Raw genomic sequence first — 72,089 nt, forward strand, 5'->3', positions numbered from 1 at the left:
GAGAACAGAAATTCTATAACACATCCCAGGGGAGATACTTATCCTGCATCACTGCGGGTCACGTCTTGAGATTGAACAGTGCGTAGGTGAATTGTAGTGAATTGTTTATCGTGCATCGGATTTACGTTAGTAAGATTGTCGCAGTAGCAGTGAGAGATTACTGCCAAATTTTGCTGGGAGAGTCAAATCCTTTATAGGCGGGTAATCAAAAGCACTGATTAAACACAACACAAAAAATTTAAAATAAGACATTGGGGAAGGTTTTTTTAAAAAATAAATGTAATTAATGATATCCCAATAATACTGCACAGATCACAGAAACAAACATCGTTCTGCGGCTTTTCAACAAATATTATAGAAACAAGATACAATACAGCCAGTGAGAATACAAGAGCGTAAAATAGAAGCCTTCATTTATGTTACATGCAGTTAATTAAGTCACTAACACAAAACTATTCTCACACATAAGCAACTGCACTGATTCTTCATGTAGGTCCCTAGTCGTCTATCATGTAAACTAGTCTGCGAGTTAGCGCAGAGTCTCTCTCCGTGCTGCCCTTCACTCACCCAATTTTATTCTATTTTAGTAGCCAACTGTTACACCCAAGGGTCTCCTAGTTAACTCCTCAATAATTGTACATGTCTGTACAAGGGGGTCTGTTTGATTTCTGAGACAGCCTGTGGCTGGAGCTGCCTTGCATCCCACTGCCAGTTGATGGGGAGCTTTATGTCAGGATGGGAATGCTTGACACTATCTCAGTCACCATTTTTCTGAATGCTTTCTCTCATCTCTCCTCCCTCCCACCCCCACTCCAGCTGCTGGAACGATGCCGAGTGCCGACTCGAGAGAGAGTCCAAGGCTCGGATCATCTACAGGCTCAAGGACAGCGCGTGAGCCAAAGACACAAACTTGGAGTAAAGCTCATCACTCCCCAAACTGCACTCAGTCGTGACGGCAGGAATTCCTGAGCAGTAGTTGCTGGCTACTAAGGATATCAGTGCCTCTGGGTAGGGAGCCAGTGATCCTGCGCCTGATCACTATTTAGGAACAGGTATGCAAGGGCAGGACTGGACTGAACTATGAAGCCCTTCAGGGTCAAATGTCCACCATCACATGAAGAATGGCCACTTCTTGGGCAAGGTATCTGAGGGCAGCCAGAGGAACACACATCCCAACAGTCTCCTTCCCCAAAGGGCCTCCACTGCAGTAACTCCTGTTAAACAGCTGCTGACTGTTGCCTGTTGTGGGTTATTAAAAGCTCCAGGTCAAATTGTGTACATTAAACGTGTAGAATAGGTAAGCTACCAGTGCTGACGAGCAGCGAAAGACAAATTGTGAGCGGACACCCACTGTGACAAGCCCATTCTCCCGTTCCACATTTATGGCTGTATCACTTCAGTTCCGCTCAAAACAGGAAAGGAGCACGTCCTTGGGGGGTGGGGGCAGGGGCAGGGGGCAGGGGAAAGAAACGACAGCGAGAAGATTGTTAACCTTTGAAAAAAATGGATCACTGACTCTATTCCCTCTGACCCTTGGGCTGCTCCACCTCCCTGATACAAATGCTGTGAATTGTTGGGGAGGGGGAAAAGAGGCAGAGACATGAACTTGTGGCAGTTCTGTGCTTAAACTTTCAATCAAATCCCTTCACTTTAGCATAATACTTTTCACTTAAAATAGTTGTTAAGTGAGAGGTGACCTTCATTGAGCATCCCTGAGCTGGATTGATACTAAGCACAATCGCTTGTACACTGCCCAGTAACAATTGCTGCAGTTTCCCCCTTCAGGGTCTCTGAGCAGTTAGATAATAAATCACAAAAGTTTTGGTCATAGAAACTAGTCTTGACTTTGTTGTGCTGGTTTCACACGAGATTCACTGCCTGGGATGGGCCTCTGTGTCCAAAATGGATGTTGTGCCTTCCCGAGATATCACAGGGCATTGTGTCGTGGCTGGTTCACTGTCCATTGCAAAGTTCCAAAAAGTACATAAAGTGCAATAAAAACAACCAATCATGAGATGTCCTGATGAAAAGATCACAAAACTACTATACAGGAAACCTGACTGGGCATTCTGGACACAATGACTTGTTTAAGGGCCTCTGGTTTACAGTGACTGATTGTTAAGTTCCACTTTTTTAATGTGGGATGGTCACTGGCGTTTTGGGATCGCATTCTGCAATTCAGTTTACCATGGAAACTGCAAACCAGCAGCCTGGATTATCCTGAGACTGTCCCTTGTTGCTGCCTTTTATTTTTGCTGCCCCTGAAGGACTAATCTAAGGAGACTCTACATAGGCAATGGGTTTCCGTTTTACCGTCTCCGGCTTGGTCAATGCAAATGTCTTGACGCTCTCTGCTGTGCAATCGTTCGACATCCATGTGCTTTGGGCCTCCACAAAATATTTCTGAAACTTGTCCAGGTAGGAAGGCTTCTCGGGGAGCAGGTAGTAGTGAGTGGAGCTCACCTTCTTCCCATCTTCGATGATCGGTAAAATGCATGGCACCCGTGTGGCTGCCCCATCGCTGCTCTGCCGCTGCAGGACTTTGTTGCTGACGTATTTGGGATCGGGTGCAAAGCTTCGTGTGGGTGGCATCACCCCATTAAGGTAAGCTGGAAGGCTTTTGGGACTTGGGGTGCGTGAGTTACTTCTGGACACTGGTTCCCGTGGAGGAACCTTCGGCGGCCTGTCCTCGTCACAGTACATGCCAGACATCACCTCTGCGGACCATCTCCGGTAGTCGTGTTTCACCAGCCGTGGGGGTATGGGGACTCGAGGAGGGACCTCAGGCTTCACCTCGCTCGAGTTTGATGATGAGCGCGATAAGCAGCTTGCATTCTTCAACACGATGGGCTTGTTGTACGATCCAGCCGGGCCTGAATGCGAACGCCGTAATTTGCGGTGAGGCTGAGCGGGTTGCTCCGCGACCTCTTTGTTTTCCAGGTGAGTGTCTTTTACCACATGGCAACTCTCTGGTAGCCTAGTCCGACTGGCACCCTCAGAGTAGGCATAGTTGGTCTGCCCACACCCGCGGAAGCTCCTTCTGCTGGGAGCACCGTACCTGAAGCTCAGCGGCCTGGAGTCCTGCAAGAGGGAATCAGTTTCAGAGCTTGTAATGGACTCAACCTCACTGTCCACATCATCGAAAGACACATCACCAGTAACAGGCAGCGGAGGGAGCGGTTTAGAACTTCGGTCACCGGCACACCCAGAATTAGTTGGTGGAGTTGTCCCTTTCACCAATGTTTGAGCTGGTGACAGCACAGTGCCGTTCACGGAAAGTCTCTTAAATGGAGAGAGCAGCTGATCTTTCTCTAGCTGTACAAATGGCTCCTCATTGTTGGGCATTTTCAGAGAAGATGGTCGCAGCTTGTGGAAGGATGATCGGAGACAACTCCCGAAACAGCAGTGTCTGTTCAGCCCAAGTGGCTCCATTTCCTGTCCTGTTGGGGTGAGGGAAATTGTTTTTTTAAAAACTGTTTGTTACACTAATTTTCTCACTCCCCTTCCAAAGGCTCAGGCTCTCGCTGGAGTCTGGGCTGCACAGCCATTTGCCATTACTCAGTACCTCACCCAAATGACCATTCCCCATGTGTGAGCCTGGCCAAGAGTGCCAGCATGGTAGTCAAGTGAGATTCAAGGAAGCACTGGACAGCGATCATGAGCAGGAGCCCCTGCCTGGAGCACAATGAAACAGTAAAGCCCAATAGAGATTAGCTAGCCCAGCACAGATCAGAGACAGCCCGAGACTTTCCCAGTCTGTACAGGTTAATATCACAGCAGCAGGCAGAGGAAGCAAGTCTTCCTCGATTTCGAGGGACTGTCTACACTGATGAAGCAGGGCATTTACTCACTGAGGCATCGGGGAACAAAAAGAAGTTATTTAAAAACACTTTTTTTAAATTTAAATTCATTCGTGATGTGGACATCACAGGCAAGGCCGGTATTTATGCCTATCACTAGTTGTCCTGAGAGGTTGTTGGTGGGTCTTCTTGAACCATCGGTAGCAGGTCTTTTATACAATTAAGTGGTTTGCTTGGCCACTTCAAAAAGGCAGTTAAGAGTCAACCACGTTGTGTGGTACTGGAGTCACATATAGACTAGACCAGGTAAGAATGACCTAAAAGAACATTAGTGAATTAGTTGGGTTTTTACGACATTCTGACGACTTCATGGTGACTTTTACTGATACCAGCTTCTTTTTAAAAAAAAATAAACTGAATTCAAATTCTCAAACTTTAATGAGTGTGCCCCATCGGGTTTGGCTACGTACGATTGGTGGAAGTTACGATGTAGGGCTGTTGATGGGAAGTAGCATTCAAAGTGCAGGTCATGGCTGTGGAGTCTGCAAAGTAGATGCTGAAATCACAGAAAAACACAATGTGTCATTATGTCTGAGTGAACAATTACTAGAACACTTCAGATAACAAAGGCCCTTTAGTCCCTTTGATCCCATCTTTCCAGGATACCAATCCCAACCCCCCCCACCCCCACCTTCCCATCACGAAATCCAACTGTTTCTCAAACGATCCCAGTGTACTGGCTCCATCTGGTGGCCTCAATACAGCTGTCAATCAATACTTCCTGATCTTGTGCCCAGGAGTACCCGATGGTATTGTTCAGATTTACTTCTCTATCCCATTAAATACCCCTTGGAGTGTTCTCTTTTTAAGGTTCGAGTTCAAGTTTATCTTCACAGCTAATCCCCTTTGATCCCAGGGATCAGCCCCGTACCTATAACTGGAACTAAATTCAGTACTGTAGATGGGTCCTGACCATGGTCCTTTACAGTGCCAGCATGGCCATTGCAGTGATACCTGCCCTCCTGTATGGCTCAGAGACGTGGACCATATATAGTAGACACCTCAAATCGCATGGAGAAATACTACCAACGATGCCTCCGCAAAATCCTGCAAATATAGACTCAACTGATATGACAATATTACCTGGCACCCTGTTCGTCATGTCAAAACAAAGTGACAAATGAATCAACAGCACAGCTCAGTTTCCCTCTTTCTAAGTTCCAGCTATGGAGTGTATGTGCTTCCTATTCATTCTCTTGGGAATCAATACCTGCACTCGTTTCACTGAACTTCATTTGTCTCTGATCAACCCAGATGCAAACCTAGTTGAGCTTTTCTTTTGTACAAGACCATGAACTCTACGGAGTCCCTTTGGTGTTATCCTTGATCTATTCGGAGTCCCTTTGGTGTTAGCCACTTTGCATTGAAACTGCAATCGCAGCAAAGAGCCCGAGGGCAGCCCCCTAAACACCTCACCAGAGACAGAAACAGAGTCTCAGCACAGACCCAACACCACCACATCGGTGTCTTATCCTTGATATCCACTGACCTCAAGTTTGCCAAGACATCTGTATTACTTTTACAAAAAGTCTTTGAGGTTATGCTACACTGCCGGACATGGCCTTCCCCATCATTTGAGATCTCTATGCCTTAGTCTGAAGCTGCCCCTTCCCAATTCCAAAATGGTGCTGTGTTGAGGTACTCACTTGTCCAAGGTGCTCGATTGATTCCAGCAGCTTTTGGTATTGATGACACCGTGACTGCCGCACATGAAGCAGTCACTCAGCAGATTGTGGATCTCCTGTGTTACCAGTTCAGCAATTTTGGGAATGTGCCAATCCTTTAAAGTCTTTGTGTTCTCCTCAAGTTAACAGGGCATTGCATTCCTTGACAAAAGAAAGAGGGGGAATTCTTGAATTATTCATTGATTTATTCTCCCTCAATAATGTCAACGCTAACAGATTGGATCAGTTGGTGAAGCTTCTCTTTAGCTTGGATACCACAGCTGGTTTCTGATGAAAAGATATACACCTAAAATATTAACCTGTCCTTTTCTCTTACAGATAGATAGTGACTGACTTGCCGTGCATTTCTAGAATTTTCTGTTCTATTTGACGGACTATAAACTCAACATTTACACTCGGACAAGATTAGATTGAATAGGTGGGTCTCTTGGGGACAGAATTCAACAACCACACTTAGTTGTGTTGTTGGGAGTGGGGGGGGGCGCAAAGCTTTCTTCCAATTATCTCACTTGGTGTGCTGTTTGATGAGTGCCTTTGATGGGAAAGATGCTTTACAAGGTGCGCTATGATGCTCTTCTGACCAAGAATGATGTTGGACATTGAAGAGCGGAGAAAATTCAGGAGGTTAAAATATGTTAGAATATCATTGCTTATTACAAAAATTGGATAACGTAGATAAAACGAGTTAAAATCAGAAGACAGAAGCAGTAAAATATTTGAAAGGCCAGAACTCGTACTGGAGTGAAGCTTCATGCTGACATCTAGCATTCACCCCTTCAATGTACCATCTATTATCTAAACATTTTCACTATCAAAGGGGACAAGCTCCACAGGTTTGATGTTCTGGAATGGATTGAGTTAGAGTAGGAGACAGCACAATGAGGCTTGATTTCAACACAGGGACGAGGAAGAGAGTCTATAGGATGGTGGATTTGAACTTCAGGAGAAACAAGAGAGGAAAGTGGAAAGGAACGCTGACCACATTATATTGATATAATAGAGAGAGATTGAGATATATTTGAGGCAAGAGGCATCAGTGGTTCCTTCCTGGTTATGTTCATGATGTGAAATGGTACATTCATGATGTGGACTGTTCTTTAACCAAATCTTTCAGCCCTGATATTAATGGTTGAAGCAGTCAGACTGCCACTTATTTTACATAGCTAATTTTATAGGTTTCTGTATTTGCCTGATAACTGATCATTTGTACTGCTTGAGAGGCGTTAAAGCAAGTCTCTCCAGGAAACTCACTGACAAAAGTGCAAGGCTCCCTATTGCAAGGTAGTGACACAAGTTTAAATATTCTCAATTTAAAAAAAGACAGTGAGTGACCTTTTGGTATAGAGGACAGTGATGCCGAAGGGAGTGGTGCATTACTGTGACACTACTCATCAGCAGCCTGTCCCATTGGAGAAGTGACCTCATTTCCTTTCTGTTAGCTACATTTGCATAACAGTTAAAAATAAAGACATTGTTCCTCCTTTTGTTTTCATTCACACAAGGAGGTGTGTGTGGGGGGTGGGGGAAAGAGTGTCATGGAATAAGGATGGACACTAGAGGACAGTATAATTGGTATCAAGAGACAATTAAGAGCATTAGTGAGGAGAGAGATATGCGGAAAAAAAGGTGGGGTTGAGGGATAAGGTGAGAAGATGTGATTGAGGGATACAGTGAGAAGGTAGGGTGGAGGGATCAAAAATGCTTTTGCTCAAGGGTTTAATCTAACAGAACTTTTTTACCTTCTAAATCAGCTATTTGCAATCGGCACAGAGACCGAGAATCTAAACCTCCTGGTCACAGTAAATGCCAGGAGTCCTGGAGATTTCCTCTGCATGGGGTCAAGTGGCAGAACTGTCAGGAAATAGATGGAAAAATGGCTGATCAGCCTGTGAAGGTCACTCCACCCCACAGAGCCAGTACAACCTGCAGCATCCGCGAGTCGCTCCAACTCCTGGAGGCAAGTCTCCCAGCTATCATAAGATCTGTGTCTTGATTAACCATCAGCAATCATATTTTGCAGGCATTAAATTAAAGCTACCGTGTTTATATTATTTACCCAGGGCTTTATCTCTCCATCTCGACCCAAATTAGAGCAGATGGGGCGGGAAGAGAGGAAAGGCTGTGATTGGCACGCAAGGGTTGAACTGTGTCCACATTTTATCCGTTGAAGAAACAGCAACAGAAGCAGTGCAGGTAAGAACTGGAAGTCCTTCCTGTAGTGTGACTCACCCGGTATACCGCAGAGGACAGTTATACAATTTATAGCATTCTCCTGCATTCCATCCGCTAAAATCAATGGACAGACATTTGCAGAGTGTGATCCCAATTTACCGCCACCTGAGCCCCTGTTCTCTCGTCACCCTAACCTGGTGGGCAAGGCTCGCTATCAGAAGCAGGATTTAATATAATTAGCCTTTTTATTTCTCAGTACCTGCTACCAACAAAGATGGTATCACCACAGCACCAGACAGCCAATGCCAATACCGTCAGTTACTGCAACCCCAATTTCATTCGCCATTCACCCATCCCCTGGTGTCTCCACCATGCCCAGCGCAACCCCTATACAAAAGGCCAACAGCTTTTTTTGGCCACTTCTGAAGGTGCTGACTCTCACTGGGATTCAGGTCCCCTCCTCTCCTGAAGGGGTGGACTCTCACAAGGGGAAAGGAGGGCAGGAATTCTGCCGACCCCACCATGAGCTGAACCGGAAATTTTCTACAGGGACGGGAGTGTGTGGACCACCCATAAGGAGGCCCCCAGGAAGATGAAGGTGAGCACAAATAAGATGGGAAGCATAGAACCACGATTTTTGGGCTACTGCCCCCTTCCTGCCCAGCAGAACAACAATATTGATCAAAGTGTCAGCAGGGCATTCAACCATGTGGGGCATCACAGCCAGACTGGGTCCTATCCTCAACTGGCACCACTCTGGCTCACTTTTTGCCTCTCTCTAGCCCAGGGTGCACCGAATGCGCTCCCATTCCTCAAGCTGAGATCGAGGCTAACTCAGCTCGGACTGAAGATAGAACCCAAAACCTACTGGTCTAAGTGACGTGCGTTTACACATTGAGCCATTGTGAGAGTGGTATATCATAGAATGCCAGAACATTCCAGGCCCCGGGGTGAGGGCAGGGATGAAATTTTCTAATGCACAAATATACATCAATGTAATTTAGTTGAACAGAAGAGAACACAGGTTTAGGATCACTCAGTAATGGACAGGATCTCCCTCACATCAGGGAATATTTGCGCATGCTTCACTTGGCTCTGTCAGTCACGACCTGAATTTAATGATGGCACACTGGTCTTTCTGCACAATATCAGGGCACAGTCTAATCGATTCACAGTTTTACACTATAAGGTTGGGGAAATGTAAAATTTTTAAAACAAGGGAGAATCAGCTGCGGTTACAGACAGCATGCAAATGTATGTTTTAAACAAAAAATAATTCTCGGGATGTGGGTGTCACCGGCAAGGCCGGCATTTATTGCCCATCCCTAGTTGCTCCGAGAAGATGTAATTAGAGATCTTTGAGAAGGCAAAGGCGCCATATTAGTGGGCACACCGCCCTAGGGAGTGTAAATAAGATGACATCCCTCTTTCTGGGTATCTGTAACCCAAATAAGGACATGATTCTACAAGCTGTCTTTGTACCAACTGCCTGTTATCTCAGAATTACACTTTAAATACCCAATGCTCTCAGCTGGTGGAAGGGGATGGAGGTGGGAGGGATGGTGTTTGGGGAATGGACAGCATCAGCTAGAAAAGGTAAAATACGTCACAGTTCCTGCTCCTGATTATCCAGTCACTCCTGCTAGTTGTCACACAAGGGCACAATCATGTTCCGCTGCGATGTCCGTCATGATCAAATAGCCTGCCGGCACTTAAGTGTCTCGGCCCACACATGAAGTATAGCTACTTGGGTGAGGAGAGCAGGCAAGAGTCTGCCCTTGCAGGTGATAAAATGGGCAAGGGAAAAAAAAAATCCTACAGGGCAGAATACAAACCACAAGAGGAATCCTGAACTGAAAGATCCAAATGCACGTCTTCACACTGGCCAAGCAGCATATCCCCTCCTCATACACCCCATAAATCACCAAGATTGACAGACGCTTGACGATATTTCTGTGGCCCAGACAGCCCCGTCCTATCTAAGTCAGCAAGGTCATAAGAACACAAGAAGCAGGAGCAGGCCATTTGGCCCCTCAAGCCTGCTCCGCCATTCAATAAGATCATGCGTTCAGCTCCACTTCACTGACTGCTCCCCATAATCCTTCACTCCCTTATCTTTCAAAAATCTGTATCTCCGCCTTAAATATATTCAATGACCCAGCCTCCTCAGTTCTCTGAGGCAGAGAATTCCACAGATTTACAACCCTCAGAAGAAATTCCTCCTCATCTCAGTTTTAAATCGACGACTCCTTATTCTAAAACTATGCTCCCTAGTTCTAGATTCCCCCAAGAGTGAAAACATCCTCTCTGCATCTACCTTGTCGAGCCCCCTCATTATCTTTGCACAACCTAATTAACTGGAAGCAGAGCTCCCGTAACTCATTTTGCAAATAGGGTCACAGGCAAAACACCCAATGCTTAATTCTGGAGCTGAGATACTGGCAGCAAGGGGACCTCAACTTCATTAATTATAGCTTCAAAAAAAATTGAAATGTTAAACCCAACCCCCTCACTTTAAGTACCTTGGAGACAACATTTATAAAAAGGCACAGAAAGTGGTTCCACTCAGTCACGCTCAGCGTTTGAACCAGGGGTTTGTCTCCAAGAATTCAGGCTCAAGAGATGAGCCATCGAAGATGAGAAAAAAGTGATTGGTCACGCCTGGGAGAGGCGGGAGGCTTGCAATTTCCTTTGCTAGTGTTGAGCACGTCTTTCTAATCTAAATGTTGGCTGAGCAGTGCTTTCAATGACTGGTCTTGATGAAGCAATGGCAGAGTGTGAGTAATAACACCAATAATGTCTTAAATTTCAGGTGTGGGTGTTGCAGTTTATTGATACTAGCAGGAAAAACAAAACCCAGATCACACAAGCTCAGAGCCACTTAATGTATCCATAGCGAGACTTCCTCTTTGAAAGGAGGGTCTGACAATCAACTGTACCCTGAAAGGACAGCGGAAGCAGATTCAATAATAACTTTCAAAAAGGAACTTGGATATATACTTGCAAAGCAAAACATTTCAGGGCTATAGGGAAAGATCAAGGGAGTGGGACTAATTGAATCCCTCAAAGACCCTCATTGGCATGATGGACTGAATGGCATCCTTCTGTGCTGTAAAATTCTATGATTCTATGACGACCTCTGCTGCCAATTTTAGCACAGCTTTTTTTCTAAGTACTGTAGTACACTATTATCGATTATAGTGTTACGTTTCCTTTTCAGAACAGCTTTCAGATTTAAAAAAAGTTGAATTCAATTTCTCAAACTGCCGTGGGTGGAAGGGATTTTAACTCACGTTCTCTGGATTATTAGTCCAGTAACATAATCACTACACTACCATAATGCCCCTGGGTTAGGAGGGGTGGTTGAAATCAGCCAGTGTTCCTACTCTTGATCACTATCAGGTCACCCCTTTCAGAGGTGCTCGTAGATCAGGTGAGGACAGGATCAGACTCGGTTATGATGTTCTCCTCGCCCCACCAGCCGGACACTCGTTGATGTTCACGGTCTACATTCCCACGTGAAGAACAGCTACTCAGTTGGGATACCGGGGAGAGAGGCAGTGAGCAACAGTGGAACTGTATCCAGCAGCATCTGAGGAGGAGGGAGGACATTGGGACAGAAGTTGCAGGACGGCAAGGCCCTGTGCCAGTGCCAGAACACATGCTTGGAGCTACAACCTAAATATTCTCATCCAGTCAGTGCTGGAGCCTTTACTCAGGGCAGCCTGAGAACACCATATATGGTTTGTCACCAGTTTTTAAATCTACCAGAGCCATGTGCTCACAGCTAGTCCCTGCTTCACAGGTTGAGAAATTGGTTATTATCTTAAAATGGAACTTACTGGGGTATTTTGGAACAGGTCCAGTAACAGCACAGTCCAGACTACTTAAAACTATCGTTTGGCTCCTGTAAACAGACCGTTAAAAAAACGGAGCAACTGCAAGAAACAGGCAGAGGCGAGTAAGCCACTTGAAATCGTTAGTCACTGGACAGTTTCAGAACAGAGTCTGGGACACCTTCACCATTGACTAGAGAAAAGCAAAACTGGTTTACGTCTCAGGAGAAACCAGAAGGGGGATGCAGCTCTAATTTACTCCAGAGCTCCAATCGTGAACTCAGTAATCCTTTAATAGCGAAGCCTGCAGCAATCAGCTACTACTGACAGACATCCCATAGATTGGAGGAGCACTCTCTCCAATACATTTGATAGAAGCTGGTTTAATATTTCCCAAAAGGAACCATTATTTAAAAAGACCAGCAGACGCTCGGGCTGTGCTGAATGTCTCGCTATGGAACTGGGTTAAAAACATGATCTGTGGAGGGATCCGATTTGAGGAGGTGACATGCAGGATGGGCTGGGCAGCCCCCTGGGTTCAACCTGCAGCTAGTGCCTGCCCAGCTCCTGGTAACAGGATAATTTAACACTAGCAAAATCCAGCCACTTTACACATTGTGGCTCAGGAACTGATCTCAGATTCCACTCGGCTGCAAACAACGTTAAGATCGGTGATAAATGAAGCAGAGGCAATTAAAAAAAATAGAACTATAATATATAAAACCCGGAATTAATACTACACTGGCTTTAATTTAGTATTAAAAAAACACTTGTAACACTATTGCAAACAAAGTAGTTTGGAAACTAGTTTCTTTTGGAAAGAGTTTTGCAAAAGTTTTGAAATGGTGTAAAACTCTTGCTGCAGTTCAGGTTATACATTAAACCGATCGGAGTGGCTCCCAGCTAATAATTTATAGGGTTTTTTTGTTCATCTAGTACCGCAATAAACACGATATCGAATTTCTTGGAGAATATTGTTATAACAAAAGGAACAAGCAGCGAAATTGAGCAGAAGCAGGAAGGGTTTAGAAAGAGAGAGGTGAATAAACGACGAGAAAGAACAAAAAAAGGAAAACATGAATGGCTTTTTTTAAACTGGAAATGATACTAGAAGCGCTAGTGGGGCGAGAGGAGAGAGTGCAGAGAACGGCGAGGGCTGAACGGGCTGAAACTCACCTACCTCCTGGTCAGTTTCGCGGGATAGGAAATCCGGCGCAATTTGTCTAACTGCTCCAGCTCAGTGCAGCGGTGAATACAGCAGCATTTCTCCAGACTGCATTCTATCTGTCCTCCTTGCTCTGGCTTCTCACTCTAATTAAATGTTTCTCTGTTGCAATGTGCCCCGCAGTTTGCTTAATAAGGCGGGCTCTGAATCCTGATGTCACCGTACAGTGGGATTAGGAAGTCTCCCCGCCCACAGCCTGCAGTCAGCACACTTACTTACCTCTGCCTTAAAGGGGAACATCCACAAACAGCCGGAGATCAGCACCTCACATTTAAATCGGCAACAGCTCGTCCTTCATCTTTTAAATATAAACGTTTTTAAAGTTCTACCTCTGAGAGCATCGGAGGGAGGAGATGAGTGAATGCCGTTTTTTTGGGATTTAATTTGGTGGGGCCCACCAACATCCATCGCAGCAATTTAAACCTTGCAGAACCCAACATTCAAAAACAAAGTTAAACTGGACTCTGTCTAGAGTTGCCAGGTCTTGTGTCTGTTCTCAGATTGCTACATAACTCACTTAACAGTCAGTTTTGTGAAATGCATTAAATGTTTTCCCAGCCCTGTGTTTGGCTATTGGGTCTATTGGACTAAAGTTTTGATTCTCCATAAAATGTTACTTTAACTTTATGATGATGAGGAATTAATGAAAAAGATTTAAAATCTAGCTTCAGTATTGCATAGGAATGTGTGTGAACTCACGTCTATTTGTGTCTCCACTCACAACCACCTTCCCCCCTCCCAACCCCAGTTTCTTCTGTGTATGCCCCTGGAAAAAACTTGTTATGTATGCAACCCTAGGTAACCAGTATTATACCGCCACCAGAGGGCGTACCTGTTGGAGTCCCAAGGGATCCCAGCATCCCTTGGGAGCACTGTATATAAGCAGGCCTCCCATGATGTACCTGCACTCTGGTGTTGGAATAAATGAACTAAGGTCACAGTTACTCACGTCTACAGTACTCAGTTACACCATTTTATTATGAACATAACTGGCGATGAGATAACGAACCATCATGCGAAAATGCAGAGAATTGTTGGTATCCTGGAGAAATTCTCAGAAGGGTATGATTGGGAGGCCTTTGTGGAGCAACTCAACCAATACTTCGTGGCCAATGAGCTGGAAGGGGATGAGAATGCTGCCAAACAAAGGGCGATCTTCCTCACCGTATGCAGGGCAACAACCTACGGCCTCATGAAGAATCTTCTTGCTCCGGTGAAACCAACAACCAAATCATTTGAAGAACTGTGTACGCTGGTCCGGGAGCACCTAAATCCGAAGGAGAGCATTCTGATGGAAGGTATCGATTTTACACATGTCAACAGTCTGAAGGCCAGGAAGTGGTGAGCTACGTGGCCGAACTAAGGCGCCTTGCAGGACATAGTGAATTCGATGGATTCCTGGAGCAAATGCTAAGAGGCTTTTTTGTGCTTGGCATTGGCCATGAGGTTATCCTTCACAAACTATTCACTGTTGAAATTCCGAACCTGAGCAAGGCCATAACGATAGCCCAGGTATTTATGTCCACCAGTGATAACATCAAACAAATTTCACAGCATAGAGAGGTTTCAGCTAGTACTGTACACAAAGTAACGTCGTTTTCAGGCAGGCATGCATATGGCAGAATGTACACGCCTGCAGCTGCACGACCTCAGATGACCCAGAGTCCGCCATCAATCATTAATGCGAGGCAGTTAACACCTTGTTGGCGCTGGGGAGGTGATCATCGAGCCCATCACTGCCGCTTCAAACACTATGCGTGCAAAAGCTGTGGAACAATGAGACACCTCCAGCGAATGTTCAAACGAGCTGCAAACCCTGCAAACCACCACGTTGCAGAGGAAGATCGATCCATGGCGGATCAAACTGAACTAGAGACTCAAACTGAGGAGGCAGAAATGTACGGGATACACACCTTCACCACAAAATGTCCACCGATCATGTTAAAAGTCGAACTGGACGGAATTCCAGTATCCATGAAACTGGACACGGGTGCGAGTCAGTCTATCATGAGCAAAAAGTCCTTTGACAGGTCGTGGTGCAACAAGGCAAACAAGCCCAAGCTTAGCCCTATTCATACCAAGCTGAGAACTTACACTAAAGAGCTGATCCCTGTAATTGGCAGTGCAGCAGTAAAAGTCTCCTATGATGGAGCAGTGCACGAACTCCCACTGTGGATTGTACCAGGAGATAGCCCCACACTGTTTGGCAGAAGCTGGCTGGGAAAAATCCGCTGGAACTGGGATGACATCCGAACGCTTTCGTCTGTCGACGACGCCTCATGTGCCCAGGTTCTGAGCAAGTTTCCGTCGTTGTTTGAGCCAGGCATCGGAAGTTTCTCGGGGGCGAAGGTACAGATCCACTTGGTTCCCGGACATGACCCATCCACCACAAGGCACGGGCGGTGCCATATATGATGCGAGAGAAAGTGGAGATCGAGCTGGACAGGCTGCAGCAAGAAGGCATCATCGCGCCGGTGGAGTTCAACAAGTGGGCCAGTCCTATTGTTCCGGTTCTCAAGGGCGATGGCACAGTCAGAATTTGTGAGGACTATAAAGTAACGATTCACCGTTTTTTGCTGCAGGACCAGTACCTGCTACCCAAGGCAGACGACCTATTTTCGACCCTGGCAGGAGGAAAGACGTTCACCAAGTTGGACTTGACCTCGGCCTATATGACGCAGGAGCTGCCGGAATCTTCGAAAGGCCTCACCTGCATCAACATGTACAAAGGTCTGTTCATCTACAATAGATGCCCGTTTGGGATTCGATCGGCCGCGGCTATTTTTCAAAGGAACATGGAGAGTCTGCTAAAGTCGGTTCCGCGCACCGTGGTTTTCCAGGACGACATATTGATCACAGGTTGGGTCACCATCGAACATTTGAAGAACCTGGAAGAGGTTCTAAGTCGGTTAGATCGTGTGGGACTCAGGTTGAAACGCTCGAAGTATGTTTTCCTGGCACCAGAGGTCGAGTTCTTAGGGAGAAGAATTGCGGCAGACGGCATCAGACCCACCGACGCCAAGACGGAGGCCATCAAGAACGCTCCGAGACCACAGAACGTGACAGAGCTGCGGTCGTTCCTGGGACTCCTCAATTATTTTGGTAATTTCCTACCCGGGTTAAGTACCTTGCTAGAACTCCTACATGTGTTGCTATGCAAGGGAGATGACTGGGTATGGGGGAAATCACAAGAGGCTGCTTTTGAGAAAGCCAGAAATCTGTTAATTTCCAACAAACTGCTTGTTCTGTATAACCCATGTAAACGTTTAGTGCTAGCTTGCAATGCGTCTTTGTACGGGGTCGGGTGTGTGTTACAACAAACAAACGCATCGGGAACATTGCAAACGGTTGCCTATGCGTCCAGGAGTTTGTCCAAGGCTGAAAGGGCCTACAGCATGATTGAAAAAGCTATGGCATGCATTTACGGGGTAAAAAAAATGCACCAGTATCTGTTTGGTCTTAAGTTTGAGTTAGAAACTGACCATAAGCCGCTCATATCGCTATTCTCAGACAGCAAAGGGATTAATACCAATGCCTCTGCTCGCATCCAAAGATGGGCGCTCACGCTGTCTGCATATAACTATGTAATCCGCCACAGACCAGGCACAGAGAATTGCGTTGATGCTTTCAGTCGGCTACCATTGCCCACCACCGGGATGGAAATGGCACAGCCGGCAGACTTGCTCTTAGTAATAGATGCATTTGAAAATGAAAAGTCACCCGTTATGACCCGCCAGATCAGGACCTGGACCAGCCAGGATCCCCTACTGTCCCTTGTAAAAAAACTATGTCCTCCATGGGAGCTGGTCCAGCATCCCAGCGAAGATGTATGAAGAGACCCAGCAGCCCAGCAAGGCCCAACCAACTCACCTGCACCGGTGTTTGTACCGAGATGCCCCAGATCATCTCACCCTGTAAATAAGTGTACTACTGACTTTAGGAGGAAGTGATGTTATGTATGCAACACTATGTAACCCAGAGGGCGTATCTGTTGGAGTCCCAAGGGATCCCAGCATCCCTTGGGAGCACTGTATATAAGCAGGCCTCCCATGCTGTACCAGTACTCTGGAGATAGTCTCTTTATTCTAAGGTCATGCTTACTCATGTCTACGGTACTCAGTCACATTGCTTTATTCGAGACATAACACTGGCGAACCAAATAACTAGGGCAGTAGACAGGCCTTTAATCTAATGATGGGGATGTGGCGCGGGGGGATGACGTGAGTGTCTGTCACTTGTGGTGATTTTGGCCTGTCCGGGATGGCCGTAGGGACTGTGTATTCTTTTGATTGTTCTTGTTGCTCGTTCACTGGTGGTGTTGTGTAAAGTCTTTACTTTATAGTATGAAACTATACGAGACACATTCTGGGGACAAGGTCACTCTGTGACCTTAATTCTTTATTTATAAGCCTCCAAAGACAATGACCCTACATGAGAACTTCATTTTTATACCTATATGATCAAGTAAAAAAATCTTCCACAAGTTCACCTCTTGTGGTCAAAGTATACATCTAAATTAAATATATATAATAATACAGTAGTATTATAGTTACATATATGACACCTATGACCCTGGTCTCATTCTCTAAGGGACCAACATTTACTTTAGGCACTCTTTTTCTCTTTATATATATATAGAAACTCTTGCTGTCGTTTTTTATATTTTGTGCTAGTTTACTTTCATAGTCTATCTTCCCTTCCTTAATCATTTTTTTAGTCGTTCTTTGCTGGTTTTTAAAAGCTTTCCTGTCGTCCCACTAGTTTTGGCCACTTTGTATGTCCTTGTTTTTAATTGGATACCATCCTTTATTTCTTTAGTTAGACACGGATGGCTATCTTTTCTCTTACACCCTTTCCTCCTCACTGGAATATATTTTTCTTGAGAATTGTGAAATATCTCCTTAAATGTACACCACTGTTCATCAGCCATCCTACACTTTAATCTATTTTCCCAGTCCACTTTACCCAACTCTGACCTCATACCTTCACAGTCTCCTTTATTTAAGCTTAGTACGCTGGTTAGAGATCCAACTTTCTCACCCTCCACCTGAATTTGAAATTCAACCATGCTATGATCACTCATTCCGAGGGGATCCTTTACTAGGAGATTGTTTATTAATCCTGTCTCATTACACAGACCAGATCTAAGATAGCCTGCCCCCTGGTTGGTTCCGTTACATACTGCTCAAGGAACCCCTCACTTATGCATTCTATGAACTCCTCCTCAAGGCTACCCTGACCAATTTGATTTGTCCAATCAATATGGAGGTTAAAATCACCCATGATTATTGCTGTTCCATTTTTACAAGCCCTCACTATTTCCTGGTTTATGCCCCGACCAACAGAGTTGCTACTGTTAGGGGGCCTATAGACTATGCCCACCAGTGACTTTTTCCTCTTAATGTTCCTTATCTCCACCCAAACTGTTTCAACACCCTTATCATTTGAGCCAATATCATGTCTTACTATTGCAGTGATTCCATCCTTTATCAATAGAGCTACCCCACCTCCTTTTCCTTTCTGTCTGTCCTTCGGAATTTTAAGTACCCCTGAATATTTAATTCCCAGTCCTGGTCACCTTACAACCACATCTCTATAATGGCTATCAGATCTTCCCATTTGTCTCAATTTGTGCCATTAACTCATCTATTTTGTTACAAATGCTACGTGCATTTAGACAAAGTGCCTTTAAGTTTTTTTTTTACCCTTTTTCCCTACTTGTTTCCTCTCTCCTTCAAACTCACTTTCTTTATTTTTGCTTTCTAATTCCAGCTTTACTCCCCTCCCTATTGAATCTATTTTCAGGTTTCCATCCCCGTGCCAAGCTAGTTTAAACCCTCCCCAACAGCACTAGCAAACTCACCCGCGAGGATATTGGTCCTGGCTCTGTTGAGGTGCAACCCGTCCGGCCTGTACAGGTTCCACCTCCCCTAGAAGCGGTCCCAATGCCTCAGGAAACTAAAGCCCTCCCACCTGCACCATCTCTCCAGCCACGTATTCATCTATCCTCCTATTTCTGTACTCACTAGCTCGTGGCACTGGGAGTAATCTGGAGATTATTACCAAACTGCTGATCACCCAACTGCTCTTCCTGGCCCCATGATAGCTGATATGATTAACAGTTCCCACTCCTCAGGTACTGTCCCCCTCCCATCAAATCTGCCATCATTATACCCCTCCTCAAAAAATGCACCCTTGATCCCTTTGTCCTTGCAAACTACCGCCCCATCTCCAACCTCCCATTCTTCTCCAAAGTCTTTAAACATGTTGTCGCCTTTCAAATCCATGCCCATCTTTCCCGTAACTCCATGCTTGAATTCCTCCAATCTGGTTTCTGGCCCTAACACAGCACTGAAACAGCCCTTATTAAATTCACAAATTGCATCCTATGTGACTGTGGTAAATTTTCTCTCCTCATTCTTCTAGACTTTTCTGCAGCCTTTGACTTTGTTGACCACACCATCATCCTCCAAACCCTCTCCTCCATCTTCCAGCTGGGCAGGACTGCCATTCTTACCAATCCAGTCATAGCCAGCGAATCACCTCCAATTGCTTCTCTTCCTGCTCCTGCACCATTAGCTCTGGAATCCTCCAAGGCTCTACCCTTGGCCCGCTCCTATTTCTTATCCACATGCTGTTCCTCATCATCATCCGAAAATACGCCAGGTTCCACATGTATGCTGACGACACCCAGCTCTACCTCACCACCACCTCTTTCATCCCCACCACTGTCTCAGATTTGTCACACTGCTTGTTTGACATCCAGTCCTGGATGAGCAGAAATTTCCTCCAACTAAATATGGGAAGACTTAAGCCATTGTCCAAACTCATTCCCTCGTAACCAACTTGATCCCTCTCCCTGGCCACTGCCTGAGGTTGAACTGGACCATTTGCAATCTTGGCGTCCTATTTGACTCTGAGAGGAGCTTCCAACTACATATCCACTCCATCACCAAGACCGCCTACTTCCACCTCCGTAACATCGGCTGTCTCGCCTTTGTTACCTTTAGACTTGACTATTCCAATGCTCTCCTGGCTGGCCTCCCATCTTCCACCTTCTATAAACTTGAACTCATCCAAAACTATGATCCTGCAATCCTAATTTGCACCTGTGCTCGCTGACCTACACTGGCTGCCGGTCCAGCAAAGTTTTGATTTTAAAATTCTCATCCTTGTTTTCAAATCCCTCCATGACCTCGCCCCTCCTTATCTCTAACTCCTCCAGCTCTACAATTCTCTGAGATCTCTGCGTTCCTCCAATTCTGGCCTCTTGCACACCCCCGATGTTAATCGCTTCACCATTGGCAGCTGTGTCTTCAGCTGTCTGGGCCCGAGGCTCTGGAATTCCTTCCCTAAACCTCTACACCTCTCGATCTCATTCTCCTATTTGAGATACTCCTTAAAAACTACCTCTAATATCTTCTTACTTGGCTCGTAATCACATTTTGTTGATAACACTCCTGTGAAGCGCCTTGGGGTGCTTTACTATGCTAAAGGTGTTATATAAATACACGTTGTTGTGTGTGTGTGTGTCTGAGCATAGATGCATCTGGGTATGAGTGTGGGTACAAATATCTGTGTGCCTTTTCTTTACAAATTAGTACAGTGTCATCAAATGAAAAAAAATAACAAAAATTGTCCCTTTTTAGAGAGGCACAACTAATAGGAAACTTAGAAACAAAGGAAACTTATAACTTAAATAGTGATATAACTTTCCCCATTACCAAACACTCCAGTCCTGGCAGACATCACGTGTTCCCTCTCCAGGACTACACGGGCGCGGATAATCTGCAGAAGAGAGGCATGCAGCTAGCCAGAGCGACCATCCCAACGGGATGCATGCCAAGCACAGGAGCCGACCCACGAGGAGGTCCTCCAACTTGCCTGTCCCCCTCCCCACTGGGTGGTCACAGATCAGGAGTGTGGGACTGAAGTGGAGCCAGAAGTTGAGGGGTAGCCCCTTCAAATAGTGAAACAAGGGCTGCAACTCCGTGTAAATGTGAAACACGGACTCATCCAGGCTGCAAAAGATACAAGCGGCCTGGGAGTCCATGAAGTGACTGAAAAACCGGTTTGTATCAGCATTGGTGTTTGTATGTATATATTTGTGCATTCGTGCGTGTATATCCATTCATGCATTTTAAATGTACAGGAACTCTAAGAAGCTGCAATGTCAGAGGCAGTGCAAAGTAAGGAAATAGCAAAATGAAAATAAAGGTGGCAATGGAGCTGCTTGGTGTTGAATTTTCCTAATGGCTCAGTGTGTAAATGCCCTATGCTGTGTGATATGGAGCCACACAGACCATAGGTCCCAGGTTCCATCTGTGATTTATGCTGAGTTAGTTCATCTTTGGTCTCAGTGCTCCTGGAAAAGAGGTATCAACCCAAGTTCTTGCTCCTGTCCCGTGATCCCTGCTGGAAAGTGTATGTGGGTGGGCATCGGGTGAGCACAGGATCAGGGTCATCGGTGATGCTCCCTTGGCCAAATACCCTGCTGGCACTCACTGTCTAGGCTCATACATGAAAGATGGCCTTGATACGAGAGGCAGCAGGCATCTGTATCCCAGCAAGAGTCAGTGCCTCCTGGAGAAGAGGGGAGAAAAGTGTGGGAAGGGGAGATTCGTTCACCACTCTTTGTCTTGGGGAGGGAAGGGAACCAAAATTAAAAGACCAACTCACCTATGGAAAGAAAATTGATTAAACTCCTAAAAACCAGATCGTAATGTATAAATGTTACTTGGAGGTATCAAGAGTTACAATCCTTGTGTTTTCACCCTGGCGACAATCCCCAGTGGGTTTTGCAATGCTCTCAGCAGATGAAACCCACTTCATTGCCCTCTCCAATCGGTCAATCATGATCTGTTTCAAGAATCGGCTCTTGGGGATTAAATCATTTATTATAATTTTAAAAATTAATTTAGACTTTTCCTTAATCTGAGAGATGCAAATGCAGAGAGTGCTAATACCAACTGTCATGTTTGTAACCTTCACATAACTGTAACCTTTATGTAACAACATTGTACACTGTTTACACCTGAGAAATGCACACCTTGACCACAGAGGGTGGACTTGTGGGAGACACTCCTCACCTGGTCATCCAGGTATATAAAGGGAGGTCCCACGCAGGGTCATCACTTCTTGGTCCTGTGAACAAAGGTTCAGGTCACAGAGTCACCTTGTCTGCAGGATGTGCCTCGTGTGAATTTATGGTAGTGTGTAAGGACATTACATTTGGCGACGAGAAACGAGAATCAACGACTCAAGAGAATGGCCACCGGTAGCACGGAGGAACGGTGCTGTGTTGGTGAGGACTGGGACGATTTTGTTGAAAGGCTCCAGCAGAGTTTTGTCGCGAAGGACTGGCTGGGAGCGGCAGCGGCTGACAAGCGGATGGCGCATCCACTGACCAGCTGTGGACCTAAGTCGTACGTGCTGATGAAAAACCTGCTTGCACCCGAGAAGCCGGCGGACAAGACCTTCGAGGAGCTCAGCAAACTGATCAGTGAGCACCTCAAACCGGCGAGTGGTATACACATGGCCCGACACCGATTCTATATGCACTGACATCGGGATGGGCAGAGCATACCGGACTTCGTTGCGGACCTTCGGCGCTTGGCCAGCCTCTGTAAGTTCACAGATGCCTGCAGGGGGGAGATGTTACGAGATTTCTTCATTGAGGGCATTGGTCATGCCCGGATTTTTAGGAAGCTAATTGAGACCAAGGACTTGACCTTGGAAGCAGCGGCGTTGATGGCTCAGACCTTCATGGCGGGGGAGGAGGAAACCAAGATCATATACGCGCGCAACCCTGCTCCCAACGTGGCGATGGAGTAGGGAGTTAACATGGTAAACGCGACTCAGAACCCCGCAGGCAGGCAAGGGCAATTCGACACCAACCAGGCAGTAACAGACTCTAGGGTGGGTCCTCAACAGAGACAATGGCAGGTTGAACGGACATTTACACCATCACAAGGGACAATACGTCCCAGGATGGGACCATTGACACCCACAAACAGAGTGCTCAAGAATAATCAAAGAGACAATCAGAGAGGAATGCCTGGTAACAGCTCTTTTGTTCACAATAATCTCAGCTCATGCTGGGGGTGCGGGGGCAAACATGCTGTGAAGACCTGCTGGTTTCAACAATTCATCTGCAGAAATTGTAACTTGAGTGGACATTTAGCCTGGATGTGCAGGAGGCCCGCAGTGCGGCTGGTTTACGAAGTGGATGAACCACAAGAGGGGTCTGCAAGGCAGGGGTATGCCTGGGACACAGCAATGGACGCTGAAGTTTAGCGGGTTCAGGTGGCAAACATCCACAGCTCATACACAAGAACGCCACCTATGGTGATGAGAGTACTGTTAAACGGCATCCTGGTACGCATGGAGCTGGACACAGGAGCCAGCCAGTCACTTATGAGTGTCCAACAATTCGAGAAACTATGACCACTCAGAGCTAGCAGACCCAAACTTGAACGCATTGACACGCAATTACGGACGTACACCAAAGAGATCATCCCAGTGCTAGGCAGTGCAATGTTGGTGGTCACACATAATGGATCCCAAAACCGGCTGCTACTCTGGATTGTCCCGGGAAATGGTCCCACACTTTTGGGGAGGAGCTGGCTAGTCGAGATGAACTGGAAATGGGGGGATGTGCACGCCATTTCATCTGTGGAGCGAAGTTCATGCTCACAGGTCCTACAAAAGTTCGAGTCATTATTTCAACCTGACGTCGGGACTTTCAAAGGCACCAAAGTGGTGATACGCATCACCCCGGATGCCACACCAGTGCACCACAAAGCCAGAGCTGTGCCATATGTGATGCAGGAGAAAATTGAGAGTGAGTTGGACAGGTTGCTAAGAGAGGGCATAATTTTGCCTGTTGAATTCAGTGACTGGGCAAGCCCCATCATCCCTCTTCTAGAAACGGATGGCTCGGTCAGGATCTGTGGCAACTACAAGGCCACCATCAACCGAGTGTCCCTTGAGGACCAATACCCGCTTCCGAGAGCGAAGGATCATTTTGCCACGCTGGCAGGCGGCAAGCTGTTCAGCAAGTTGGACCTCACTTCGGCCTACATGACCCAGGACCTGGCCGAAGAATCCAAGCTACTGACCACCATTACCAGGCACAAGGGGCTGTTTGTCTCCAACAGGTGTCCATTTGGCATTCGTTCAGCATCTGCTATCTTTCAGAGGAATATGGAAAGCCTGCTCAAATCCATCCCCGGAACAATCGTATTTCAGGACGACATCCTTATCACGGGTCGAGACACTGAGGAACACCTCCACAACCTGGAGGAGGTGCTACGCTGACTGGACCCGGTAGGCTGCGACTAAAGAAGTCCAAGTGTGTGTTTTTGGCCCCAGAGGTTGAGTTTCTGGGCAGGAGGGTTGCCGCAGACGGGATCCGGTCTACTGAATCCAAAACGGAGGCGATCCGTCGCGCGCCCAGGCCCAGCAACACATCGGAGTTGCGTTCATTTCTGGGACTATTGAACTATTTCGGGAACTTTCTGCCGAACTTAAGTACATTGCTGGAGCTGCTGCACGTGCTCCTGCGTAAGGATTGCGATTGGTTTTGGGGGGACTGTCAGGAATGGGCTTTCAATCGGGCGTGGAACCTGCTTTGTTCTAATAAGTTATTGACCCTGTACGACCCCTGTAAGAAATTGGTTTTGACATGCGATGCATCAACCTATGGGGTTGGGTGCGTATTGCAACAGAGTAATGATGAGGACCAACTCCAACCTGTGGCTTCTGCCTCCAGGTCGCTCTCCCAAGCAGAAAGGGGGTATGGGATGGTTGAAAAGGAAGCACTCGCATGTGTCTATGGGGTGAAAAAGATGCACTGGTACCTTTTTGGCAGAAGGTTCGAGTTATGGACCACAAGCCGTTATCATCCCTGTTGTCCGACAGCAAAGCTGTCAATGCCAATGTGTCAGCTCGCATACAGCGATGGGCTTTCACGCTGGCTGCGTATGACTACACAATACTGCACCGGCCAGGCACCAAAAATTGCACTGACGCACTCAGCAGGCTTCCACTGGCCACCACTGAGGGGGCAGCGGAGCAAAGCGCGGAGGTGGTCATGGCTGTCGATGTCTTTGAAAACGCAGGCTCCCCCATCACAGCCCGCCAGATCAAAACCTGGAAAAACAGAGATCCCCTCCTATCTCTGATTAAGAAATGTGTCCTGACTGGGGATTGGGCGCCCGCACACGGAGCATGCCCTGAAGAGGTAAGACTGTTTCACAGTCGGATGGATGAGCTCTGCATCCAAGCCGACTGCCTACTATGGGGCAGTCGAGTAGTCATGCCCCAGAAGGGTAGAGAAGCATTCATCAGGGAACTCCACAGCGAGCACCCAGGCATTGTGCTAATGAAGGCCATTGCCCGGTCACATGTGTGGTGGCCGGGAATTGATGCAGACCTGGAACACTGTGTTCGCAGGTACATGACGTGTGCCCAGCTAGGCAATGCCCCCAGAGAGGCCTCACTCAGCCCGTGGCCCTGGCCCACCAAGCCATGGTCATGTATTCACGTAGACTACGTGGACCAGTTCATGGGAAAAATGTTTCTCATTGTCATTGATGCGTACTTGAAATGGATCGAGTGCATCATATTGAATTCGTGCACGACATCCACCACCGTGGAGAGTCTGCGTGCGGTCTTTGCGACCCACAGCTTGCCGGACATCCTCGTTAGCGACAACAGCCCGTGTTTCACTAGCTATGAATTCCGGGAGTTCATATCGGGTAATAGCATCAAACATGTCAGGACAGCGCCGTTCAAGCCGGCTTCCAATGGCCAGGTGGAACGTTTGGTCCAAATCATAAAGCAAGGCATGCTCCGGATTCAAGGACCCTCCCTTCAATACCACCTATCGCGCCTCCTGCTGGCCTACAAGTCCCGACCGCACTCGCTCACGGAAGTTCCGCCAGCGGAATTACTCATGAAATGTATACTCAAAACTCGGCTGTCCCTCATTCATCCAGTCTTGTCAGACATTGTTGAGGGCAAGCGCCAGTCCCAAAATGGTGCCACGACCGTAACTCAAAGGGGAGATGGATAGAAATCGATGACCCTGTATTTGTTCTTAATCACGCTGTGGGGCCCAAGTGGCTCGAGGGTACAGTAATTGGTAAAGAGGGGAATAGGGTCATAGTGGTCAGGCTGAACAATGGGCAGGTATGCCGCAAGCATCTGGACCAAGTAAAAAAAAGATTCAGCATGGACACTGAGGAACCTGAGGAACATCATGAGATGCTGCCCACACCACTGCCAATGAACGAGCAACAAGAACCGTCAGCAGCATGCACAGTCCCTGCGGTCAGCCCGGACGAGCCAGAATCACCACAGGTGACAAAGACGCATGCCATGGCTCAACCACCAGAGCCCCAACTGCGGCGCTCCACGAGAGAGCGTCGACCGCCTGAAAGACTCAATCTTTGACCCAAAGACGTTGGGGGGGCAGGTGATGTCATGTTTGTAACCTTCACATAACTGTAACCTTTATGTAACAACACTGTGCACTGTATACACCTGAGAAATGCACACCTTGACCACAGGGGGTGAACTTGTGGGAGACACTCCTCACCTGGTCATCCAGGTATATAAAGGGAGGTCCCATGCAGTCATCACTTCTTGGTCCTGTGAATAAAGGTACAAGTCACAGAGTGACCTTGTCTGCAGAATGTGCCTCGTGTTGATTTGCTGTAGTGTGTAAGGACACAACACCAACCTTGTAGGTGGTGTAGGTCGCGGGTTTGGGAGGTGCTCCCGATCAAGCAGATATACAACAGATAGATCAGCAGGGACATTTTTAACAAGTGCTCAGTGAGTCAGTCGGCACATGCCTGGTGTGCACGTGACTGACAGTGCACGAGTTGCTGAGGCATCAAAATGTCAATAATTAGGGAATAGTTTGTGCATTGATCAGGAATTCCACAAAATGTGAAGTGATTTAATTGACTGGAATTCTTGATGATGAGACTGTAAGGTTGTGAGTCTGTAAATTGGAATGCTGGGCTTGGAGCTGTAGCCTATAACAGGAATGTGTTTGTCTCGAGTTCATTGTGTTGGAACATAAAGCACAAGAAAAAGTCAACCCCTTTTTCATAGATCAAACCCACCGACCCACATCTCCCATTATTCCTCAAACCCACATAGCCAACTTCTCACCATATCTCTCAATCACTTCTCTTTCCAAAAACACATCTTGAGCCCATTTACACTGTCTTTTTAAATGTCCTTCCCTGGTAACTTACTCTGTAACCTCAACTTCCTTTCTTACTGCTAACGTCCTCACTATTAAATTGTGTCCGCTGGGATTTGAACCTATTTTTTCCTGGATCACCATTATCAATTCTCTTCATGATCTTGCAAACTTTATTTCGATCACTTTGAGGTCTTTTTTTCCAAAGAGAATACATCTATCTTCTCTAACCGTTCCTCAGAACTTAAATTCCCAGTACTCAGAATCATTCCGTTTTTGTCCCTCTGGTCCCTCTTCTGGCCTAAAGTCTTATTCCAATGATTATGTGATTGGAGCTACACACAGTGCACCAGAACGAGTTTGACCAATATCTTAATACAGAAATAGAATTGAGGTACATAGAGCAGCGGAAGCTATAGGTACCTCAAAGGGGTTAAGGCCCCAGACTGTGCAGGGAGGAATGCAATAATTTGAGGTGCCAGTTTGATGCTCCACACCCAATGCCACCACATGTCAAGTTACCAATCTGAGTCATCCTAGCCAGGAGGCAGTGGTGATTGGAGACCTTGGGTTTCCCATTGAAAGAGATAAAGAGCAATCTCTGAGAGGTTTTATCCCAGTGAGCTTGACTCAGGAAAGGCCTTCTTGGTTGTGAATGGTGAGGAGACTGAACAGGGACAATAGGGACATATACGTACAGCAGCCGCAAACTGAAGCATAAGTTAGAGTTGTGACATTATAGATCACAGAACCTCAGGTTATCAGAATATTTCTAAATGGAATACAATCGGGGTTCTGTTTGTTTTCATCGAAGTGATGGTTGTCACTCCTGGAGGATGGGCCACTTTACTATCATCAAGTACTTCCAGGGTTAGATGCTCCCTTTACTCTCCCCTCACAATGTGCTTTATAAGAACATAAGAAATAGGTGCAGGAGTAAGCCATTTGGCCCCGCGAGCCTGCTCCGCCATTCAATAAGATCATGGCTGATCTGATCCTGGCCTCAACTCCACTTCCCCGCCTGCTCCCCATAACCCTTGACTCCCTTATCGTTCAAAAATTTGTCTATCTCCATCTTAAATATATTCAATGACCCAGCCTCCACAGCTCCCTGGGGTAGAGAATACCAAAGATTCACGATCCTCTGAAAGAAGAAAGTCCTCCTCATTTCTGTTTTAAATGGGCGACCCCTTATTCTGAAACTATGCCCCCTAATTCTAGATTCCCCATGAGAGGAAATATCTTCTCTGCATCTACCCTGTCAAGCCCCCTCAGAATCTTACATGTTTCAATAAGATCATCTCTCATTCTTCTAAACTCCAGTGAGTATAGGCCCAACCTGCTCAACCTTTTTTCATATGACAACCCCTTCATCTTAGGAATCAACCCCGTGAACCTTCTCTGAACTGCCTCCAATGCAAGTATATTCTTTCTTAAATAAGGAGACCAAAACCGTACGCAGTACTCCGGATGTGGTCTTATCCCTAACTTTATCAGATCACTAAATACTGTGCCAGTGTGATATTTCCATTTCTTACCCCATACATCTCTGTGGATTCTCAATTAGATTGGTAATTAATCATGAATTCATAGCAGTTTCCATCCCATGAGCCCATTCTCAGTAGGGTTGAGACTGTCCTATACTGTCCAAGACTCATTTCACTACAATCTACAGGTGTCAACGAAGCAATGTTTCCTGTTTGACCTCTCCTGCTATTTTCAATCTTGGTGGTGCTGAGTACTCTTGGGCCTTCACTTGGGTTTGTCCAGAATGAAATAACTGATGGGCTACAAGGCAGATGAAAGAATCTAATGGCTGAGCTGATCATTTGTTTTGCATGGTCAAACACCTGTGTGCCTGCAGTTGCTAAGTATGTTTGACAATGTATATTCTTCCTACATTACAACAGTGACATCTTTCTTTCCTTCCTTCCTCCTTCCCTTCCCTTTTTTTTTCGCCCTTCCACTTTTGGCTGTAAAGCACTTTGAGACGTCCAGTGGTCGTGAAAGGCGCTATATAAATGCACGTCTTTCTTTTGAAAAGAGTCACACGTCACTCTTTAATGTTCCAGATAAGTGTTTGTGTACAGATGTGTACCCAACCTAGCCACAGGTCTGAGTGGAGGGATTCAGTGTTTGTTTCTACAGTTCTCCACAATGTATTTGAGGGATTGATTACCTTTTCCCACACTCTGGCTGCCAGGACTTCTAAGGATTTTGATGGGAATTCACAGCTGTTTTGTGTGGCTCTGGTAAAAACATGTTTTATTGCAGTTCCAGCTTTTCGATTATTCTTTGCAGCTGTTTTTGGATTTTACAAATATTCGAGCTCACGGAGATGGGGCTGTGGGTTCTTGTTGTGAAGCACAGGTTTAAAACAGATAAGATCACATACATCTGGTGGAATAAAAAGTATGACTGAAATCAAACAGCTCACGTGAAATCCAGCAGCAAAAGGGTTAAGGCCACAATTGTGTCCTATGGGAATTGAGAGCCAAAGATTGAGAAAGGCTTGCTCCAGAACACTGTGTGACTTTAGTCTGTTACTCCTTGAGATGAAGCCAACATTTCTTGCGGGGGTATTGGTGAATCCTTTAAGAACAAACCCAACCAAAACAGAACAGAACAGCATGTTTTAACAAAAGGTGTGAGGCTGGAACTGGGTTTTGCTTGGGGCAGCTCGAAGGCAGGAAAGGGAGTGGACTGGTACAACTGGTTTAGGGAGAGGAAGGACTGATATGAGCTAGTGATAGAGACAGAGGGAAAATATTGCAGAGAGTTAGAGGGAGAATATCAGAGAGAGAGAGACACACACACAGAGGGGAAAGGGAGAATATCAGAAAGAAGGGAACATTTCAGAGAAATATAGAATGAGAAAATATCAGAGGAAACAGAGGGAAGGGAAAAATCAGAGAAAGAGAGACAGGGAAAGAGTAGGGGGGGAATATCAGGGAGAGATAGGGGATAAAGGGAAAATGTCAGAGACAGAGAAGGGAAATATCAGAGAAAGAGGGAGACGGGTAAATATAAGACAAGGAGAGCTTGTGAAAAGGAACGATTGAGAGAAAAAGAGAGGTTGAGAGCGAGAGAAGATTGAAATAGAGAGATTGAAATAGAGAGCGAGATTGTGGGAAGAAGGAAACAATAATTGGACAAATGTAAGAAAGAAAAGAGAGAGACACCAAGACAGAAAGTCAGATTTAGTACAAAGAGGAGGACTAACCTGACCTGGTAAACCCAATTAACCACAATGACTTGCATTTATATAGGTAGTAAAACATCCCAAAGCGCTCAATATGCAGTAAAGTCAGAAGGAAACGATGAATGGTGTTTTCAGGGGAACTATGCTTGAATCTTGTTTACCTGTCCAGTTATCTACTTTTGTGAAATTTGTATTAGATGGACAAGAAAGATCAGATGCCTTGCTTGGGACAGTCGGTGCTCAAGAGAGATATAGGGACATGAAGCTCCCTTCAGTTCCACTGGCCTTTCCTTCAAAGTCATGGCACCTGCTCTCCGTGGTGCAGTCTGTCTCAATCCAGTAACAGTGGCCTTTACACATTCAGCTTGCCGATGTTTGTACCTTAAACATCAAATCTGGCAGTGTGCACTGCACACATAGCTGGTGTCAAATGACCCAGAAATAGAACTATCTTTTTAAATTGAATTTACATCTGGTGCTAGCTGTTGGTTCACATTCCATTCCCTGTCCTATAACGGAGTAACCTTGTGTCAGGACGGACCTGAAATTAAAAGAGTTTATATATTATTTGAAAAAGATCCACTGCTAGGTGTTTGACACTATAGGGAAATTGTGCAGAGTGCATCAGGCTGCTACAGAACAGAGCACTAAATGGAGTCAAACAGGAATGAGTGACTTGCAGGCCAGCACGTTCACTGACTGTGCCACGTCACAGCTGGGCAGATCAGATGACTGCCACAATATAAAAAAATCGCTTACATTATTTGTTTAAAAACTGAGTAAGGGAGGTCTATGGTGTGTGCAGTAACAAAGGTCAGTAATCCTGCTGGATTGATTCAGATTGAGGTCTAACAGTTCCTTATTCTGACATCACATAACTGCAGCTGGAACAGGTGCTGTATAGCTCACACTCCTTAACAACCAGGACATTCTGTACATTGTAATATCAGTCACAGTACTGTAATATCAGTAAGACTTTTGTGATATAAATCAGGCCACTGTAATATTAGTCAGGCTACTGTAATATTAGTCAATATATGGTAATATTAGTCAATATGTGGTAATATTAGTCAATTTACTTAAATAAAAGGGGTCACTATCTAAGGATAAGGGGTAAGCCATTTAGGACCGAGATGAGGAGAAACTACCTCACCCAGAGAGTGGTGAACCTGTGGAATTCTCTACCACAGAAAGTTGTTGAGGCCAATTCACTAAATATATTCAAAAAGGAGTTAGATGTAGTCCTTACTATTAGGGGGATCAAGGGGTATGGCGAGAAAGCAGGAATGGGGTACTGAGGTTGCATGTTCAGCCATGAACTCATTGAATGGTGGTGCAGGTTTGAAGGGCCGAATGGCCTACTCCTGCACTTATTTTCTATGTTTCTATTCTGCGGCTAGTGTCTCACCTCCTGACTCCCCAAAGCCTTTCCGCCATCTATAAGGCACAAGTCGGGAGTGTGATGGAATACTCTTCACTTGCCTGGTTGAGTGCAGCTCCAACAACACTCAAGAAGCTCGACACCATCCAGGACAAAGCAGCTTGCTTGATTGGCACCCCATCCACCACCTTAAACATTCACGTCCTCCACCACCAGCGCACAGTGACTGCAGTGTGTACAAGATGCACTACAGAAACTCGCCAAGGCTTCTTTGGCAGCACTCCCAAACCGGCGACCTCTACCACCTAGAAGGACAAGGACAGCAGGCGCATGGGATCACCACTACCTCCAAGTTCCCTTCCAAGTCACACACTATCCTGACTTGGAAGTATATCGCCATTCCTTCATTGTCATTGGGTCAATATCCTGGAATTCTCTCTGTAACAGCACTGTGGGAATACCTTCACCACACGGACGTCAGCGGTTCAAGAAGGCGGCTTACCACCATCTTTTCAAGGGCAATTAGGGATGGGCGATAAATGCTCACCTTGCCAGCGACGCCCACATCCCATGAACGAATAAAAGAAATTTAACCAGGCTGTAATATCAGTAAGACTATTGTAATATAAATCAGGCCACTATAATATTAGTCAGGATACTGTAATATTAGTCAATATATGATAATATTAGCCAGTTTACTGTATTAGTCAGGCTGCTGTAATATGAATCAAGCTGTATTATCCATCAAGATACTGTAAAATCAGTTAGCAGTCTGTAATATTAGTTAGGCTTCTGTGATATCAGTCAGCATACTGTAATCATAGTATAATACAGCATAGAAAGAGGCCATTTGGCCCATCATGCCTGTGCCAGCTCTTTGGTAGAGCTATCCAAATAATCCCACTTCCCTGCTCTTTCTCCAAAGCCCTATAAATCTTTTCCCTTCAAATATTTATCTAATTCTCTTTTGAAAGTTACTATTGAATCTACTTCCAGCACCCTTTCGGGCAGTGCATTCCAGATCACAACAATTCACTGTGTGAAACAATGTTTCATCATGTCACCTCTATTTCTTTTACCTTAAATCTGTGCTCTCTGGTTATTGACCCTTCTGCCACTGGAAACAGTTTGTCCTTATTTACTCTATCAAAACCATTCTTGATTTTGAACACCTCTGTCAAATCTCCCCTTAACCTTCTCTGCTCCAAGGAGAACAACTCCAGCTTCTCCAGCCTCTCTGCATAACTGAAGCCCCTCATCCCTAGTACCATTCTTGTACACCTGTTGTAAATATACTGTAATATGAGTCAGGGTATTTAATATTAGTCATGACACTGTAATATTAATCAGGCTGTAATATTAATCATGCGATTGTAATATTGGTCAGGATACTATAATATTAATCAAACTGTAATATTAGTTAGGATACTGTAGTATCAGTTAGGCTCCTGTAATATCAGTCAATATACTGCAATATCAGTCAGTATACTGTAATATCAATCAGCATACTCTATCAAAAATGTTAGTAGCTTGTGTAGCTGCTTGTTTTCTTTATCCTGCCCAGGTAGTTGTTGAACTACTTCCTCTCTGATCTCCATGAGGTAAAATACAACGCTAGTTTATTCTACACTGTGAGGTTGTCGATCTTGTGAGTTGGGTTTCCAAATTCATTCATGCAGTAGCAAGCTGGCCGATCGGGTAACTGAGTGTCTATCAGTGGAACAACAAAGGCTCTCGTGCTACACGAACACTGTGCAATGTAGGCTGTCAGACAGGTTATGCCACAAGTGTTTAATAAATACTAGTGGAAGAGTGAACAGCAGTTTATTTAATGAAGTTTTTCAAAACCCAAGCTTGGTGTCACCTCACCATGACTTACTGATTTAACATGTCATCTCTCCTATCCTTTCAGCCTTGCTGCTCTCCTGGATCCTGGGTCTAGGCCCCTCACCTGGGTTTCTCAATTGTAATCCTAATATGCAGAAGCTATGAGTATGTATGTTAACAAATACAATAGAACAGATTGATTCAAAGGGTTACATCAGCTGCAGAAGGTGGCAGTATTGCTGTGAGAGATGGTTCACTTTCACACCTGGTAGCAGCAGCATAGCTGTCCATCAATCAGAGCGATGGATCAGAGACAGGGGAGACACAGGGGTCAAAGTGAGCAACCAGAGTCAGGGGGAGACACAGGGGTCAGAGAGAGAGAGACAAGAGACAGGGAGACACAAGTGTCAGAGTCAGAGGGAGACACAGGGATCAGAGTGAGAGACCAGAGTCAAGGGGCTGCTCAGGGTGAGCTGCTCCAAACCATTCATTTCCACTCTTTAATAAATATTTTCAAACTTTGCACAGAATCTTGCGCTGACCAGATACACAAACAGTGAAAGGAAATGCTTTTAATCACATTTGGTTCGGAATTGGTCCAGGTCTACATACATACAAACATTTGAAAACGACTGTCAGGAAAAGACCAGCTCGTCCATTAAGCCTACACTACTCGGCACTATATACAAACACCGTGCCCCCATCCCCCAACCACCCTAGCCATGTATTCGGTTCCATTTGCAACGCCCCAGAAAATGAAGCAGTCTATGCCCGCATGCAGCAAGACCTGGACGACATTCAGGCTTGGGCTGATAAGTGTCAACATTCGCGCCACACATGTGCTAAGTAATTACCATCTCCAACAAGTAAGAGTCTAACCATCTCCCCTTGATATTCAACAGCATTACCATTGCCGAATCCCCCACCATCAACATCCTGGGGGGGTCACCATTGACCAGAAACTTAAGTGGACCAGCCACATAAATACTGTGGCAACAAAAGCGGGTCAGAGGCTGGGTATTGTACGGTGAGTGTCACATCTCCTGACTCCACAAAGCCTTTCCACCATCTACAAGGCACAAGTAGGAGTGCACTTGCCTGGGTGAGTGCAGCTCCAACAACACTCAAGAAGCTCGACTCCATTCAGGACAAAGCAGCCCGCTTGATTGGCACCCCATTCACCACCTTAAACATTCACTCCCACCACCACCGGCGCACTGTGTGCCATCTACAAGATGCACTACAATAACTCGCCATGGCTTCTTCCGCAGCACCTCCCAAACCCGCGACCTCTACCATCTGGAATAACAAGGGCAGCTGGTGCATGGGAGCACCATCACCTGCAAGTTCCCCTCCAAGTTACACACCATCCTGACTTAGAAATATATCGCCATTCCTTCATCAAAATCCCAGAACTCCCTCCCTAACAGCACTGTGGGAGTACCTTTACCACAAGGACTGGAGCAGTTCAAGAAGACGGCTCACCACCACCTTCTCAAGGGCAATTAGGGATGGGCAAGAAATGCCGGCCTTGCCATCATCGCCTACATCGTGGAACATATTTTAAAAAAAGGTATTCTGCTGGGAGAAGAAAAATCCATGACCAATAAAGAAAAAAAAATGAAAAAATGCCTCTCCGACTCCCTCAGGCGATCAAAACCAGTCCAAGAAATTGAATTGACCATATGTATATTAACTGTTAATCCAGTTAGCTTCTAAACTATGCAATCTCTAACCCAGCCAAGAGTCGGTTCATCTCCCTTGAAGGCATGCAGAGAGTCAGAACCACTGCACCAGCCAGCAATGCATTTCAGTGACTCAGTACTGTTTGGGAGAAGAAAAACTGCCCAACATCTAGTCTATTCCTCCTCTTGTGTAGTTTAAATGCATGTCCCCTGGTCCTCCCAGATCTGTCAAACTGAAATAATCGATCAATAGGCATGCAATCAGCTCTTTTTTATTTTATATTCCTAAACGTGCTGGCATCCTTGTGATGTAACTGGGGATGGCTAGGCTGAGAGAGAGTTTGGCAATGTGATTCTGTCAGACATCCACAACACCTCCAAATTACAGTGTCACATTGGTGAGTTTTCCTCTCTTTGAATATTTGTTGGCAGTGGTTGATGGCACTGAGCGATGACACTGGATAATGGCACTGAGTGATGGCACTGGGTAATTGCACTGAGCGATGGCACTGGGTGATGGCATTGGGTAATGGCACTGGGTAATTGCACTGAGCGATGGCACTGGGTAATGGCACTGAGTGATGGCACTGGGTAATGGCACTGGGTAATGGCACTGAGTGATTGCACTGGGTAATGGCACTGAGTGATGGCACTGGGTAATTGCACTGAGCGATGGCACTGGGTGATGGCACTGAGTGATGCCATTGGGTAATTGCACTGAGTGATGGCATTGGGTAATTGCACTGAGCGATGGCACTGGGTAATTGCACTGAGCGATGGCACTGGGTGATGGCACTGAGTGATGGCATTGGGTAATTGCATTGAGCGATGGCATTGGGTAATTGCACTGAGCGATGGCACTGGGTAATGGCACTGAGTGATGGCACTGGGTAATTGCACTGAGCGATGGCACTGGGTTATGGCACTGAGTGATGGCACTGGGTAATTGCACTGAGCGATGGCACTGGGTAATTGCACTGAGCGATGACACTGGGTAATGGCACTGAGTGATGACACTGGGTAATGGCACTGAGTGATGACACTGGGTAATTGCACTGAGCGATGGCACTGGGTAATTGCACTGAGCGATGGCACTGGGTAATTGCACTGAGCGATGGCACTGGGTAATTGCACTGAGCGATGACACTGGGTAATGGCACTGAGTGATGACACTGGGTAATTGCACTGAGCAATGGCACTGGGTAATTGCACTGAGCGATGGCACTGGGTAATTGCACTGAGCGATGGCACTGAGTGATGGCACTGGGTAATTGCACTGAGCGATGGCATTGGGTAATTGCACTGAGCGATGGCACTGGGTAATTGCACTGAGCGATGGCACTGGGTGATGGCACTGGGTAATTGCACTGAGCGATGGCATTGGGTAATTGCACTGAGCGATGGCACTGGGTAATGGCACTGAGCGATGGCACTGGGTAATTGCACTGAGCGATGGCACTGGGTAATTGCACTGAGCGATGGCACTGGGTAATTGCACTGAGCGATGGCACTGGGTAATTGCACTGTGTGATGGCACTGGGTAATGGCACTGAGCGATGGCACTGGGTAATGGCACTGAGTGATGGCACTGGGTAATGGCACTGAGCGATGACACTGGGTAATGGCACTGAGCGATGGCACTGGGTAATGGCACTGAGCGATGACACTGGGTAATGGCACTGAGCGATGACACTGGGTAATGGCACTGAGCGATGGCACTGGGTAATGGCACTGAGCGATGGCACTGGGTAATGGCACTGAGTGATGGCACTGGGTATTGGCACTGGGTGATGGCACTGGGTGATGTCATTGAGCGATGTCAGTGGGTGATGAAGTTTCTAGTCCCCAGCCTGGGCCACTAAGACCAATTGTAGCCCCATTTGGAGGAGGAGGCTTGGAGCCCCTTTATAAAGAGAGCTTCATTTCAAAGTGCATCCAAGGGAGGAGACAGAACCAGCAACGTATGGCTTTTGTGGGCAGATGGGCCCCTAGATGTGTGCCAGTGGTGTGAATGGCCACCGATGGCATTTAAAAAGGAAGAAGGAACCAGTATTTATATAGTGCTGTTTACGACCTCGGGATGTATCAAAGTACTTTATAACCAATGAAGTACTTTTTGAAGTGTAGTCACTTTTGTAATGTAGGAAACACAGCAGCCAATTTGCACACAGCAGGATCCCACAAACAGCAATGAAATAATGAACTGATAATACATTAACATTTTATCGATGATAGACAGGCTGGTGAAATAGGAAGACTCATGGCAGATGAAATTTAATGCCGAGAAGTGTGAAGTAATGCATTTTGGAAAGAAAAGTAATGAGCTAAATGGTACAATTTTAAAGGAGTTGCAGGAAAAGAGAGACCTGGGGATTCACAAACACCAGCCTTTGAAGGTGGCAGAACAAGCTGATAAGGCTGTTAAAAATGCATGCATAATCTTTGTCGTTATAAATAGAGGCAGAGAGTACAAAAGCAAGGAAGTTATGGTAAAGCTTTATAAATCACAGGTTAGGCTTCAGCTAGAGTATCGTCTCCAATTCTGGGAACCACTAGGAGGAATGTCAAGGCCTTGGAGAGGGTGCAGAGGAGATTTACCAGAATGGTACCAGTGAGGGACTTTAGTTATGTCGAGAGACTAGAGAAGCTGAGATTGTTCTCCTTAGAGCAGATAAGTTTAAGGGGAGAATGTGTTCGAGGTGTTCAAAATTATGAGGGGTTTTGTTGGAGTAGAAGGGGGAAACAGTTTCTAGTGGCAGCAGGGTCAGTAACTAGAGGACTCAGGTTTAAGATAATTGGCAAAAAACTCCAGGGAAATAATGAGGATTTTTTTTAACGCAGTGGGTTGTTATGATCTGGAATCCACTGCCTGAAAAGGTGGTGGAAGGAGATTCAGTAGTAACTTTCAAAAGGATTGGATATATACTTGAAAAGAGCTATGGGGAAAGAAGAGGGGAGTGGGACTAATTGTATAGATCTTTCAAAGACCTGGCACAGGCACGATGGGCTGAATAACCTCCTCCTGTGCTGTATGGTTCTATTGGTTCTATAATCTGTTTACTTAGGTGTTGATGGAGGCTTAAATATTGGCCAGGACACTGAGGAGAACTCCCCCTGCTCTTCTTCGGAATCGTGCCACGGGATCTCTTACATCCACCTAAGAGGGCAGACAAGACCTCAGTTTAACGATCATTCCGACAGTACCTCCGACAGTGCAGCACTCTGTCTATACTGCCCTGGAGTGTCAGCCTAAATTATGTGCTCAAGGCTCTGGAGTGGGCTTCAACCCCATAGCCTTCTGACTCAGAGGGGAGAGTGCTGCCTACTGAGCCACAGCTGACAGTAACTGTTCAGCATTTCACCCTGACCCAGTGTTCTCTGCATCAGTGATCGGGCTGCCTTCCCCTGACCTCTCAGGGCCTAACTTACATAGTGTACTGCCAGTGTACTGCCATCAATACATAGTCAACTCACCTAGCAGATATGGTAACATAATTAGCTGGTAAATTGAGACTTTCAATTAAATGTAGGACACTGATCACATGATGTCCTTCCTTCAACAGTGAAGTACCTCAGTCAGTGACTTGAGATGTCTACTGTACATGGTCCACGTCTCTGAGCCATACAGGAGGGCAGGTATTATTACGGCCCTGTAGACCATGAGCTTGGTGACAGTTTTGAGGGCCGGGTCTTCAAACACTCTTTTCCTCAGGCGGCCGAAGGCTGCACTGGTGCTGGAGGCGGTGTTGGATCTCGTCGTCAATGCCTGCTCTTGTTGATAGGAGGCTCCCGAGATAAGGGAAGTGGTCCACATTGTCCAGGGCCGTGCCATGGATCTTGATGTCTGAGGGGCAGTGCTGTGCGGTGAGGACAGGCTGGTGGAGGACCTTTGTCTTACTGATGTTTAGTGTAAGGCCCATGCTTTTGTACGCCTCAGTAAATATGTCGACTATGCCCTAGAGTTCAGCCTCTATGTGTGCACAGATACAGGCGTCGTCCGCGTACTGTAGCTCGACGATAGAGGTTGGGGTGGTCTTGGACCTCAAGTCGCTGGAGAAATACCACCAACGATGTCTCTGCAAGATCCTACAAATCCCCTGGGAGGACAGATGCACCAACATTAGTGTCCTCGTCCAGGCCAACATCCCCAGCATTGAAGCACTGACCACACTTGATCAGCCCTGCTGGCCAGGTCACATAGTTTGCCAGACACGAGACTCCCAAAGCAAGTGCTCTACTCAGAACTCGAGTCTCGTCGCCGCGAGCATGAAGAAATCAAGTGCAGGCAGCGGAAGGAGCATGCGGCAAACCAGATTCCCTGCCCACCCTTTCTTTCAACCACTGTCTGTCCCACCTGTGACAGAGACTGTGGTTCTCGTATTGGACTGTTCAGCCAGCTGAGAACTCATGCTAAGAGTGGAAGCAAGTCTTCCTCGATTCTGAGGGACTGCCTACGATGATGATGATGATCTCAGTCAGGAGGGCTTGTTGTGGGTCAGATGAGCCCTACAGTGACTAATAACTTACTCACTGTACTGGTTTACCCCTGATTTCTTGTTTTGATTCCAGCTGCACTCAGTGATTCGATTAACAGCAGGCAGAACTCATAGCATCTTTTCATTCTCCTGCTTTATTTACTTTTTTTGGTGATTGTAGTGTACTGTTTATATTTCATTGTCTCCTCAGTTGCCTCTGTATTCATGTTTTAATTGGTTGGTGTTAAACCGAATGATAATGTAAACAGGACAGAGGAGACAGAGGAGCAAAATGCCTAAAGACTGCTCTGTGTCTGGTTTACCAGCTGCTGCCTTATGTGAACTTGTGAATTCACAGATTACAAAGCAGCTTCCTTTTTCCTTCTCTCCTCCCCTGAAGGTGCTGACTCTCACTGGGGTTCAGATCCTTCCTCCTCTGAAGGTGCTGACTCTCACTGGGGTTCAGATCCCCTCCTCCCCTGAAGGTGCTGACTCTCACTGGGGTTCAGATCCCCTCCTCCCCTGAAGGTGCTGACTCTCACTGGGGTTCAGATCCCCTCCTCCCCTGAAGGTGCCGACTCTCACTGGGGTTCAGATCCCCCCCTCCCCTGAAGGTGCTGACTCTCACTGGGGTTCAAGACCCTCCTCCCCTGAAGGTGCTGACTCTCACTGGGGTTCAAGACCCTCCTCCCCTGAAGGTGCTGACTCTCACTGGGGTTCAAGACCCTCCTCCCCTGAAGGTGCTGACTCTCACTGGGGTTCAGGACCCTCCTCCCCTGAAGGTGCTGACTCTCACTGGGGTTCAGGACCCTCCTCCCCTGAAGGTGCTGACTCTCACTGGGGTTCAGGACCCTCCTCCCCTGAAGGTGCTGACTCTCACTGGGGTTCAGATCCCCTCCTCCCCTGAAGGTGCTGACTCTCACTGGGGTTCAGGACCCTCCTCCCCTGAAGGTGCTGACTCTCACTGGGGTTCAGATCCCCTCCTCCCCTGAAGGTGCTGACTCTCACTGGGGTTCAGGACCCTCCTCCCCTGAAGGTGCTGACTCTCACTGGGGTTCAGGACCCTCCTCCCCTGAAGGCGCTGACTCTCACTGGGGTTCAGGACCCTCCTCCCCTGAAGGTGCTGACTCTCACTGGGGTTCAGGACCCTCCTCCCCTGAAGGTGCTGACTCTCACTGGGGTTCAGGACCCTCCTCCCCTGAAGGTGCTGACTCTCACTGGGATTCAGGACCCTCCTCCCCTGAAGGTGCTGACTCTCACTGGGGTTCAGATCCCCTCCTCCCCTGAAGGTGCTGACTCTCACTGGGGTTCAGGACCCTCCTCCCCTGAAGGTGCTGACTCTCACTGGGGTTCAGGGCCCTCCCTCCCCTGAAAGTGCTGACTAAATGCTGCATTTATATTACTCCCTCTCCACTCTATCCCAATCCCATTCCTTCTCCTTCGCACTTCCAATCCCACTCCCATTCCTTCTCCCAGTGCCACTTCCTGTCCCAATCCCACTCCCTCACCCAATTCCATTCCCTAAGTCAATCACGCTCCCACTCCCTCTCCCTGTCCCCCATTAGATATCAGTTAAAGAGCCACTTCCTCGTGCCCCAATTGCACCGACTCTGATCCTGAATGATTTTGCTCATTTGCCAAGTTCGGCTGAGTCCGCTGTGAGTGTGGCCGATTTCAGAATTATTTAAAAGTCAAACAAACACAGCATCCTTATTAAAACTTTAGTTCACTCATTTCCTGCCCAAGATTTCATAGAATTGCAATCTTGTAGTCAGAAAAATAACTGAGCTTCAGAGAATAGCAGCAGCATGACTAAGCGGCAGTAGATGAGTGTTACACAAGACACTTAGCGGTGTGCATGGGTGTTAGTGCAAACATAGCAAAAATAGGACATGGGCCTCAGAGGAGGAAATACTTCCCCCGGAAAGAGGAAGAGGGGGAATTGGGTCTGTGCCTGATATTATACAGAGAATGGGTGGGGGTGGGGGCGCGGGCGGTGGTGAGAGAGAAATTAAGAAAAAAAAGAGTAATAGAAAATGAGAGAGAAGAAAAAAGATAAACAATGAGAGGTAAAATGAGGGAGAAAAGTAAGAGCCCAAACAAAAAAAAGAAGGAAAGAGAGAAATGATATAAACTGGATTAGGCAAAAGGGCCCGTTTGTTCTTATTTTATTTATTGATCCTGTTGATTTCACATCAATCTTCAAAATCTTTCTGGAATAATCTGGAGGAGTTTGTTCCTGGGAAGATCAGTTCAGAATGTGGTTCAGAGGTCATGACCCTGTACTGAAGAGATACCTAAATTTGGTTGGACGTGAAAGGCAACATGCATGGGCCCTCCAAGCACGGAGCAGGTATCGGGAGGATGTGCACACGTTCCCCCAACCCCATCATTTCCACCCGTTAATTTTAATGGTTGGGAAATGTGGCCGATTGCGTGTGAATTCCCAATACATTCTCCTGATATAATATATACAGGAGTGTTATACCCAATTACACATGGCATTTTTATATAATATATACAGGAGTGTTATAATCCAGTAATGCATGGTCCGTTTTTATATAATGTATATAAGGACTGTTATACCTAGTAATGCACGGTGTGTTATTATATAATGTATACAGGAGCGTTCTACCCAGTGACGCGTGGTGTGCTATTATATAATGTATTCAGCAGGGTTATACCCGATAACGCACGGTGTGGTATTATAGAATATATTATATATATATATATTTACTTTTGTGTTAAATCCAGTATCACACAAACATGGAGTGCTATCATATAATTACAGCCTGGTGTCAATTGTGATCCTTCACAGCCTCCAGTGGGGAGGTGGTTCATTTACAGCGTGACAAGCATACTTTCCATATTAAATGTGGAAGGTTTTAAGGAGTGTCTTAAAGGAAAGAGAAGTGGAGAGGTGAAGAAATTTAGAGAAGGAATTCCAGAGCTTAGGACTGAGGCAGCTGAAGGCATGACTGCCAATGATGGAGCAATTAAAATCATAGATGTTCAAAAGGCCAGAATAGGCGGGGTGCAGAGGTCTTGGGGAATATAGGGCTGGAGGAGATTACAGAGATAGGGAGGGGCGAGTCCAGCATGAGAATTTTAAAATTGAGGCATTGCTTAAGTGGGAGCCAATGGAGGTCAGAAAACACGTGTGAGATAGATGAGCTGGAATTGGTGTGCGTTAGGACATGGGCAACACGAGTTTTGGATGATTTCAAATTTATGGAGAGTAGAACTAGGGAGGCCTGATTGGAGGGGTTGAAACAAAGGGCCCGAACTTGGTCAAAGTCAAGAGCCACCCAAGTGCCACCCAAAGGACCGCTGAGAGACTTTGCCAGGAAGGTTCCTCTAAAAGATATGGCAGCACGGCCGGCGGCAAAATAATAACTTATGCCGTGAATCTGGGCGGCAGCGAGCGGGAGCTCCCAATCTTGGCGGCAAATGCAATCCTCGCCAAAATGCCGCCGAGGATTGAATTGGGCCCAGGAAGGGGGGAGCACGTCAAAATGAGAATTTTCACCACAAAAAAACATTCCAACACCTTCAGGGGACCCCATACACATAAATCGCTGGAAAAAAAATAAAAGAAGATCACGAACTGTTTTTTGCAGCTCTGCTTACTTACCGTTGGGGTTAGACCTGCCTTCACACAGCGGCCCTTTCCCCTGCCACCGCCGACTCCCGCCCGCACCAAACTGGCAGCTCAGCGGGCGGGAGGACACTTACGCGCCTTGCGCGCTAGCGGCCATCAGCGGGTGATTCCCGGCGGTCCTCCCCTCCCGTCAATGGGAGGCCCAGAGGAAACTGTCATCAAGGGGAGACCGCCCAAAGAACTTGGTGGTGGTAGGCAGTAAGGCCACCAAGTTTGGGTCCAAAGAGTTCTGGGAAAGATGGGCACAGATTTGGGAGGTGACAACACGTGCAAGGACTTTGGAGAGGAAAGGAAGGTTGGAGATGGGGGTGTTAGTTTTCAAGGATGGAAGGCTGATTGTTTTTTTGAGAAGAGGGCTGATGATGGCAGATTTGAAGGAAAGGTGGACAATACCTGAGGAGAGAAAACCATTAACAATATCCGCTAACGTGGGAGCCAGGAAGGGAAGCTGGGTGGTCAGCAGTTTAGTAGGAATAGGGTCGATAGAGCAGGAAGTCGGTTTCATTGACAAGATGAGCTTTGAAAGGGCAAGGGGGAGATAGGAGAGAAATGAGCGAAATATGAAAATTTAGGGTTAGGGCAGGGAGGGGGGGGGGGTGGGGAAATAGAGAGGAAGTAAGGTCCAATAGGCTAGGGGAAGGGAGAGAAGTAGCAGAGGCAGTTGAACGGATCTTGTCGATCTTTTTAACAAAGAGCCCATGAGCTTCTCACATTTGTTGATGAAGGTGAGGGTGGAGGAGGCAGGGGAAGGGGGTTTGAGAAGGGGGTTAGTGGTAGAGAAGAGAAGCCTGGTGTTATTTTTGCCATCCTGGATGATCTTAGAATAGTGGGTGGTTTTAATGGTGGCAAGCAGGACCCTGTGGTGCTTTATATGATCTAGCCAAATCTGGTGATTAGACCAGTTGTCGACAAAGATGCTCAAGTCTGTGAGCATGTAGCCATTTAAACCTTGTATAATTTTGGTGAATCTGTTCTGCACTCCCTCCAAGGCTCTGTACAACTGAAGCATAGCTTCCCTCCCTCTCTATTCCACCCTGCTTGAGATAAAAGCCAACATTCCATTATCTTTTTTGATTTCTCTTTGTACCTGTCAACTAGATGTTAATGATTTCTGTACATGGACACCCAAAATTCTTGGCTCCTCCACAGTTCCAATTTCTCATCATTTAGAAAATACTCTGATTTGTCTTTCTTGGATCCAAGGTTGATGAACTCACATTTTCCTACATTGAACTCCATTTCCAACATTTACGTTGTTATTTTTGGTCCTTCGATGACTGGGCCCGGTATACCCCTGTTGGGAGAGTGAGGATATCTGTGAGCTGTCTTCCTCCTCTGTTGTCTCTCTGCAGCTCCATGTGGTCCTTCCCCTTGTTACTGCTGCTCCTCCTCCTCTGGTCCAAAAATAAAGCCCACTTTCAGAAAGAGAGTATTGTTAGTCGCCCCGTAATCTTCCTGAAAACTGTCCAAACTACAAGCAACAATCGACCTGAAACGTTAACTCTGTTTCTCTCACCACCTGACCTGCTGAGTATTTCCAGCAATTTTTGTTTTTATTTCAGATTTCCAGCATCTGCAGTATTGTGCTTTTGTAATAGTTATTTTGTTCCGCAAAAAGACGGAGAAATACAGGAACATCTCTGCTCTTATTTGTAAAGTGCTGTGGGATCTTTTACGTCCACTTGAGAGGGCAGAGGGGCTTCAGTTTAACATCTCATCCAAAAGACAGCACTTCCAACAGAGTAGCACAACCTCAGTACTGCACTGAAGTGTCAACCTATATTTTGGGCTCAACATCTCTGGAGTGGCACTATAAACCCACAACCATCTGATTCAGAGGCAAGAGTTCTACCACAGAGCCATAGCTAACACCAAGACTCCCATTTATGCAGCACATTCTGTTATGTATGTAAACTTTACTTGTGTGTAAGACTTGCCACCATGGGGCGCACCTGCGGGAGACCCAAGGGCCACCTGCACACCCCGGGCAAGCAGATATAAATGGCAGTCCACCATGCTGCTTCCTCACTCTGGAGTTACATTAAAGAGACCAAGGTCACAACAGTTTGAGTTTACAGCATACAGTCTTGTGGAGTTATTCTGAACATAACAATTGGTGACGAGTAACAGATCATGAACATTCACGCGGTTATGGCTGCCGTTGGTATTCTTGAGAGATTTGTTGAGGGTGATGATTGGGAAGCCTTCGTTGAGCGTCTTGACCAGAACTTCGTGGCCAACGAGCTGGATACGGAAGAAACCGCGGTCAAGTGCAGGACGATTCTCCTCACCGTTTGTGGGTCCATGATATATGGCCTCATCAAAAATCTGCTCGCACCAACGAAACCAATGGAGAAGACATTTGCAGAGTTGTACACACTGGTTTGGGAACACCTCAAGCCGAAGGAGAGCATCTTAATGGCCAGTATCGCTTTTATACGCACCACCGCTCTGAGGGCCAGGACGTGGCGAGCTATGTCGCCGACCTAAGCCGCCTTGCGGGACCGTGAGTATTTGCTGGATTTTGGGGGGAAATGTTGCGGGACTTTTTCATGCTTGGAATCGGCCACGAGGTCATTCTTCACAAATTGCTGTCTGCCCAATCCCTAGATCTGAGCAAGGCCATCACGATAGCCCAGGCTTTCATGTCCACGAACGATAACACTAAACAGATATCTTTGCAGTATCGCAGCTCACCGGCAAGTACTGTGCAATTATTGCTATGCAAGAGTGACGACTGGGTTTGGGGTAAATCTCAAGAGACAGCCTTTAAAAAGGCCAGAAACTGCTATGTTCTAACAAGTTACTTGTATTGTATGACCCGTGTAAATGTTTAGTACTAGCTTGTGATGCATCTTTGTACGGGGTCGGTTGTGTGTTACAGATAGCCAATGTGTCAGGCAAACTGTAACTGGTTGAATATGTTTCCAGAAGTTTATCTAAGGCTGAAAGAACCTACAGTATGGTTGAGAAAGAAGCATTAGCATGCGTATACGGGGTTAAGAAAATGCACCAATACCTATTTGAACTCCGGTTCGAGCTCGAAACCGACCACAAACCGCTCATTTCGCTGTTCTCAGAATGCAAAGATATTAACACCAATGCTTCGTCCTGCATCCAAAGATGGGCACTAACGTTATCTGCGTATGATTATGTAATCCGCCACAGACTAGGCACTGAGAACTGTGTCGATGCCCTCAGTCGGCTACCATTGCCCACCACCGGGGTGGAAATGGCGCAACCCGCAGACTTCCTTCTTGTAATGGATGCTTTTGAGAGCGGGGGGTCACCCGTCATGGCTCGCCAGATCAGGACCTGGACTAGCCAGGACCCTATGCTATCACTAGTAAAAAGCTGCGTCCTCAATGGAAGCTGGTCGACGGTTCCCGGGGAAATGCAAGACGAAATTAAGCCTTTTACCAACGCAAGGATGAAATGTCCATCCATTCGGACTGCCTCCTATGGGGGAATCACGTAGTTTTGCCACAAATAGGTAGAGAAACGTTTATGAGCAACCTATGCAGTACCCACCCAGGCATAGTCATGATGAAGGCTATTGCCAGGCCGCACGTTTGGTGGCCCGGCATTGACTTGGAATTGGAGTCATGCGTACACCAATGTAACACTTGCTCACAGTTGAGCAATGTACCAAGGGAGGCCCCACTGAGTCTGTGGTCATGGCCCTCCAAACCGTGGTTCAGGGTCCACGTAGATTTCGCTGGCCCCCTTTCTAGGAAAGATGTTCCTAGTAGGAGTGGAAGCTTACTCTAAATGGATTGAATGTACAATAAAGTCATCATGTACATCCACTGCCACCATTGAAAGTCTCCGGGCCATGTTCGCCACCCATGGTTTGCCCAACGTCCTTGTTAGTGACAATGCACCATGTTTTACCAGCTCGGAATTCAACGAGATCATGATCCGCAATGGCATCAAGCATATCAGATCTGCCTCGTTTAAGCCCGCATCCAAAGGTCAAGCGGAACGGGCAGTCCAAACTATCAAGCAGAGCTTGAAACGCATGACGGACAGTTCCCTGCAGACCCGGTTATCTCGGATTCTGCTGAGCTACCGGAAGCGACCCCACTCGCTTACCGGTGTTCTGCCTGCAGAATTGTTAATGAAGAGAGCACTCAAAACCAGGCTCTCCTTAGTCCACCCGGATCTCAATGATCACGTAGAAACCCGGCGTCACCGGCATAACATGTACCACAATCGTGCGGCTGTATCGCGTAACATTGAGGTTAATGACTCTGTATTTGTTCTTAATTACGGTCATGGTCCCATATGGGTTGCTGGCACTGTTTTAGCCAAGGAGGGGAATAGAGTGTTTATTGTCAAACTTTTGAATGGACAAACGTGCAGAAAGCATTTGGATCAGACCAAACTGCGATTCACTGACAACCAAGACCAGTTTGAAGAGAACATTACCATCATTGATCAACCTCGCGGTCAACCAGGAGGATGAACCCACCATGCCCGACAGTCCGGTCAGACCAGCCGCGCCGCAGTGCAGCAATGATCTGACCGACTCACCCAGGCCAGGACTTCAACTCAGGCGATCGACCCGGGAACGAAGAGCTCCGGATCACCTCAACTTGTAAATAACTTGGGGGGGAGGGGGGGGGGGAGTGATGTTATGTATGTAAACTTTACTAGTGTGTAAGACTTGCCACCAGGAGGCGTATCTGTGGGAGACCCAAGGGTCACCTGCACACCCCGGGCAAGCAGATATAATAGGCAGTCTACCATGCTGGAGTTACATTAAAGAGACCAAGGTCACAACAGTTTGAGCTTACAGCATACAGTCTTGTGGAGTTATTCTGAACATAACACATTCAACATCCCAAAGCGCTTCACAATTGACTTGTTTTTGAAATGTAGTCACTGTTGTCTTGTAAACAGCAATGAGATAAGAAGCTGCTATTCTGTTTTCTTTTCATCTGTTCTTGGTTGAAGGATGAATGTTGACCAGGACACTGAGACAACTCTCTGCTCTTCTTCAAAAAAGTGCCATGGGAAATTTTGGGGGTGGAATTGGTCTTGGGCAGACGGATGATAGCAAATGAACAGCTTGTTTCACACCTCGCCTGATTTTGAAGTTAATGGAAAAGAAAATGAGGTGAGGTGTAAGCTGCACAGCTTTTTGCCATGTGAAAGACCGTCCTAGTGGGAGATTTGAGGAGCAGAGAGTTAGGAATTCTGTTCACATTGTGTATTTTGTATTGAGAAAGTGACCAAGGCTCGCAGTGCAGGACAGTAACCAGATTGGAAAGAGTAGGGGAGAAAGTGAGGTAAATGAAGAAGTAGTGATGAAGTGACTTTGAAAAGCCTGTTCATTATAGGAGAATACCACATTGAGGTCTGTCCTCCCATCCCCAGTAATGCAGTCCGATCAGGTAAAACTGTCTCCTCAGCTGTCTTGAAAGCATAAAGTGAGATAATTGAAGAATACAGAAAAGTTGGGTGCAATGCAATAACTCTAATTACTGGTAAAGGTCACAGAGGGTGTCTGCAATTTCAGAGTATTCAAAACAATGACATCGAAAGGACAGGGAGGGGTTAAAATAGAAGCGCTGGGAGGCGTGAGGTGTCAGAGGCAGTGTAACATGTATTGATGTTAAATACCAAGTCCAGAGTACTTGTCTGAGATTTTCATGAAATTATGTGGGCAATCCGGTTTCTGGAATTGGCATTCCTCGGAAGAGAAGTACGCATCAGGAGCAAGGAGGCTGCTGGGACAGAAACAATGAAAATATTCATCGGTTGTCTGGGTGTGTCTGAATTAACGAGGATGTGTGTGGCAGGAACCTATCAATCTGACGCTTTAACAGGTGTGCCTTGTATGGAGTGCAGTTTATGGCATGTTTGTTCTAATCCTAGTTTTTTTCTCTTTGTTCTCCTCCTCTCTGAAGCTGCTGAATTCCGTGGCTCTAGGTGCCCTCCTGTAGCTCTCCCAAGTGACATTCTTCATATGGAAGGCTTTTCTACTATGGGGAGCATCACAACTGAGCCTGATCCTGTTCTCACTCAATGTCCATACACAGCCACTTTCTAACAGGGTTCAACGGATAATGACTAGGATGAGAAATGCTGGCTAATCGTCCCATCACCAGCCCCGGGGAGCCGAGTCCAACAGTATCAACCCAGTTCCACATCGGTTGAGAATAGCTACATCCGCATATCTCTTTTTAAAAATTCATTTCAGAATATGGGTGTCGCTGGCGAGGCCGATATTAATTGCCCATCCCTAGTTGCCCCTGAGGAAGTGGTGGTGAGCCGCCTTCTTGAATCACTGCAATATGTGTGGTGAAGGCGCTGCCACAGTGCTGTTAAGTAGGGATTTCCTGGATTTTGACCCAGTGATGATGAAGGAACTGCAATATATGTATAAATCAGGATGGTGTGTGACCTGGAAAGGAACTTGGAGGTGCTGGTTTTCACATAGGTGGTAGAGGTCACGGGTTTGGAAGATGCTGTTGAAGAAGCCTGGTGAGTTGTTGCAGTGCATCCTATAGAGAGTACACACTGCCGGAAACAGGTTGAACCCCAATTTCCTGCTTCCTCCTCCACTCACACTGTGCCAGATTTCTGCCCCTCAACACAGCACAATTTCAAGCTTTTAGTCCAAATAAACAATCTTTTCAAGCACAATAATGAGTGGGGCACTTCAATGTCCATCATCAAGAGTGGCTCGGTAGCCCTACTAATGTCCTGAAAGACACAGCTATCAGACTTGGCTTGTTGCAGATGGTGAGAGAAACAACATGAGGGAAAAACCTACTTGACCTCATCCTCATCAATCTGCCTGTCGCAGATGCATCTATCCATGACAGTATTGGTAGGGGTGACCACCGCGCAGTCCTCCATCGTGTTGTGTGGCACTACCACCCTGCTAAACATAGAAACATAGAAAATAGGTGCAGGAGTGGGCCATTTGAACCTTCGAGCCTGCACCACCATTCGATATGATCATGGCTGATCATGCAACTTCAGTACCCCATTCCTGCTTTCTCTCCATACCCCTTGATCCCTTTAGCCGTGAGGGCCACATCTAACTCCCCTTTGAATATATCTAACGAACTGGCCTCAACAACTTTCTGTGGTAGAGAATTCCACAGGTTCACAATTCTCTGAGTGAAGCAGTTTCTCCTCATCTCGGTCCTAAATGGCTTACCCCTTATCCTTAGACTGTGACACCTGGTTCTGGTCTTCCCCAACATCAGGAACATTCTTCCTGCATCTAACCTGTCCAATCTTGTCAGAATTTTATATGTCTCTATGAGATCCCCTCTCATTCTTCTAAATTCCAGTGAATATAAGCCTAGTCGATCCAGTCTTTCTTCATATGTCAGTCCTGCCATCCCTGGAATCAGTCTGGTGAACCTTCGTTGCACTCCTTCAATAGCAAGAATGTCCTTCCTCAGATTAGGAGACCAAAACTGCAAACAATACTCAAGGTGTGGTCTCACCAAGGCCCTGTACAATTGCTATAAGACCTCCCTGCTCCTATACTCAAATCCCCTCGCTATGAAGGCCAGCCTGCCATTTGCTTTCTTTACTGCTTGCTGTACCTGCATGCCTACCTTCAATGACTGATGTACCATGACACCCAGGTCTCTGTGCACCTCTCTTTTAATAATCTGTCACCATTCAGATAATAATTTGCCTTCCTGTTTTTGCCACCAACGCGGAGAACCTCACACTTATCCACATTATACTGCATCTGCCATGCATTTGCCCATTCACCTAACCTGTCCAAGTCCCCTTGCAGCCTCCTAGCATCCTCCTCGCAGCTCGCACTGCCATCCAGCTTAGTGTCATCTGCAAACTTGGAGATATTACATTCAATTCCTTTGTCTAAATCATTAATCTATATTGTAAATAGCTGGGGTCCCAGCACTGAACCCTGCGGCACCCCACTAGTCACTGCATGCCATTCTGAAAAGGACCAGTTTATTCCCACTCTTTGCTTCCTGTCTGCCAACCAGTTCTCTATCCACTTCAATACATTACCCCAAATACCATGTGTTTTAATTTTGCACATTAATCTCTTGTGTGGGACCTTGTCAAAGCATTTTGAAAGTCCAAATACACCACATCCACTGGTTCTCCCTTGTCCACTCTACTAGGTATATCCTCAAAAAATTCTGGAAGATTTGTCAAGCATGATTTCCCTTTCATAAATCCATGCTGACTTGGACCGATCTTGTCACTGCTTTCCAAATGCGCTGCTATTACATCTTTAATAATTGATTCCAGCATTTTCCCCACCACCGATGTCAGGCTAACCAGTCTATAATTCCCTGTTTTCTCTCTCCCTCCTTTTTTAAAAAGTGGGGTTACATTAGCTACTCTCCAATCCATAGGAACTGAACCAGAGTCCATGGAATGTTGGAAAATGACCACCAATGCATCTACTATTTCTAGGGCCTTAAGTACTTTGGGATGCAGACTATCAGGCCCTGGGGGTTTATCGACCTTCAGTCCTTTCAATTTCCCTAACACCATTTCCTGATTAATAAGGATTTCATAGAAACATAGAAAATAGGTGCAGGAGTAGGCCATTCGGCCCTTCGAGCCTGCACCACCATTCAATGAGTTAATGGCTCAGTTCCCCCTTCTCGCTAGACCCTCGGTCCCCTAGTATTTTCGGGAGGTTATTCGTGTCTTCGTCAGTGAAGACAGAACCAAAGTATTTGTTCAATTGGTCTGCCATTCCCTTGTTTCCCATTATGAATTCACCTGATTCTGACTGCAAGGGATCTACATTAGTCTTCACTAATCTTTTTCTCTTCAAATATCTATAGAAGCTTTTGCAATCAGTTTTTAATGTTCCCTGCAAGCTTACTCTCATACTCTATTTCCCCCCTCCTAATTAAACCCTTAGTCCTCCTCTGCTGAATTCTCAATTTCTCCCAGTCCTCAGGTTTGCTGTTTTTTCTGGTCAATTTATATGCCTCTTCCTTGGATTTAACACTTTCCCTAAATTTCCCTTGTTAGCCACGGTTGAGCCACCTTCCCTTTTTTATTCTTATGCCACACCGAGATGTACAATTGTTGTAGTTCATCCACATGATATTTAACTGTCTGCCATTGCCTATCCACCGTCAACCCTTTAAGTATCATTCTCCAGTCTATCCTAGCCAATTCACGTCTCATACTGTCGAAGTTTCCTTTCTTTAAGTTCAGGACCCTAGTCTCTGAATTAACTTGTCACTCTTCATCTTACTGAAGAATTCTACCATATTATGGTCACTCTTCCCCAAAGTGCCCCGCATGACCAGATTGCTAATTAATCCTCTCTTGTTACACAAGACGCAGTCTAGGATGGCCTGCTCTCCAGTTGGTTCCTCGACATATTGGTATAGAAAACTATCCCATATACACTCCAGGAAATCCTCCTCCACAGCATTGCTACCAGTTAACCCAATCAATATGTAGATTAAAGTCACCTATGATAACTGCTGTACCTTTATTGCATGCGTCCCTAATTTCCTGTTTGATGCCATCCCCAACCTCCCTACTACTGTTTGGTGATCTGTACACAACTTCCACTAACGTTTTCTGCCCTTTGGTGTTTCGCAGCTCTACCCTTATAAATTCCACATCATCCACGCTAATGTCCTTCCTTACTATTGCGTTAATCTCCTCTTTAACCAGTAACGTGATCCCACCTCCTTTTCCTTCCTGTCTGTCCTTCCTGAATATTGACTACCCCTGGATGTTGAGTTCCCAGCCTTGGTCACCTTGGCGCCATGTCTCCGTAATCCCAATGACATCATATCCGTTAACAGCTATCTGCCCTGTCAATTCACCCACCTTATTACGAATGCTCCTCGCATTGAGACTCAGAGCCTTCAGGCTTGTTTGTTTAACATCTTTGTCCTTTTAGAATTATGTTGCACTTTTTGATTTTTGCCCTTGATTTCTCTGCCCTCCACTCTTGCTTTTCTCCTTCCTATCTTTTGCTTCTGCCCCCTTTTTACTTCCCTCTGCCTCCCTGCATAGATTCCCATCCCCCTGCCATGTTAGTTTAAACCCTCCCCAACAGCACTAGCAAACACTCCGCCTAGGACATCGGTTCCGGTCTTGCCCAGGTGCAAACTGTCCAGTTTGTACTGGTCCCACCTCCCCCAGAACCGGTTCCAATGTCTCAGGAATTTGAATCCCTCCCCCTTGCACCATTCCTCAGGATAGATTCAGAACAAATCTAGCAGCTCAAAACTGGGCTTCCATGAGGCACTGTGGGCCATCAGTAGCAGCAGAATTGTATTCCACCACAATCTGTAAGCTCACGGCCTGGCGTATCCCTCACTCTATCATTACCATCAAGCCAGGGGACCAACCCTGAGGAGTGTAGAAGAGCATGCCACGAGCAGCACCAGGTGCACAGGACTACAAGCATGCTAAACAATGGAAGTAATATGCTATAGACAGAGCTATGCAATCCCATAACCAACGGATCAGATCACAGCTCTGCACTCCTGGCATATCCAATTTTGAATGGTGGTGGATAATTAAACAACTATCGGGAGGAGGAGACTGTATGTGTAGAGCCCAGCAGGGGAGTGCAAAAGACAAGGCTGAATGAATCATCTTCAGCCAGAAGTGCCGAGTGAATGATCCAACTCGAGCTCCTCCTGAGGTCTTCAGATCACAGAAGCCAGTCTTCAGCCAATCGATTCACTCCGCGTGATATCAAGAAGTGGCTGAGCTAATTGGATATAGTAATGGCTATGTGCCCTGACAATATCCTGGCTGTAGTGCTTCAGAACTAGTCGCGCCTCTAGCCAAGCTGTTCGGTATAGTTACAACACTGACATCTACCCGGCAAAATGGAAAATCGCCCAGGTCCACAAAAAGCAGAACAAATCCAGTTTGGCCAATTACCGCCCTAGCCATCTACTTTCAAGCATCAGGTGATGGAAGGTGTCGTCGACAGTGCTTTAAGTGGCACTTACACACCAATAACTTGCTCACCAATGCTCAGTTTGGTTCCACCAGGACCATTCAGCTTCAGACCTCATTACAGCCTTGGTACAGACATCGATAAACGAGCTGAATCCTAGAGGTGAGGGGAGAGTGACTGCCCTTGACATCAAGGCAGCATTTGACCAAGTGTGGCATCAAGCAGCCCTAGTAAAATTGAAGTTAATGGGAATCAGGGGGAAACTCTCCACTGGCTGGTGTCATACCTAGCACAAAGGAAGATGATTGTGGTTGTTGGAGGGCAGTGTCCTAGGCCCAACCATTTTCAGCTGCTTCATCAATGGCCTTTCCTCCATCATAATGGCAGAAGTGGGGATGTTCGCTGATAATAGTACAGTGTTCAGTTCCATCCACAGTACCTCAGATAATGAAGCAGTCCATGCTTACATACAACAAGACCGGGACAACATTCAGGCTCGGGCTGATAAGTGGCAAGTAACATTTGCGCCACATAAGTTCCAGGCATTGACTATCTCCAACAAGAGATACCTCCTCATGACATTAACAGCATTACCATTGCCGAATCCCCCACCATCAACCACCTGGGGTTCACCATTGACTAGGAACTTAACTGGACCAGCTACATAAATACTGTGGCTGCAAGAGCAGGTCAGAGGCTGGGTATTTTGCGGCGAGTGACACACCTCCTGATTCCCCAAAGCCTTTCCAACATCTACACGGCACAAATCAGGAGTGTGATGGAATACTCTCCATTTGCCTGAATGAGTGCAGCTCCCACAACACTCAAGAAGCTCGATACCATCCAGGACAAAGCAGTCTACTGCAAAACCATCTTCTCATACTATCCCCTTATCCCTTGATTCCCTTAATAGCCAAAAATCCACCACCTTAAACATTCATTCCCTCCCATGGCTGCAATGTGTACGATTTAAAACATGCACTGCAACAACTCGCCAAGGCTTCTTCGACAGCACCTCCCAAACCCGTGACCCCTACCAAGTCCTCTCCAAGTCACACACCATCCTGACTTGGAAATATAATGCCGTTCCTTCGTTGTCGCTGGGTCAAATTCCTGGAACTCCCAAACAGCACTATGGGAGTACCTTCACCTCACTGACTGCAATGGTTCAAGAAGGCGGCTCACCACCACCCTTTCAGAATAAGTGGTCAACCATTTAGGATTGAGACGAGGAGAACTTTCTTCACTTAAAGGGTTGTGACTCTTTGGAATTCTCTACTCAAGAAGGCTTTGGATGCTCAGTTGTTGAGTATATTCAAGACAGGGATCGATAGATTTTTGTCTATTAAGAGGATCAAGGGATATGGGGATAGTATGAGAAGATGGTTTTGCGGTAGAAGACCAGCCATGATCTTACTGAATGGTGGAGCTTGAAAAACAAAGACTTGCATTTATATCGCGCCTTTCACGACCATTGGACGTCTCAAAGCGCTTTACAGCCAATTAAGTACTTTTGAAGTGTAGAAACTGTTGTAATGTGGGAAATGAGGCAGCCAATTTGCACACAGCAAGCTCTCACAAACAGCAATGTGATAATGACCAGATAATCTGTTTTGCTATGTCGATTGAGGGGTAAATATTGGCCAGGACACTGGGGATAATTCCCCTGCTCTTCTTCGAAATAGTGCCACGGGATCTTTTATATCTACCTGAGAGAGCAGACAGGGCCTCGGTTTAAGATCTCATCCAAAAGACCTCCGACAGTACAGCACTGCCCTGGAGTGGAGTATCAGCCTAGATGTATGTGCTCACTTGAACCCACAACCTTCTAGACTCAGAGGTGAGTGTGCCACCCACTGAGCCACAGCTGACACTGTGTTGCATGAAGGGCCGAATGGCCTGCTCCTGCTTCTATTTCTTATGTTCTCAGGGGCAATTAGGGATGGGCAATAAATGCTGGTCTTGCCAGCGACGCCACGTCCCATGAATGAATTTAAAAAATCAACAAATATCCAAAATACAATATATGTACAACATAAACAAACTGAGAATATAGGTTAATTATCCTTCTTAGGCACATTTTCTGAATAAGTTCATGGGAGCAAAATTCATCTTGGGTGTCTTGACTTTCATACAAAAGAAAATCAGGCGTGCTGTAAGTAAGTCGGGCTTCCAATGCGATATCGCCTGTTATGGGCTACCAGCCAAGATGAATTTCACTCCCTATGTGTCTCTGTCTGGCTTGAACCGTGAGTTCCTCCTGTTTGCTCCAGCTTGTACAAGAGTCATTTAGGATCTCTGCTGAACAACTGTTTTGGATGTTTTCCACCAGATCTAACCAAACAATATCCCATGCAACATTCTCATTAGAACAAGACTTGGTAACAACAGATCAAATAATACTTTTGGGTTAAATTAATTTGTCATTATAGTGTCGAATGGGTTAATATTGTTAAAATAGTGGAGAATTAAATATATGAATGCTTTTGCACATTATTTGCAATTATTGCACAGATCTATTTCACCATTGTGAGTACATCCAATTAAACACAGGAGGCAGGCTTCACATAATAGAAGTCTTCATTCACCGGATGTCAGTGGTGAGTTATGAACTCTTTGCATGTCTGTGTCAAATATACTTGCTCTTACCTAGATCTTTAGATCAAAGGAACGATCTGCTAATTAAATCACTAAACCAATCTGATCTAAGCCCAAAGGCACCCTTTGAAGCTAAAGTCATGCAACTAATAATTACAGTATTTGAAAGGATAAAGCTAGCTTGATGTTTTGGAAATAGTACCTCTCCTCCCACCTTCCTGCCTGTCAGAATAGAGTCTCCACTAAATACAGGAGCCCTAGAGATATGAGATCAGTCAATAACATATGCCAGCCCCCTGCACAATCATCCTACACTGAAGTGTATGAGCTGAACCAAAATGTTATTTTTCCAATCTTCCCCACACACTTTGCTCATGTACTCTTCTGGAGGTGTGAATCATTAGGGTACAGTTCCTAAGTTCTTCACAAAAGGATTGGACTCGGAGGACTACTAAATAAACTAGGATGATGCAGTTGGATGCTATTTTGGGGGCACTGCAGGGATGGGTAAACAAAAATTGTCTAAATGATCTTGCTCATCTGTATCAATACAGGTACAATGTCTGAAATCTGGAATCCTTGGGACTGAGTCTGTGTCGGTTTTTGTTTTTTTCCAGATTTCAGACAAGAAAATCAATAGTCTGAAATCCGGAATCCTCGGGACCGAATCCGTTCCGGATTTTGGGTTTTGCCGGATTTCGGACCTCGCGTGGACTGAATCTGTGCCGGATTTTGGGTTTTTCTGGATTTTGGACCTCACCGCGGACCGAATCTGTGCCGGATTTCAGGTTTTGCCAGATTTCGGACCTCGCCCCCCACCGATCCTCCGCTCCTCGCCGCTTGCCGAAATGTCCGGTTTTCGTAAGTCCGGATTCGGGACATTGCACCTGTATTGTGAACTTGTGATGACCATTGGTGGAGCCTGACTTCCTTTCACCCAAAGGCTGATATTTTATGTTCCTTGCCCGGACACATCAAGGCCAATTTTAGCAGCCCAGACTGAGATCAGCTACATCAGCACAGATTGAGGAATAAAATCCAGGAAAATCCAGTTTGTACTATAATTTTGACCATAATTGAACCATTCAAGGCCTCCTGCCCAAATATCAGACATGCTATCTCTGCTCCTTCCCCACCCTCATCATACAATCCATACCATTTAGTTTGACATGCCTTATGAATTTATAACTTTCATAAAATAGATTCTTTACAAACTCACACACTTCATTGAATGATATTAGTGTTTTTTTTGAGACAAACGTTGTCCTGTGAATTCACCAAACCGTAGCAAATGCCTTTGGGGAATCAAAAATGAAAACATATGTTTCTAAATCCCTGACTGATTTATCAAACAAATGGAAAAAAACCCTCCTACCTGAATCTTCCCACTGGAGAAGGACCATAGAGTAGATGCTCAGCAAAACGCACAAATAGTGAGGGGCTACAAGGAATGTTAGAGATACATTTGAGTTGCAGGCTGGAATCTAATCGAGTGATTTGGTGATTTATGCATAGAATAACAGATACCCGGAGGTGAGTTATAGGTTGGAATCTAATCGAGGGGTTCGGGTGGTTTATATATAGAATAATGTATACCCGGGAGTGAGTTTCAAATATAATTAATTAATATATAAATGAATTAATTGCAGGTGATTATAAGAGCTGCTGATTTAAACTAAGGATTGTTTGGTTGGCAAGGATTTTATTTATGACATTCACAGGCAATGGGCAATTTGTGACTGCGGTACACAGCACCTTCATGTTTGAAGCTAAATTGCAATGTCACATTCATCACATGCCCTGTATAATGGCTGTGATGAATGTTTGCTGACTTCACAACCCCACTGAAGTCTTGGTAACCCAATTATATTGTTTCAGTCTCTCTTAAGCATCAAGAGGTGAGCAGAGTGAGCTGGGCGGGGAAATGGGTTTGAGCAGAGCCCATTCACCTCTGGGCCTGGGCTTTGAACAGAGCCCATTCACCTCTGGGCCTGGGCTTTGAGAAGGCCCCATTCACCTCTGGGCCGGGGGCATTGAGCAGAGCTCAGGCTGATGGGATCAAATCGTCTCTCTCTGCTAGTTGTGTTGGAATTCAGGGCAATCACAATCCAGTTCTTGGTAGACATGAGTGCAAAGTACAAGCTGCGAAGAATTAAGTACTAGTTAGTAGTCTGACTCTGACAGGTCATAAGAATGCTTGGTGTGGGAAACAGAGTCCCTTGGAATCTCATATCAAAATTCAAGCCAGCTATTCCTGACTAGCATTTAAACTATCTGAGTGTTTTCAGTCTGAGCCCAGATCTCTTCTGTCACTACAAATCCGTTCCCTGTTTATTGATTTGCATCTAATTAAAATTTATGGCATCAGGCCTTGAGTTTTCATTCACTTTACACCTCCTAACGCTGCAGCTTCTTAACTATATGCTCATTTTTGGGGCTGCCCAGCAGTGCCTCGGACATTAATCTTTAATTTCTGGAGACTCCAGGAGGATTGACAACCCTAGTTGGATGTGAAACATATGGCTCTTGAGATGAACAGGTGAGTATGTGTTCAAGTCTCTGGAGTGGAGCTTAGAATCATAGAATGATACAGCACAGAAGGAGGCCATCTGGCCTGTGCTAGCTCTTTGGTAGAGCTATCCAATTAGTCCTTCCTCCCTGTCCTTTCCCCATAGCCCTGTAAATCGCTTCCACCACCCTTTCAGGCAATGCATTCCAGATCGGAACATCTCGCTCGGTAAAAATATGTTTCCTCATGTCGACTCTGGTTCTTTTGCCAATCACCTTAAATCTGTGTCCTCTGGAAACAGTTTCTCCTCAATGACTGGTATGATTCTTCTGCCCCCTCTCCAAGGCCTTGACATCCTTCTGAATGTGTGGTGCCGAGAATTGAGCACAATATTCCAGCTGGGGCCTAACCAGTGTTTTATAAGATTTAGCATAATGTCCTTGTTTTTGTACCCTATTCCTCCATTAATAAAGCCAAGGATCCCGTATGCTTTTTTAAAACAGCCTTCTCAACTTGTCCTGCCATCTTCAAAGATTTGTGTACATACAACCTCGGGTCTCTCTGTTCCTGCACCCCCTTTAAAATTGTACCATTTAGTTTGTATTGCCTTTCCTCAGTCTTCCTACTAAAATGTATCACGTTACACTTCTCTGCGTTAAATTTCATCTGCCACATGTTTGCCCATTTTATCAGTCTGTCTCTGTCCTCCTGAAGTCTGTTACTTTCATACTAATTGTTTACGACATTGCTGAGTTCCGTGTCACCTGCAAACATTGAAATTATTCTCTATATACCCAAGTCTAGGTCATTAATATATATCAAAAAGAGCAGTGGTCATAATACTGACCCCTGGGGAACACCACTATATACTTCCCGCCATCTGAAAAACAACTGTTCACCACTACTCTCTGCTTTCTGTCCCTTGCTGTCACTGTCGCTTTAATCTCATTATCTTCCTAACATGCGGTACTTTGTCAAACACCTTTTGAAAGTCCATATACACAACATCAACCACATTTCCCTCATCCACACTCTCCGTTATGTCACCAAAGAACTCAATCAAGTTGGGCAAACACGATCTTCCTTTAACAAATCCATGTTGACTTTAATTTATTAGCCCATACTTTTCCAAATATAAAATAATTTTGTCCCAGATTATTGTCTCTAGAAGTTTCCCCATTACCAACATTAGGGCGACTGGTCTATAGCTGCCGGGTTTATCCCTATCCCATTTTTTATACAAGGGTGTAGCATTTGCAGTCCTCCAGTCCTCTGGCACCACCCCGATATTTAAGAAGGATTGGAAGATTGTGGCCAGAGCCTCCACAATTTCCACACTTACTTCCCTCAGTAACCTAAGGTGCCACTCATCCGGACCGGGTGACTTTTCTACTTTGAGGACTGCCAATCTTTTAAGTGTATTGTCTTTATCTATTTTTGTTATATCCCAATATCTCTGCTACCTCCTCCTTTACTGCTACATTGGCAGCATCCTCTTCCGTAGTGAAGACATATGCAAAGCACTCATTTATTACCTCAGTCATATCCTCTACCTACACAAGAATATCTCCTTTTTGGTTCCTAATTGGTTCCATCCTTCATTTGACTATCCTTTTTCTATTTATATGCTTATAAATGACTTTTAGGTTGCCTGTAATGTTAGCCATTAATCTATTCTCATACTCTCTCTTTGCCTCAATTATTGCCTTTTTTAGATCTCCTCTACGTTCTATATTCAGATTGGTTCTCCACTATATTATAAACGTAACACTTGTCACTCGCCTCCTTTTTCTATCTCATATATCATTAATCATCCAGGAGGCTCTAGCTTTGGATGCCCTTCCTTTCCCCCTCATGGGAATATGTCTACTCTGTACCCGAACCATCTCCTCTTTGAAGGCCTCCCATTGTTCAATTACTGTTTTGCCGACCAATCTTTGATTCCAGTCCACCTGGGTCAGATCACTTTTCAAGTCATTGAACTTAGCCTTCCTCCAGTTCAGTATTTTGGGCTAAAAATTCCGGTATCACCCCAGTTGGGGCGCTAACTTTTGAGAAATTGGAAGTTTAGCACCAGGCGCTAATCAATCTCGGTGCCCGCTAAATTCAGTCTCAGCGCTCATAGAATGCAGGGGAGCACTAAATCAGGCTCTAATGGTGTAGGTGAGTGGCGTTATGCTCCAAACAATAATGACTATGAGGTGTTGTGTAATTGGGAGTGAGCATTAGCGAAGGCGCCTTCCAGCTATTGAAGAGGAGGGTCACTAGAGTCTGTACTCCAGCCCCCAATGATTCAGGGAGTGCAGAATGGCAATATGCTGTGGGATGAAATGCAAAGTCTTTTGACAGCCCGCAACGCTCTGGGGACTAAGCAGCCTTTATTTGGCTGCAGATACATTATGTGTTCTCTGCCACACATAACTGACATTTGAAAGGGAAGTTCCTTGACAGCTGGAGTGCATCCCTTTAAGTAGTGCCCCGCCAGCCAGCTAATTCACACCTCTGCTCCCTGACGCTGTCGGCGGTAGGCGGTAAGGTGGGGGGCGCTACTGAAGTTTGCAGATCGGGCTTCCAGCCGCTGATGTCACAATCTGCATGGCAAAAGGTGCCGAGGCGCTAACTGTTATTGCCGGCGCTATGAGGCCGGTGAATTTGCTGTGCGGTGTGGGATTCGCTCCACCGCGGCGCTGCCTGAGCACCCCGCTAGCACCCCCACCAGGTGCTAACTGGGGACACTAACATGCCGAATTTCTCCCCTTTTAAGCTTGATTGTTTCTTGTCCTTTTCCATAACTATTCTAAATTTAATAATATTATGATCACTGTTCCCCAAATACAGTGACACATGCCCCACTTCATTTCCCAGGACTAGATCCAGCACCACTTCATTCAGCTGGAAACATAATTATGAAGAAGGTTCTTGTCATGTATTTAACTATCATTGTAACACATGTATAAGCTGACCTAAGTTGTACACCTTGAGAACATTGACCACAAGGGGTGCACTTGTGGGAGACACTCCGAACCTGGACTTTCAGGAAGCTCCACCCACCTTCCTCACTTGAGATCTTGGTAATAGAGGTAACTGGTCACAGAGTGACCTTCTCTCAAGTATGGGCCTCGTGTGCATTTATACTGTATAGTAAGGTCATATCATTGGCGACGAGAAACTGGGATTTAAACCACGCGAGGATGGTCACAAGCAGCACAGAAGAGAGGTACTGTGATAGCCCAGACATTTATCTCAGGGGAGGAAGAGACCAGAATGATGTATGACAAAAATCTTGGCTCAAATGTGGCAAACAACCAGGGAGTCAACATTGTTAACGCGGCACACAGTTCTCTAGGCAGACAAGGGCAATCGGACATGCCCGAGCATGTAGTCGAACCCAAAGGGGGAATTCAACAGAGACAATGGCTAGCTGAACGGCGATTCATGCCATTGCAATGGACAATGCGGCCAGTAATGGGGCCATCAACACCTGTTAATGGTGCGCTTAAGGACAGTTACAGAGACAGTCAGAGACGATCGACTGGTAATGGACCTTTAGTTTCCAACAACGGGGCCGCCAGCTCATGCTGGAGGTGTGGAGGCAAACACCCAGCCAGAGCTTGCAGGTATCAGCAATATACCTGCAGAAACTGCAACGTCAGTGGTCACTTGGCACGTATATGCAGGAAGCCTGCAGCCAGGTTGATGTACGAGGAGGACGGGCCCAATGTAAGCCCTACGAGGCCAAATGAATACTGGGGGAAACGCTGGAAGCTGAAGTTCAGCGAGTTCATGTGGAGCACTTATACAGTTCATATACCAGGTCGCCACCGATAATGATGAAAGTGCTCCTCAATGGCATCCCAGTATTAATGGAGCTAGACACGGGGGCCAGCCAGTCCCCGATGAGTATCAAAGAGTTCGAAAGGTTGTGGGTGTCCAAGGCCAGGAGGCCAAAATTATTGCCGATTGACGCACAGCTACAGACATATACAAAGGAGATCATTCTGGTGTGAGGCAGCGCCACGGTAGTCGTGACCCACAAAGATTCGGAGAACAGGTTGCCACTCTGGATTGTCCTGGGGGATGGTTCCGCACTACTGGGGAGGAGATGGCTTGCTGTCATGAACTGGAAATGGGGCGATGTCAATGCAATTTCTTCTGTGGAGCGAGTATCATGCTCACAGGTCCTGGACAAATTTGACTCATTATTTCAACCCGGCATCGGCACTCTCATGGGGGCCAAGGTAATAATTCACATAAACCCGGACGCCAGGCCAGTACACCACAAGGCCAGAGCGGTGCCGTACGTGATGCGGAAAAGATAGAAGGCGAACTGGACCGCCTGCTGAGGGAAGGCATCATCTCGCCAGTCGAATTCAGTGACTGGGCGAGCCCAATTGTGCCGGTGCTCAAGGCGGATGGGTCGGTCAGGATGTGTGGTGATTACAAGGCCACCATCAATCGGGTGTCACTCCAAGACCAGTACCCGCTACTGAGAGCGGAGGACCTCTTTGCGACACTATCCAGTGGCAAACTTTTTTCAAAATTGGACCTGACCTCAGCTTACATGACCCAGGAGCTGGCAAGTGAGCCGAAGAAACTAACCACCATCACGACACACAAAGGGTTGTTTGAGTATAACAGATGTCCGTTCGGGATTCGTTCGGCCGCTGCGATCTTTAAGCGGAATATGGAAAGCCTCCTCAAGTCGATTCCAAGGATGGTGGTTTTTCAAGACGACATCCTCATCACGGGTCGTGATACTGAAGAACACCTCCACAACCTGGAGGAGGTGCTACGCAGACTGGACCGGATAGGGCTGCGACTGAAAAAGGCGAAGTGCGTCTTAGTTCCAGAGGTAGAATTCCTGGGGAGGAGTTTAGCAGCAGACAGGATCAGACCTATTGCGTCCAAAACGGAAGCAATCCAGAGAGCACCCAGACTCCGTAACACGATGGAGCTGCATTCGTTCCTTGGGCTCCTGAACTATTTTAATAACTTTCTTCCCAAATTGAGCACGCTGTTAGAGCCGCTACACGTGCTCCTACGCAAAGGTCGTGATTGGGTCTGGGGGGACAGCCAGGAAAGGGCTTTTGATAGAGCACGCAATTTGTTATGCTCCAACAAACTGTTAATGTTATATGACCCGTGTAAGAAACTTGTTTTAACGTGCGATGCGTCGTCCTATGGGGTCGGGTGTGTGTTGCAGCATGTGAATGCCAATGGTCAGTTACAGCCAGTAGCTTATGCCTCCAGAAGTCTGTCCCAGGCAGAAAGGGGCTACGGGATGGTAGAAAAGGAAGTGCTAGCATGTGTATATGCAGTAAGAAAAATGCACCAGTACCTGTTTGGAAGGAAATTTGACCTGGAGACAGATCACAAACCTCTAATGCCCCTTTTGGCCGACAAAGCCATAAATGCGAATGCATTGGCCCGCATACAGAGGTGGGCACTCACGTTAGCCGTCTATGATTATACAATTCGGCACAGACCGGGCACTGAAAACTGCGCCGATGCACTCAGCAGGCTCCCACTAGCCACCACTGAGAGGGCAACCGAGCATGATGCTGAGATGGTCATGGCTGTTGAAGCTTTCGAAAGCAAAGGCTCACCTGTGACAGCCCATCAGAATAAAGTCTGGACAAATAAAGACCCGCTACTGTCTTTAGTTAAGAAATGTGTCCTGAATGGGGACTGGGCAGCCACGTACGGGGCATGCCCTGAGGAATTTAAACCGTTTCATAGGCGCAAGGATGAACTCTCGATTCAGGCCGGTTGCCTACTGTGGGGAAACTGAGTAGTCATGCCCCAGATGGGCAGAGAGGTGTTTATCAGAGAACTTCACAATGAGCACCCGGGCATTGTCATGATGAAGGCAATTGCCAGGTCACATGTTTGGTGGCCAGGGATAGATGCAGACCTGGAACTTTGTGTTCGCAGGTGCAACACATGTGCTCAGCTGGGCAACGCACCCAGGGAAGCCCCCCTTAGCCCCTGGTCCTAGCCCGCCAAGCCATGGTCACGCATCCATGTGGACTACGCAGGGCCTTTCATGGGAAAAATGTTTTTGGTTGTAGTAGACGCCTACTCCAAATGGATTGAGTGTGCCATTTTAAATTCAAGCACATCCTCTGCCATGATAGAATGTCTACAGGCAATGTTCGCCGCCCATGGTCTACCGGATGTCTTGGTCAGCGACAATGGCCCGTGCTTCACAAGCCCTGAATTCCAGGACTTCATGGCAGCCAATGGAATCAACCATGTCAGAATGGCACCGTTCAAGCCGGCCTCAAACGGCCAGGCAGAACGAGCAGTGCAGATAATCAAACAGGGGATGCTCAGAATCCAAGGGGGTTCCCTACAAAGCCACTTATCACGCCTCCTGTTGGCCAATAGATCCCGACCACACTCGCTCACAGGGGTTCCATCCGCAGAGCTGCTAATGAAAAGGACGCTCAAAACCAGGTTATCCCTTATACACCCTACTATGAAAGAAATTGTTGAGAGCAGGCATCAGTTACAATGTGACTACCATGACAGGAATGCGAGGGCGCGATGTATTGATGTCAATGACCCTGTTTTTGTCCTTAATTACACTGCAGGGCCCAAATGGCTTGCAGGCACTGTGATTGCCAAAGAGGGGAATAGGGTTTTGGTAGTTAAACTTACCAATGGACAAATCTGCCGCAAACACATGGATCAAACATAAAGGAGGTTCAGCAACCCCATAGAAGAAGCAGAGGAAGAACACGATGTAGAATTCACTCCACCACAGGTGACCGAACACCGGAACCAAGTGGAGGAGAGCCCAGTCACTGTGGGCAGTCCGGACAGGCCTGAGGCACCGCAAACAGCAGACACTCAGACCAGCGCCCAACAACCGGAGCCCCAACTCAGGTGCTCTACAAGGGAGCGTAAACCACCAGAGAGACTTAACCTGTGATCCCAATAAGACTTTGGGGGGGAAGTGATGTCATGTATTCAACTATCATTGTACCCCATGTATCAGCTAACCTAAGTTGTACACCTTGAGAACATTGACCACAAGGGGTGCACTTGTGGGAGACAGTCCTAACCTGGACTTTCAGGTATAAAAGGGGAAGCTCCACCCACCTTCCTCACTTGAGGTCTTGGTAATAAAGGTAACTGGTCACAGAGTGACCTTCCCTCAAGTATGGGCCTCGTGTGCATTTATACTGTATAGTAAGGACATATCAGTTCTCTTGTATACATTTCAGGAATTCCTTCCCCTCTTTGCCCTTTATACTGTTACTATCCCAGTCTATGCCATAAAAGACTTGGAGTTTGGGGTCTATCTGAAATATCGATTAGATGGTTCACTGTTCGACCTCCGCTGCCTTGCTGCAAAGACCAAAGTACGGAAACGACTCATCCTAGAGGCACTCTTTGCTGACGACTGCGCCCTTATGGCACACAAGGAGAGTGACCTACAATTCATACTCAGCAAATTTGCTGAGGCAACAGAATTGTTTGGCCTAACCATCAGCCTTAGTAAAACCGAGGTTCTCTATCAGCCTGCCCCTGGCACCACAGCACCTGCCCCCACAGTCTTCATTGGCAGTATACAACTAAAATCAGTAGACAGCTTCAAGTACCTTGGCAGCACCATATCAAGTGATGGGTCCTTGGACAAGGAGATTGATGCAAGGATCTGTAAAGCCAGCCAGGCACTTGGTCGCTTGCGCACTAAGGTGTTGAGTCACCACCACATCCGACTGTCAACTAAACTGTTGGTGTACAGAGCAGTCGTTCTCTCGTGTCTCCTTTATGGATATGAGACCTGGACACCCTACAGGCATCACATCAAAAAGTTGGAAGCTTTCCATATGCGCAGTCTCAGATCTATACTCCACATACGCTGGCAAGACCGGGTGTCAAACTTTGAGGTTCTGGAGAGAGCACAATCAACTAGCATCGAGGTGATGATCATGCGAGCCCAGTTCCGGTGGGCTGGACATGTCATCCACATGGATGAGTCAAGGATCCCTCGTCAGCTTCTTCACGGCGAGCTCTGTGAAGGTCGAAGACACCAGGGGCGCCCCCGCAAGCGCTACAAAGATTGCATCAAGGCTAACCTCCAGTCCTGTGGCATCCAACCAAAGGACCTTGAGAATACAGCAGCTAATAAAATCCAGTGGCGAACTCTCACGAGGACTGCCTGCCAGACCTTCGAAGAAAGCCGATGTCAACGCCTGCGGGACACTAGAGATAGACGACATCAGGTGGCAGTACCGCCAGCATCAGGCACATCGAACTTCCCTTGTCCAACGTGCAAGAGACTATGTGCATCTAGAATTGGCCTATACAGCTACTTGAAGACACATGCCATTGGTGATTAGCACATCAACGTCTTTGTTGGATACGACAGACTACCAATAATCCCAGTCTATATTAGGATAATTGAAGTCCTTCATTATCACTATAGTTCTTGCATCTTTCTGTAATTTTTCTGCAAATTTGCTCCTCTAGCTTCTTCTGACTATTTGGTGGCCTATAGTATACACGCAGTAGTGTAATAGCTCCTATATTGTTCCTTAATTCTAACCAAATAGATTCTGTCTTTGACCCCTCAACTGCATCATCCCCATCTAATGCTTTAATAGTTTCTTTAATCAGTACTGCGAACCCCCTCTTTTTTTCCTGCCCTATCTTTTCTGAATACCTTGTAGCCAGGAATAGCGATCCTCCCCTTCTTTGAATCTCTGTTATTGCCACTGTATCATAACCCCATGTGGCAACTTGTGCCTGCAGCTCACCAACCTTATTTACCACGCAATGTGCATTAACGCACATTCACTCTAAATCCTTCTTAGATTGCCTCGCATTTTCCCCCTGTAAGATCCCTCCTATTTCTGAACTATTCTTTAGTAGTTTTTTGCATCTCCCAGTCCTCTATGCATCCTGTTTCCCCTCTCTGATGTTTCATCCTGGTGCCCATACCCCTGCCAAATTAATTTAAGCTTTGCTCCACAGCACTAATTAACCTTCCCAAGAGGACATTGATCCCAGCTCTGTGGATGTGCAACTTGTCCACCTTGAACAGGTCCTCCTTCCCTCAGAACTGGTCCCAATTCCGCAGGGATCTGAAGTCCTCCCTCCTGCATCATTTCTCCAGCCATGCTTGGACCCATGACTCTTTTGACTCAGGGGTAAGAGTGCTACCACTGAGACACAGGCTGCCCACAACAATTTCCAGCCTTCATAACAAATTAATTTTGCAAAAAATTGAAAATGTCCCAAGCTTGGCCAAAGATACTCCCTGAAGCTCGAATCCAGAGCCTAATACTTAGAATCCCAGAGCAAGGTTTAAGAAGATTCTGCAGGAGGGTTCAGAAAACTAAGGGTTAAGAGATAAACACTTGGTTGCTTAGTGACAAACACAAGAAAAGAAAGAGAAAATCCCATCTTTTGTTGATCTGGTAATACCAGTACGGCCGGAACTGAAGCAAGGCACAATCCGTGCCTTCGCTTATAGGTCCTGTTGCGCAAGTGATTTTTAGAACACAAACAAGTCCCGTGTGGCCCAGCCTCCTACCATCTGCAGGCAAGGAGCACGCCACAGGGAAACAAAAAACAAGCAACCTAAAACGCTGGGTTATGTACATTTGGCAGCATGCCCAGGACAGAGAGTAACCTGCCACACCAGCCCCTTTGTCTTGTACAACAACATACAGGGGTGTCTGCTGTTAATCGGCCTTGACTGCTCAGCCCTTATCAGCTCCTGTCTCTCCTCCGATAAACGTGCACCTGTTTTTGTCACGTGTCTCCGACTATTGTTTGTGTGTAAACTCTGAAAAAGAAGCAGCGTTAGACAGCTAAAGGCCTGGATGTACACAACCTCCCTTTCATTGTCAGTCTAACCACAGCAACCTCAAAAAACCTTGACGGCAAAAAAAACACTGCACAATCTGAGTGAACGAAGCAGGCCAGCTTTGGCAGGCCAGCATGTCAAGGTCATGGAACAATTGCCTTAGCAAAGTGACGAGATTTCATTATTAAACCAGTGAGTTATCTAAAACAACAGCTTGGTTTCTTGCAGCACCGGTCACACAAGGAAACATCAGAGCAAAGGGCAAGGGAACCGAGCTGGAAAGGGGAAGTACTTAGGGGAGGTGGGCAACAGCAGTCTCTCCAGGTTAGCTATGAAGGGGGCTTCTGAAGGTGGGGAGCGTTAGTGAGGTTGGCTGGGTTTTAGGGATAGAATTCCAGAGTGCAGGGGCTGAGGAGTAGTAGAGCAGAGGGAGTAAGCACGGGGTGGGTGGCGGGGGGGGGGAGGAGGTGGGGGCGGAAACGACACAGTAGACCAGTTGGAGGGGGACACATTGAGCGGGGGACACAGTAGAGTAGGCAGGGGTGGGGGGGCGGAGGACAGTAGAGCAGGGGGAGTGGGGGTACGGTAAAATGGAGGAAGATAGGACATGGTAGAGCAGAGGGTTAGACGGAGATAAATGAGCATATTGAAGGAAGACTCAGTAGAACTGGGGAGGCAGAGTAAAATGGGGAGGTAGTCACAGTATACGCGGGGCAGGTCAATTGAGTCTGAAGAGGGAAGGCATATAGTAAAGCAAAATAGGAACAACCTGGAGAACATACTGGGACCTAGGGATGGGGAGGCTGGCGGAGGTAAGGAGAACCGCAGCATGGTGCGTTTGAAGATGGGGATGAAGATCATGACATCAATATTCTGTGGGATTGGGGCCCAGTGGAGGTCAGTGAGGATCAGAGTGAAATGAGTGCTCCATATGGGCAGGGTGCAAGCACACAGTACTGGACTTTATGTATCTGGAGCTCAGGAGGCTGGCATGGACAGCATGGTAGAAATCAAGTGCGGAGGTGATAAAGGCATGTCTGAGGGATCGGGACCACTCCTTCCTAAGGTAATTCTGGCCTGGTTTTCCCTCCTTATTTCTCTGTCCTCTTGCTTACCTGAAGATCCCACAGACGTGAGTGCTGATTACAGTCTGGTACCTCACCCGAACAGCTATTCTTCATGTCAGATCTTATGTAATGAGTGTTGATAGGCTATCCAAGTACAGAGGACATCACAGCCAAGATTGGCCCTTTCCAGCGAAGATCACTGGATTGTGACCAGGAGCAAGAACCCAGGTATTTTCCCTTTCCTTAACCCAGGGAGGGGCTCTGAGACAAATTCACCAATCTGGCTGAGATCAGCTAACACAGCATAGATCTGGGATGGAACCGTGGACCTTCCTGATTTGTACATTTCAGTTACCAACTAAGCCATTGAGAGATCTGAAATGAAATCTTAATTAACCAAATGTGAGATTGAGATCATTCATGTAGCTGCCTCTGCTGCTTCCTCCCCTTCATCTTCCCTTCTGTCCTGAATCTCTTCCCAATAAGGAGCATTCCTCCAGACCGAGGAACTCTAAGCAGACAAATCTACAGCTCACAGAACTGGCAGTAGCTTCACATCACGGAGCACAGGAGCTTCACGGGATGGAGAACAAGAGCTGGCGAGCAGGATTATGGTTTGCCACCTTTGACCCCTGGGCCAAGCAGTTACTTTTATAAAATGGGAAAGCCCCGCTGTTTTCAGAAGTTGGAAGTATTTTTCTGCTTCGAGATTTGATCCATTGAAATAATTCTCATTTCTACATTCCTTAGTGGGTGGGGTGTTGGGGAAGGTGCGTCAGAGTGATCGTGTGCTGCACGTGCCAGTGCGCCTTTGTTTTTAAAGCTGCTAATAATTGGTTGCAGCCAGTCAGCCCCACCTTTCAGCCAGTGGTAAAGGGTGTAACAGCAGCATGGGAGCAGCATCAATTCTTGCACAATAAGCAATGACTGGCGTTGCGACTGAAGGATGGAGGCACAATGCGAGCTGTCCTTTTTTCACACCCCTGCTGCAGCCTTTCTTTTTAACTTTCACCCTCTTCTGTGCTGAGTTGTAGGTGGATCCAGAATAATTGGATACTGAGCTCAGCCTTACCTGTAGCACCATGCTGTCTTCAAATGTGCCAAGCATCAGCCTGTCTGCCAGGGGTAACCTACTGCTGCTTTGCTCCAACTGGAATGAGAACGACAAAATACACAGTCATGTGACATTTGCATGATGCTCATTTACTGGGTCCTCTTAGAGGTGTTAAAACTTGCTGGTGTATAGGTTCCACCTCTGGTACCTCAGCCAAGCGTGAGCCCAAGACAGCAATTGTTGGCAGGATGTTTAAACTGGTTACCCTAGCAACTTAGCCCAATCTGGCCCCAACTCCTTTCTAGTGATCGGGAACAGGGACTCTGGCTGATTCTACCCTTCTCTAACCCAGGGGTACATGCTGAGATCAGCTGACTCAACACAGCCACGATGGAAGCTCAGTCACTGCATTAACCAGCCAAAGTCCAGTGAAAGTTCTGAACAATACATCTTGATTAGCAGATGCAGTAAACAGGATGTTCAAACTGTAAGTCTGAATGTGACTGAACGTCCTGTTTACTTCATTGTATCATGCGACTACCAGGATGGTAGAAGGCAAATCCAAATGGACCTTGGACTTTTTTCATCTAGCAATTCCTATGTTTCTAACACAAAAAAACCCATGGAAATCTCCCAATGTAAATCCCGCTATAACTTAGATGGAAGATCAGAGAACTCCCTGGATGCAGGCGAAGTTACAGCAGCCGAACCGCAAAACCCTTGGGGAAATCCCTGGTGACTGCTTTTAAACTCTGCCTGTTTAACGGGGTGTAAATGCAAAGAAGCTGTACGTGTGAAAGAGGGTGTGTCGCACAGCTAACTATCCACTGATTGGGCGCCGTCTGTCCTCCCCTTCTCCTCTGCCAGCACAGAGAGGCTGCATCTTCTGAAAT

The 72,089-nt window shown here is 46.4% G+C and overlaps 1 protein-coding gene across 3 annotated transcripts; it reads right to left on the reverse strand.

The window, feature by feature from the left end:
- Nucleotides 1-290: 290 nt before the first annotated feature.
- Nucleotides 291-12,868, reverse strand: LOC139228896 (ERBB receptor feedback inhibitor 1-like). Of its 3 annotated transcripts, none has more exons than XM_070860388.1 (4): nucleotides 12,734-12,868; nucleotides 5,507-5,686; nucleotides 4,271-4,356; nucleotides 291-3,440 (listed from the first exon to the last, which is right to left on the reverse strand). In XM_070860388.1, the coding sequence occupies exons 2-4, from the start codon at nucleotides 5,569-5,571 to the stop codon at nucleotides 2,275-2,277; spliced, it is 1,317 nt and encodes a 438-aa protein (XP_070716489.1). In that variant the 5' UTR covers nucleotides 5,572-5,686; nucleotides 12,734-12,868; the 3' UTR covers nucleotides 291-2,274. The 3 variants fall into 3 exon arrangements, with proteins under 3 accessions (XP_070716489.1, XP_070716488.1, XP_070716491.1); XM_070860387.1 differs by having other exon boundaries at nucleotides 12,730-12,868; XM_070860390.1 differs by lacking the exons at nucleotides 4,271-4,356; nucleotides 5,507-5,686.
- Between the last annotated feature and the right edge of the window lie 59,221 nt (nucleotides 12,869-72,089).

The sequence above is a fragment of the Pristiophorus japonicus genome, chromosome 18, assembly GCF_044704955.1.
Source record: "Pristiophorus japonicus isolate sPriJap1 chromosome 18, sPriJap1.hap1, whole genome shotgun sequence".
Taxonomy (NCBI): Eukaryota; Metazoa; Chordata; class Chondrichthyes; family Pristiophoridae; genus Pristiophorus; species Pristiophorus japonicus.

Excerpts from the sequence above, each read along its gene's own strand:
- LOC139228896 (XM_070860388.1), bottom strand. The coding sequence starts at position 5,571 with ATGTGCGGCAGTCACGGTGTCATCAATACCAAAAGCTGCTGGAATCAA. Across the intron at positions 4,357-5,506 it reads CAATCGAGCACCTTGGACAA|CATCTACTTTGCAGACTCCA; the intron begins GTGAGTACCTCA and ends CTGTGATTTCAG. Across the intron at positions 3,441-4,270 it reads CATCGTAACTTCCACCAATC|GACAGGAAATGGAGCCACTT; the intron begins GTACGTAGCCAA and ends TCACCCCAACAG.